This window comes from Cibotium barometz, chromosome 2, assembly GCF_041138505.1.
Source record: "Cibotium barometz isolate CiBa-2024 chromosome 2, ASM4113850v1, whole genome shotgun sequence".
In the NCBI taxonomy this organism is placed as follows: Eukaryota; Viridiplantae; Streptophyta; class Polypodiopsida; order Cyatheales; family Cibotiaceae; genus Cibotium; species Cibotium barometz.
In genome coordinates this window covers 344,241-416,329 of record NC_141047.1, presented here as the reverse complement: position 1 = coordinate 416,329, position 72,089 = coordinate 344,241, and the positions used below count along the sequence as shown (strand labels likewise).

The following is a 72,089-nucleotide window of genomic DNA, read 5'->3' as shown; positions in this document are numbered from 1 at the left end:
ATTGACCTTGTGCCAAACGGGGGTGATAAATTTATCAAAAAAAAGTGATAGATTCAATTAACCGATATAGGTGTTGACTTCCAATGAGCTCAAATTTTATGGACAGTCATAAACCTTAGGTGCTTGTTATTCTAGATAAAGCCCTAAACTTATCAATTCGATGCTAAACGAAATTGGTAAGAGTATTTAGTGTGTAGTTGAGTATGAGTGAAATTATTTTCATGCTCTGCTCAGGCATGGTAAATGGCCATGAGGTGGTACCACAAAATTTTGAGCAACTTCTTTAGGGACTTTGCTGTTTATATTCACACTGAAAGTTGAAGTCTAAGGCTACTATCACGGCCTAGTAGGACTCATAGTTAGATGCTAACTGTAGAGTTTAGAGATTGACATAGTTATTGAGTGAATGTCTTTGAATCAACAATAACAATTGGGTGCTAGAATGTCCCTTACTTTGTGCCATAGTGCTAAAGGTTTTGAGTCAATCTAGACGAGCACTTCTCAGTAAATGTCGAGCGTCTTGTTAAAGACGGCTTTGTAAATATCCCAACTTGGGAAGAGTATATTCATGGGTATAGAGTTATTGTTAGAGGAGTACATAGTTACTTAACCAAATTGAGGAAAGATTTGGTGTTTTGATAGACAAGGGAAAGTGGATGTTTCTTCTCTTTACTTTTCTAGGAAAAAGAATAATCATACACATTTGTGTTTTGTAATATGTTCATGAAGTAATATAAGGACCCGTTAATTTTTGGTATTGTCATTGGTTTTACATTTGGGTAGTATATTGCCACCTATTCGGGTAGGTAGTGCATTCCCATTGTCATAGGGAAGGCAACAAAGATTTGTTATACACTAGACTTCATATTCGTATTGAACACAAATAAAATGTTGTGTTCTTCATGTCAAAGTAGTCTCAAAGTACAGAGATTGATTTTGTTTGTCTATCAATGTAAGGTGTGTTGGAGGTATACCTAATTCACATATCGTAGCATATGTATATACAGACTAGGGAAGCGATAAAGAATTTCTCATTTATTGCTTTATAGTAAATCATTTCCCATAATTTAAATGGTTGATGATATTGTTTCACATAGTAGAGGTGTCCACTGAGATCATACTTGTAGAGGTGTGTTTGGATGGTGCTATCAGCTTTTGGATGTGACCATAGATAGCCCATAAACATGTCCGTAGAGACATGGTTGGCCATAGATACATATATATGTATTGCCAAGTAACCAAAGTGGTTGGAGGAGTAGACATATGGATAGGCATGTATCTACTCATGGGCTCGGAGTGGAACTCTCATTGGCGATTTTCTAGTAGTGCGTAGACACTATACATCACATAGATGCTGTCTATGTGGAAATCATCTTAGTTGCAAGATGTGTAAAGTGTTCTTGGAAGAACGCAAGAACTTTTCGAGAGAGGAAAGTGTAGCTTTCCCTAAACTAGGTGGTCAATTGAACTTTACCACATCATAGAACATTTTGCTAAAAGAACAGTTGCGCAAATTTGTTGGATTAAAGTCCATGTGGTTTCCAACCACAAGAGAAAAACATCTTTGATGGCGTAGGACATGCAAAGGAATTCCTTGAATGTCGGAGCACATTCATTATGAGGTTCTTGAGGATTTGAGAATGTCTGCCGTATACTTACTAAAGGCATGATGTTAGTAGCAATTTGTGTTTTATTAGCATCGTTCATAGTTGCAAGGTGTTCCAAATGAAATACGAGTGTTGCATGTTTCCTTGGTCGTAGTACTTAAGGAGAATATGCATTCTGTGTCTTGCTTTCCTTATCATAGTACTTAGGAAAGTTACAGGCATAGATGACCATATGGTCTACACACAAACACTTGTTTACAACTTTCTGAATCGTTTTCGCAAACGAAAACTTTTCTTGAAGGGAAGAGTAAATAGGTTGACAAAGTTTCTTTCAACTAAAAGATGTGAAAACATCACTAGGCTCTTTAATATCAAACATCTCTACAAACTATATGGCATGCCCCCGTAGATATAGTAGGATAGAGATAGAAAGTTTGATAGTCATCTTTGAAGGAAAATCTTCAAAGGTTAAATATCACTCTAAGTAAGAGTGAGGTCAACCATCCATAGATTGATGGTGGTTAAATTGAAAACCCAATGAGGTTCTAGAGCATATGCTTATGCATAGATGAATAATCTAGTGGGGAGAGGAGTACCTCTCACCTTTGGAATCTGTCTTTTGTTGTTCATGACTAGATTTTCTCCATTTACGTTGTTTTATGGACTCTAGTCTAGATCTCCTATGGCCATAGGGCTATGCAAGGAGAAGATTAAACAAGTTGGTAGTGTGGAGTGTGTTAGCGTAGTCTACAAATATTTAGCAGCGTAGTCTAGAAATGGTTGGTAGCGTAGTCTACAAACTTGAGTTCTCAGCAAGATCTCAAGTACATCTAACTTTTGTGCCAGTGGCATGCAAAAAACAATGTATCACCAAGACAACGTAGTTTTGTCTTAAAGTTGTAATTAAGTCCTTGGAGTTACCATACTTCCATATGAACCAAGGATAATTCTTAGGTTTAAACACCGGAACACGAGGTGTACTGTGTACCGATGAGAAATTGTTAAGTGGAAGGATAGGTCAGTAAAGGTCTCAAGTGAGAACGACTATATATGCTTACACAACTTTTCCCAATTTGTTTTCATGGACGAAAACTCTTTAAAAGGGCGCGTAATGTCACGTAACCTATAAGGCATGTGTGAGGGGAGTTGCCCGTTTAGCGGCAACGTAGCTTGACGGGACATGGAGTCCACACGTTAGAAAGCGAGTGTCTGGGGTGGTTCAAGGGTGAGGCACCCGGGTCGGAGGAGGACTATGGGTTGCCAGGCTAGTGTGGGCAGGCAAGCCACTATATAGGCCGGCAATGTGGATACTTATTGACATTTCTCTATGGTTGGGTGGTGACCATAGCTCCTAGCCCTCTTTGGCTATGGCAACGACTACGGCGATGTAATAAAGGCCAAAGAGATGGCTACTTTTGAAGAGGCTGAGGTAGCAATAGCCATGAGAACTCCATAGATATGGGGTCAAAGGAACACTCACAGAAGCTGAGGTGGAAGACAATCCTCAAATCGTGGAGGCTATAATTGCATAAGAGAATATTTGAGAAATGTTCTTTATGTTCTAGGAATTACAAACAACTTGGTGGCAGTTGGACAGATTATGAAGCAAAAATATGCAAGTGATCATGAATCCAAATGGGTCTATAGTGCAAGACTATAACTCACTTAAAGTTCTTGCAAAAGATGAAAATTTTGGAAGGATGTTTATCTTGGATGTGCATATACAATAAGCTCATCTATGTAAGAGGTTGAGCTTTGGCACAAAAGACTTGGTCACGCAGGTATCTCTTGACTGAAGGAGATAGTATACAAATTATTGCCAACTCTCAAAGGATAAGCATGGTCTAGATTATGTGAACCTTATGAAAAAGTAAAGTCATCAAAAAGGCCTTTCAACAAATAAGCATACATCCATCAAAATCCTTTAGAACTTATACACATGGATATATAGGGACCAACACAAACTCAAAGCATTTGAGGAGCAAGATATTACATAACCAATCATTGAAGGAGCAAGAGATTACATAACCTTCATTGATGTGGAAGGTTTGGATATACTTTTTGAAGGCTAAAAGTGAAGCTTTTGATAAGTTCCAACAGTTCAAAGAAGAGGTGGAAAAGAAAAGTGGTCTCAAGATCAAGATCTCGAGAAGTGATAATGGAATTTGAAAAATACTTGAAGCAATAGGAAATCAAAAGATAATTGCCTCTGAGATACAATCCTTAAAGGAATGGAGTGGCAGAAAGGAATAATCTGCACATTACAGAGATGGTAAGAGCCATGCTATATGAGAAAAACATGCCAGACTACTATTAGACAGAGGCATGCAATTATGCAATCTTTGTAATTAATCAATTTCCTACATCGATTGATCAAAACACAACTCTAAAAGAGAACTTCATTGAACAAAAGCCTAATGTGGGCAAACTTGAAGATCTTTTGGATGCTTATGTTATCCACATGTGCAAAATGAGATACGAACAAAGCTTCAGCCCAAAAACTTTGAGATGTGTATTCACTAAAATTGATTTGTAATAGAGTGTCTACAAGTGTTATGAGCCAACAAACAAAAAGATGTAGGTGCGTTGAGATGTTGAATTTGATCAAATGCATGGATGGTATGACAAGCATGAAGTCAAATATGAGCCAAGTGCATCGCAACCACACATAAAGTGGAAAAAGAGAGAATGAGGAGAAGTTGTCTCCATGGAAAGGAGGACCTTGCACTATCACTAGTGAACCAAGCACAAGTGGTACTTAAGAAGTGATCCCTCAAATTAATCAATTGAGGAAGTGATCCCTCAAATCAATCAATCAAGGAAGTGAGGAAATTGAACCTCCTGAGGTCCATAAGGGTAAAGCATCCATTCAAAGGTAAACTTATGACTCTTTTATGGTCAAACATTATGCTTACATGACAAAGTTGGAAGAACCAAAGAGATTTGAGGATGCTATGCAAATTCATGAGTGGAAAGTGCCTATGGATGAAGAGGTTTGAGGATGCTATGCAAAGCCATGAGTGGAAAGTGGCGATGAAGAGATTGATGCTTTTCAAGAGAATCAAACATGGCATCTTATGAGAATCAAAGGTTACCCTATGAATCTTTTATGGTCAAACATTATGCTTACATGTGACAAAGGTGACAAAGTTGGAAGAAACAAAGAGGTTTGAGGATGCTATGCAAAGCCATGAATGGAAAGTGGCTATGGATGAAGAGATTGATTCTCTTCGAGAGAATCAAACATGGGATCTTATTCCACACAATACCTTAGCCTTTTTCAAAAACAACAAGTGTCGTTTAGTATTTGCCTTAGAGGCAAAATTTTAACTTCTCAATGTGGGTGCACTAGCTCGTTAGTCATGTCCTCGCTCCGGAATGCACTAGCTCATTCGTTCACATCCTCACTTTGTCATCACACTAGAATTCTTTGTTAAGGGGGTGAATGAAGAGCTCTCACACTTCCTTTGTTAAGGGGGTGAATGAAGAGCTCTCTTTCCCTAGATGGATTCAAGAAGAGAAGAGCCTTTTCATGGTGGTTCTCTTTCACAAAGGTGGGTGGTGGTTGGCGAAGAAACTAATAGGAGGGTGAAGCCTGCACTCAAACCTATTCAAGCAAGCAAACAATCAAGTATGCAAGAATCTAACAAAACACAAGCAAGAAAGATCATAGAGGAGATGAAGAGCTCACAAGTATCCTAGCAAGTGAATGAATATCTTGTATACAAGTGTTCACACTTAGCTGGCCATAGCTTAAAAATAGTCCCCGACCATTAATTCTAGCATTAAGTAAGTATATACACAATTTTTGAGACTTTCCTATTTGGTATTAAGCTTAAGGTAAGACCACTTTATAAAGTCCTTCATCATCTTACAAAAGGTGTGCTTCTGTTACATATGATGCGGGTAAGTTTGCAAAGCGCTTTGTGGTAAGTCGAGTGGATGAAACTATGTTAATCTATAAAGTGGTTAAAAAGGATAAATGATGTGGGATGTGGGTAAGATGGCAAAGCACCTATGGTAGGTTGGGTGGGTGAAAGCATGTTACCCTTACAAAGTGGTAAAAAAGGATAGATAATATGGGATGTGGGAAATATGAGGGGTGGGCTGATATGAGACATTATAAAGTTGTCGTGCATAGGCTTCCCAAAGGGAGAGCATCGGTAGGAATGGGCATTGGGGTTTTGCTTTCCTCCCATCATTTGTCTAGACTATGCTCGCTCAAAAAGGGCTAGTGCAACTGATGTTTGCATTTAGCTATGAATGTGTGCTTCTTCATGCATGTTAAACAACGTAAGATTCTCTACATTTTACATGACAAGATCAGAGCACACTCTCTTTGAGACTAGAAAGTGTTACATAGGTTCTAGGTGTTATAATTGAAGATCACACACACAGAGAAAAGAAAGAAAGAAAGATATATTAAGTGTTTACTAAAAACCCAATGGGCCTATGAGACCACAATGATACAATAATGTCCATGGCATATCTCATCATGGAATGGAAAATAAAAAAGAAAAGAAAACATAAACATAGCTATCTCACTGGGGTGATACAAAATTGTACATGGAAACTCATCATGGAATACTAAGAACATAGAAACATGAGAGCAGCATCAACTTCGAGTAGATGGTATACCACTCTCCAAAATATCAAGCATGGGGCTAATGAGTATGGCCGAGCTCCCTCAGCTATGTCACGTGGAAAGGTAGCTCGATGGCGGTGCAGCATGTCATGGATTTGGAGCTGATGAGGTGATGCCGATGGCCAGGTGGGCAAAGGCGTCGGGCATGCTGGAGTGCGGAGGCTCGGTCCGAGGTAACTCCTCTCAGGCAAGGTAGGTCCTGAGCAGCTCGTGGAGAGAGAGAGAGAGAGAGAGAGAGAGAGAGAGAGAGAGAGAGAGAGAGAGAGAGAGAGAGAGAGAGAGTTATACTAACATCTATGAAAGACCCCAAGGGCCTATGAGACCAAAAGTAATACAATGGTACCATGGATATACTGAGCCATAGAAAACTGAAAGAAAAAGTAAAATGAAAATGTCTGACAGTACATGTGATCAAAACAACAGAAGATCCTATGTAGTTACCTGGCTCGGCTAGAACCAATATGATGGTGGAGTGAATGTGAGGCCTCTGTGAGTGAGCGTGTCATGTCGACGGAGAACCTCACGAATCTATCTCTACGTGGTGGAGGGTCTTGATGCTCTAGCTCGGGGACGTCTAGCTCTCAAAATGGATTGAGCTCTCTCTCAAGAACTCCTCTGGGGCGTGGAGCTGGAGTGTGGGTACGGGTGGTGGGCTCTAATGTCGTAGTAGAGGAATTGTTGTGGGCATTGGATTTCGATGTGGATGTGTGTACCACAAAGAAATCCGTGATGGCTCTCTGTTATTAACGTATATGAAAGACCCAAAGGGTCTATGAGACCAAAGAGCTTTTACATGTGATGATCAATGAGTAAATTGGATGTCAAGAAAACACAATAGTGGAAGCACGACCAACATAGTATAATGTAGGATCAACATCAAAGAGCTATTACATGTGATGGATCCATGAGTAAACTAGATGTCACGAAAACACAATAGTGGAAGAAGGATCAACATAGAACAAAGCACTAAATTGTAGACAAAAGTGAAGAGTAAACAATATTACTGCTTATAAAATTATTACAAACTCATGGATGTCCATCCACCTGTGTACTCCAGGTAAGGAGCTTTGATAGCAATCTAGATAGACTCTGGATGGAGGATTTCTTGCTTAAAAGAGTGCTTGAACACAATGAACTCAATGATGAACTAAGGCTACCAAACTAGTCTATATATAATACCCAAGGTTGGCATGGACATAGATCGGCCATATCAACTAACCCTTGACTTGGTTCATAATGACCAATCAACCACATCATCTGACTTAGACTATATTAGACTACTAAGTGCACCTTCTACTATGGTCATTTGAGACCATCTTGACCTCAAGGATAGTGTGTCCTTGATTTCCTATCTAGCCCTTATAACATTACCCAAGGCAACATGCTTAGTAAATGTTTGGCATTAAGCACTATCTGCTCTATGTTTGCCCTCTACACATAGGTTGTTTAGTAATGAGAACCAATCTTGGTATTACATCCAATAATTGGATGTACCTTTTGAATGTAAATGTCTACTAGTTGCTCAAGGTAGATATTTCCTTTGAAGGTCAATATGGTTACTCGATGCACGTACTCTATCGGCACTTTGTGGCATAACTCTATAAAGTAGTAGAGAGTGAGAGGCTGGCACAAGGCATTTCCTTGATAGATAAACATGAGTAATATTTCCTAGAGGGCCAGATGGAGATATTGGGCTAGATTGTGATGCTACAGCACCAAGGTAGGCAAGTTTTTAGCCACATCCATAATAAGTTGTTCCTTTTTCGCATTAGCTCCTGTCAACTCCGCAAAGTCAAATCTTGTTGGCTCTTGAGCTCTCTCTTTCTCAAGTTCTTGTTGTAGCTCTTTAATTATGGCATTTTTTCTTTTTAGTTCTATTGCATGTGCAAGATTTTTAGGTCTATTGCATGGAAGGCAATGGTATTCCAGCTCATGATTATACTCAATCCACCTCACTTTGGTGGTCCACCAATGCATTGGTTTGCAAGGAGTTGGGAGAAAATTTTAGCCACATGTTGCAAGTTCACTTTCGACTCGGCTCTTATGTCTTAGATTGTTGTAGATAAGGCATCCCTTGAGCCCATAAGCTCATACTTTTATGAGCCTCTAGCTTCTTGATTTGTTCTTGTAGAATTGGCACTTGTTTTTGGCACTCTGTAGGCTCTTTTGAGCCCGTATTACTAGCATTTGTGAGAGGTATGTAGCATAGTGCTGGATCAACTCAATACACCCAAGATCAGATGTCCAGTTGTCCTTGGGCACTCAAAATTAGCCTTGCTTCACAATGAGCCTTGTGCTAGGCGCTACAATTCACAAAATCTCCGTGAGGTTTCCGGCCTATTACGCATGTTTTCATAGCGTTTTGGAGCTTTTGGTTCACATTAAAACTTGGCTAAGCTTGGGAATGTTGTTTAAGCAAGCATAAGCTTCATTCCAAGCTTAGTAATGGTGGTTTTCTTGGTGAATTTTTTGCCCGTAAGGATGGACATATTGCATAAATTTGTGAAGTTCCCTTGAGGTGCATAAGATCATATAATTAATTGCCACATGGTATGGGACTCCAAAAATAGCATGTAAGCTTTCCATGGATTGCCTTAATGATGCATATGGGGCTGATTTTTTAGGGTTTTGGAAAATTCTCATAAATTAGGGATTTCCTTCATAAATTAAGAAAATTATCCATATAATGCTCTTATTCATGGTTTTCTCTTTCCTAATATGCCTTCAATGTTTGAATAGTGCATAATTATTGGTTTCTCATGGAAATTAGGGTTTCTATCACAAATTTGGAAAAATTCCTTCAATAATCTTCTTCTCCATGCTTGGCTATCCTCATACATATGATTGATTATTGCTAAAGCATGAGATTTTGTGGAATTTTTTCCTTTTTATTGTAGAGCAGACACACAAGAACACATCTCCAAACAGGACATGTATCCACAATAACCTACTATCGACTCTATGGACTAGGTAATTCATGAGAAATTAGGGTTTTCTTTCATCTTTTTCGCTACTTGCCCCATAACGTTCGCTCTCATGGGCAAGCAGCTAGCCTGGCGGTGCCCATTCTTACTGAAACTATTTACTTGGGTGGAGAACTGATGCAAGGCACCGCGCCCCCTTCGAATCAATGCAGAGTACCTGCCAATCTGACAAAGGTGGGCTTGGAACCTCTTCCATGTGAGGAGTAGAAAAAAAACCCCAAGCTACAATTCAACTTCCCATGGTTCGCTCTTTTGACACCCCGATAGCCCTGCATTGAACAGAGGATGATCAAGTGATTCCACGAATTTATCTAAAGATATGATCAGGTCCCAGACCCAGCCGTGATTGCAACGATCAGATTCTTCTACTGGAGGCATTCCCTGATTGGGACCACTACCATGAAGGCACGTAGGGATTGGCATTCGAAATCAACAAAGGGCCAACACTTTAAGTGAATTTTTGGCTACTACGAGCGTATCATGTGGATGCCAGCTTGGCACCTCTAGACTTTCAAAGACATGATGGAGACTACCTTCTGGACCAGCTATCGAGTCTTTCATTGAGCCCCCCCAACTCCTACCTCATGCCAAGATTTTGTCAGAACCTATTCAATCTACTACCGCTAGATCCTACCAGCTCCGAGGATGGACCTGAGTTAGGGAAGGGAGTATGTTAACCACTCTGGTTAGCATTACTTTTAAAGCATGGCTATGCTCATTGTAACTTATCTTTTTGTAATTGTGCAAAGCGCGTAATGATAAAAGAGACATGGGATGATCGAGCTTACGGCTTGTGTAATGCCGGTCATAGGAAAGAGTTGTACTTAGAGCTAGGAAGACTAGTTTTGGGCCCCCAATCGTAAATGGGTGGTCGGCCATTGTATATAAGACATTTTATGAAATATGAAAAGGGGACAATCCCATTAGTCTCATTTGAGTTTTGCCTCTCTCTCTCTCTCTCACTCACTCACTCTCTTGAGCTTGTGGTTACATGCTTGTGTTGTTAATGCTTGCATGTTTGATTGTAGTTGTGTACGCTTATAGGGATGGTGATGATCTAGCTTCTCCTCTTCTCTCCCCTCACTCACTCACTCTCTTGAGCTTGTGGTTACATGCTTGTGTTGTTGATGCTTGTGGTTACATGCTTGTGTTGTTGATGCTTGAATGTTTGATTGTAGTTGTGTATGCTTATAGGGATGGTGATGATCTAGCTTCTCCTCTTCTCTCCCCTCTCTTGTCTCTCTACCAAGGTCCCTCTTACATACATGTGGCATCTTGTTTGGTCCTCAACGGATGAGTCCATGGCTCTTTTATATGGATCTATTGGTTGATCTTGCTGTATCGTGTTGTATTGACTTTATAATGAAGGAAACTCTACACACATTAAACACCTATTTTATAAGTATTGGTACCAATCAATACAACGTGAGACGAGAGCCCATAAGTGTGTTGTCCTTGTGTTGTAGTGATCATACTATAGGTAGAGCAGTGTTAGAGTGCTGTGTTTTTTTATTAGGAATCTCTTGGGAGTTCACATAGAAAAGGAAGAAGAAGACATGGCACAAGTTAATAAACATTGGATTGATAAATGAACACTTCTTGTCGATAGAATGTTTTCCACAAAGGGATGAGATGGTGGCATAGACGATGGAGATCAGATCATGCTTATGAAAATCGATGAAAATAAGTTGTTGTTTATGTCGACAAAAATCAATGAAAATAAGATGCTATTTACAAAAAGCTCGTTGCTTAATTTGACATGACCGTGCATGATGGCGTCAGAAGTAATGGCGTTAGGTGCACGTTGCATGGAATGATGATGATAGAATGCATGAGTGAGACATGTCTATCGCTTGTGTGAAAGAACATGGGTGACCGCCAATGTAATCTTGCCATGTATAAAGACCGTGGGATAAAGAACATAGGTGACCGCCAATGTAATCCTGCCATGTATAAAGACAGTGGGATAATGCATGCACTCCCACATACATTATTTATAGCATGATTTTTAGAAACTCTTGGCTTTTTTTTTGTGTAACTATTTTCATACTCTTTCTTGCTCCCTTGCGACGGTGAGACCGCTATGTTGGAAATTTTCCTAGGTGATATAATCTTCCCGACAGCATTGATCCTGATAGTCTCCAATCCAAAAGAATTTTAAGGTGAGTTCTCAAGTCTTATCAATCTTAAAATGTTTGTTTTCATAATTGAAAAATGATTGTGATCATCATTCCTTTACCATGTATAATTGAAAAGTGATTTTGAGCGTCTCTGTAGTACAACGCGGCGTAGGGCTTTACTCAAGAATATTCACCCTAAATTGTGCTGTACTAACTTGCATTACAAGGTCAGTATAACATAAATTCAAAACCCTATGGGCACGATCATCGGTCCATACTCATATTTTTTTTTTTTAAAGGCTAGATTCACGAGCTTTAGAAGCCACGTTTTAGTGTTTTCTACATATTTATGCAATATAGACCTAGTATATTCAGTACAACGCGATAAAAGGCTTCACTCGCCAACATCCACCCTATATCGTGTTGTACTGATTTGCAATATATGTGGTTAGTATAGCGCGAATATGAAACCCTATCTATGATCGACTATATTACATATTTGTGCAATGTGAAACCATACGGTTGAGCCCTACGTTTCCATGAAAAACTGTAGTATTGCGAGCTTTATAGGCTTGTTTGTTGCATATTAGTGAAATATAGACCTTGTATAGTGCAAGTCAGTACAACGCAATATAATGCTTTTCCTCGCTAATGTCCAACCTAAATCACGTTGTATTGACTTACAATGTACAAGGTCTTTTTAGCTCGAATATGGAACTCTATTCCATATCTGTGTCCCATAGTCGTGTTTACTGAAATTTTAACAGCGCAAACTTAGTATAGCTTGAATATGGAACCTTACGGGGGATTGCTGCTGGCCCAATAGTTGTATTGTAATGATAAGTTGCAGTATTGCTAGCTTTAATGCATATTTGTGAAACGTAGACCGTGTATATTTCAATTCAGTGTACAACTCGATATCAAGCTTCACTCCTTGCCAACATCCAATCTAAATCACGTTATACTGACTTGCAATATACAAGGTCTTTTTAGCTCGAATATGGAACCCTATTCCATATCTTTGTCTCATAGTCGTGTTTGCTAAAATTTTAACATCGCAAACATCGTATAGCTTGAATATAGAACCTTACGGGAGATTGGTAGCTAGCCCATAGTTTTGTTGTAATAAAAAGTTATAGTATCGCTAGCCCATAGTTTTGTTGTAATGCAAAGTTATAGTATCGCTAGCTTATGATGCATATTTCTGCAATGTAGATGTTATATACACATTATGTGTGCATATACTAGGAGGCTAACCCACATTAGGCTTGTGAGCATGGGAGCATGGGAACAAGCTCTAGTGAAGCATGGGTCAGGACTAACCTTAAGGGTTAAGGTTAGGGTCAGGCATCCAAGGGTCACACATGGGAAATGGAGATTCAAGAGTCACTTGAGGGCCTTCCTATATAATAGGGGCATGGGGCACACTTAAGGGAGGCTTGGGGGCTTGGAGACTTACGCTATGGTCTCTTCTGTAGAGGTCCATATCTACTCACCTACCATTTCACACTATAGCTACATGCTATTGGATTGGAGTTATACCTCTTGATGGTATGGGACATCAAGGTAGAGGTATGATGTATTTCATTTATAATTCATGTGTGTATCCCTTGGGCTCGGGGATGGTTGGGTGGATGAGTTTATGCCTGATTTATGCATGTTTATGCATAACAATTATCTAGAGAGATCTAAGGGTTTTAACAGTGGTATCAGAGGAATCTCTAGTTAATTGTTGTTGATTTTTTAATTATAATTTTTGGTATTTTTTTAATTAAATTTTAATATTTACTAATAAAAATATTATTTTATTGATTTGTGTTGATGATTTGCATGTGTATCATCGATATGGCGATTGGAATGTGTGCTACTACTATTCAATGGACGAATCGATGTTGCGGGAGAATTCCATGAGTTTAATGCTTTTTTTTTTTATTTTTTGTGGTTTAAAATAAGAATTAATGAAATTTTTTACAAAAATACCACATATTTTATTGTGAATATTTTTGGTAGAATGGATTCCCTAAATTTCTAGAATTTTTAAGAAATTTTTCCTAATTTTTTAGGAATTTTTTTATCATACATTTTTTCTGGGTTTTTCCGCGGGTATGCGATCAAATTTCTGTCGATTTTCTACTAAAATGCAGTAGGGGAGTATGTTGATGCATGAAATGCTCTCCGGTGTGCGTGGGACCCTCTTTGCCTCTCAAATCTAATTTTTCTCGTCTTTTTTCCTCTCCGGCTGTGTAAACTCCTTTTAAAAGGGATTTTTAATTAAACATTATTCATAATTAATGTTAATTATAATTAATTAAAGATTTAATTAAAAAACTTTAATCAAAAGATTAATTAAATTAAGCTCTCTATTAACAGAGAGAGAAGGAGGAGGAATTGATTTTTTGATGGATTTTATTGGATGTTTTTCAAGTTTTATATGGACTCATCAGGTTTTGCTTAGATCACTTGTGTCTAGGGGTTTTTTTTAAAGGGTATATACACGTGTTTTCACTTGCTTACTTTGGAGTTTTGCTTGAACGACACCACGTTCATATACTCCTGATTGATGAGTTGGCCACCAATTTTAATGCTTCTTTTGGCATGATTAATGACCATTAGATGGTATGCATTGATTTTTATGATCAACTATGGTTTTCATGGATTCAAGGAGCTTCTATGCTTTTATGGTTTTATAAGGATCTTTTGATCTTTTGGATAATATCATGTGCTTTGAAGGTAGCATTTGCCTTCGTTTTTTACACGTAATTTTACAGTATATTTCTTGTACTCTTGTATATATTCCAACTCGGATACCTAGTTGTTTATGTATCTAGGTGAGTTATTTTTCTACCCTAACTTTATTGAGTGTATTGGGTAGTTATCATTAGAAAAACGCTAATAATTTAATTTCTTTTCTAATGATACACTCGGAAAGAGTTATTCCTTGGATGTAGTCTTAGGTATATAGAGACAGGTTTTAGCATGTGAAAGTCTGGATAATGCCATCTTATTCCTTTTATATAGGATTTTATTCATATTTTCTAGACGGCATACTAGAGAGTTTTCAAATTGTTAAGGTATGTATGGGTGGTATCATGGTGGTATGGGATGCTAGTGATCCCTCACATATATTATCTTATGGAATAATTTGGGCTCATGATTGTTGCTTTGCTTACATCACTTAGCATGTTGACCTCAACATTCAAAGACAATCTCATTTTTTAAATTCACTAGAAGTTATAGTATGGGCATTCTCTAGATAAACTTCTTTTATCTATAGCCTGCATGTATTGATGAGTGTAATCTTATCGGCATTTTCACTTGTTGAAATCTTTTTCTTTAGAGTTCAACGAGTTTATCTTGTTTGTTCGGATTAAGAAAATTTAGATTTTTCCTTTATTGGCATTTCTTTCTCTAGTTCCGTACTTTAGGTGATTTATACAATCAACCTGATGGTTTACGAATGGACATATGTGACTCATCGAGATGCTGATGGACATATGACTCATCAAGACGCTGATGGCTCTCTATGTTGATATGGGTAACTCGTGACATCGATTATTCCATGTGCAGATGTGGGTACGTCGTCGGGGCGCCGATGAATCCCTGGTTCTTGCTGTTATAATGCCATGTTTTCCTACTTTATTCCGAATGATTTACAACGAGGAAATTACTTTTGAGTGTGAATTCCTCTGATCATCCGCAGTAGTCTGATGGGCAAACAGAGCGTATGAATGAGATTGTAGAGATATGCTTCATGCATATGTCTCTGGAAAAGCATCAAATTGGAAAAATTATCTTCCAATGATGGAATTTGCCTACAGTTTTAAACATATGGCCATTGGTTTTAGTCTATTCATGCTTATGTATGGGTATCAACCCAGGGCACCTATTGATGTCAGTGTTAAGAACATCGAGCTTGATGCATCGAGGGATTTCTTGCATGATATGCAAGAAATGCTGACCGAAGCTCAGGATTCTATCAGGAGTGCTCAGGATAGAGTATGATTTTATACTGAGACGACGCTCATCTCGGGCTTTTAAACCAAGAGCGTTGGTTTATTTAAAAGTTCCTAAAGATTCTCAGACTTTGTCAAAAGAAAAATGCTCGAATTTATCGCCTAGATATTGTGGTCCATGTTATACATCGGATTGGCATGGTTGCGTATGAATTAAAACTACCTCCAATTGTTAGAGTTTATGCAGTCTTTCATATCAATAAATTGAAAGGGAAACTGGGAGGTGAGGATAACATAGTTACTCCTCAAGAACTCGTTGAAGTTGAAGAATTATCCTATGTTCCACATGAACCTGATAAGGTACTTGAATTCAGGGAAAGGAAACTTTGTAGTTGACTAATCCTTGAGATTAAAATTAGATGGACAGATAGGAAAATCGAGGTTTCGACTTGGGAGTCAGTTGATATTGTTCAGTGCAGTTCTCCTTCTTTTCATTGCAAGAGTGCAATGTTTTGAGAGAGGGGACATATGTTATATGCACATTATGTGTGCATATACTAGGAGGCTAACCCACATTAGGCTTGAGAGCATGGGAGCATGGGAACAAGCTCTAGTGGAGCATGGGTTGGGTCTAACCTTAAGGGTTAAGGTTAGGGTCAGGCATCCACCAAGGGTCACACATGGGACACATGGGAAATGGAGAGTCAAGAGCCACTTGAGGGCCCTCCTATATAATAGGGACATGGGGCACACTCAAGGGAGGCTTGGGGGCTTGGAGACTTAGGCTATGGTCTCTTGTGTAGAGGTCTATATCTACTCACCTACCATTTCACACTATAGCTACATGCTATAGTGTGAAATGGTACATGCTATAGTCTATATCTACTCACCTACCAATCCAATAGCTACATGCTATTGGATTGGAGTTATAGATCTTGATGGTATGGGACATCAAGGTAGAGGTATGATGTATTTCAATTATAATTCATATATGCATCCCTTGGGCTCGGGGGTGGTGGATGAGTTTATGCCTGATTTATGCATGTTTATGTATAACAATTATCTAGAGAGATCTTAGGGTTTTAACAGTAGTCTGTATATATTTTGATTTAACACAACACGATATCAAGCTTCACTCGCCAACATGCATTGTGAATCGCGTTGTACTGTGACGGTAAATCTTTATTATTCTTTCATTGTAGATGCATCCTTTTGAGATTGAGGTTGAACCCAATACTAGGTTTGAAGAAATGCCTAATGAGAAATTGTTCAATTTCCTTCACAAAGTCAGCCAGCACCATCGCTAACCTTAGATATTGCATATGTTTTCTTGCAACGTCTCCATCGAGAGTATGATCTTGTCTAGATGCTCATATCTCCAAGAGAAAGAGCATTCATACCAATGGACAACTTCAAATGATGTCATCATCTTGGAAAATGTTCAATATGTGCATGTGGATGATCTTGTTTCTTCCATATCCTTAAGAGATAAGTTAAACATGGATATTTCAAAGGTGCCAGGGGATAGGAAGAAGACACACAGTAAGTGCCCAGTACACAAGCGTAAATGTTATCTTGTTGACTACAAGTTTATTTGCTATTTGCATTTGCTGCTTGAGGATGGGTGAAGGAGGAGGATGGGCTGTCCATATCATACGATGGCCAGACAGAAGTCAAGGAAGTGGATATTGGCAGGACCAGGGGAAAAAGCTCGACCCGTATACATTGCTAAAGACTTGAATTCGGCTAAAGAAGATGAGCTCATCGCTCTCCTTAAGGAATTTAAGGATTATTTTGCCTGGAATTACAAAGAGATGAAGGGGGTACCACCTGAGGTAGTACAACATACGACTCCAATCATGGAATTTAAGGATTATTTTGCCTGGAATTACAAAGAGATGAAGGGGGTACCATCTGAGGCAGTACAACATACGACTCCAATCATGGAAGGGTCGAGACCAACCAAACAAAAAACCATACCAGATGAATCCTAAGAATGCAGCAATTATAAAGGAGGAAATAGACAAGCTCATTGCTGCGGATTTCATCTATGAAATCGAACATACGGATTGTTTATCACCAATCGTAGTGCCAAAAAATAATGGAAAACTTAGGGTATGTGTTGATCTTAAAAAGTTCAACACAGCCAGTAGGAAAGACCATTATCCAATGCCTTATACTACAGAACATGTTTTGGAAAGAGTGGAAGAAGCTTACAGCTTCTTGGATGGATTCTTAGGTTACAATCACGTGTCCATAGCACTAGAGGACCAGCACAAGATAGCTTTCAATACAATGTGGGGGACATTTGCATACAAGGGTTATGCCGTTTGGTCTCACCAACGCCCCAGCAACCTTTCAATGGTTGATGTGCACAAACTTTAAGGATTACTTACAAAAGTGGTTGGAGGTATTCATTGACAATCTGTGTGCACACTCTCGATGGGCAGACCATCTGGCCTACTTAAGGAAAGTGTTCGAGCGATGTCGATTATATCGTATATCATTGAACCCTTTGAAGTGCCAGTTTTGGGTCAAGCATGGTGTGATATTGGGACACATTGTCTCAAAGAATGGTATATCCATGGATAATAGCAAGGTCAAGCTGATATTGGATCTGCTACCACCTACCAACTACAAGGATGTGCAAAGATTTATGGGCCGCCGTTTCATAATTTTCTACGCTGAAATAGCCAAAACCTTGTACAAGCTCCTCATTGTCTTTGAATGGAATGAGGAATGCCAGGAAGCATATGATCAACTGAAGCAAGCATTGGCGGCTAGCGCGCCAATTCTATGACCCCCCAATTGGGATCTCATATTTCATGTGCATATTGATGCATCAAGTTTTGCTATTGGTTGCATACTAGCCCAGCCTGGTGAGTTCAAATTGGACTATCCAGTCTGCTTCGCTAGTCGTCAGCTAAATGATGTGGAGGTGAACTGCACCACCACAGAGAGGGAAGGATTGGCCATGATTTACGCCGTCAAGAAATATCGACATTACCTCTTGGCCAACAAATTTATATTTTTCATGGACCATCAAGCCTTATTATAACTAGTGAAGAAACCTTGCACCACAAGGAGAATCACGCGATGGTTGCTATTATTATTGGAATTCAACTTTACAGTCACGGTAAGAGAGGAACACAACATGTGTTAGCCAATCACATGTCAAGAATTCCAAATGGGGAACCAACAACTGGTGTTGATGATCTCCCTAATGCTTGTTTGTTCAAGTTGGACATGGTACTTGAATGGAGTGAGGAAATCTCATATTAACTTGCTTATGGTTTCCTGCAAGGAAATACCTTTGAACAAAGATAAAATGTGGTGGCTTATCAAGCTTGCTGCACCTTATCAACTGATTGCGGGAGAACTATATAAACTAGGAAAAGATAATGTGCACCTTATCAACTGATTGCGAGAGAACTATATAAACTAGGAAAAGATAATGTGCTCAGAAGATGCATTAGAGAAGATGAGTTCATCATCATATTAGAAGAGGCTCATTGAGGGATAGCAGGGAGGCATTTTGCTAGAGAAATCACAGATCGAAAAGTGCTTCAAGTAGGACTATGGTGGCCTACGTTATTTGGAGATGCCATAGAATTTGTCAAAAGATGCGAAGAATATTAACGTTTTGCTATTCCACAACAAAAGGACAAGATGTCGTTCACCCCTATTATTGTAAGACAACTGTTTGAGAAATGGGGATTTGTGGGACCTATTAGTCCAGCGGCACATCCATCCCAAGCTCGATACGTGATCATGGCCACGGACGATTTCACAAAATGGGCAGATGCCAGAGCCTCAAAGAGAGCTGATGCACGAACAACATCAAAATTTTTATACGAGAAAGTCATCTTGAGGTTCAGCTGCCCGTTAGAATTAGTTAGTGATTGCGGCTCACATTTTATTAATGAGGTGATTGACCATTTACTTACACGATTCTTAGTGGTCTATCGAAAATCATCACCTTATTATCCCCACAGGGGCCAATGGTCAATCAAAGAGTAAAAACAAAATTTTGTGTACTATCTTGACAAAAACCTTAGAAGCAAGTCGAACAGACTAGGAACATAAGCTGACAGCAGCCCTATGGGCAAACATCATATAAGGTAGCGATGGGGTACACTCCGTTCCGTCTAGCTTATGGTATTGAAGTAGTTCTGCCCATGGAATACTCCCTTCTGTTTAGCTTATGGTGTTGAAGCAGTTATGCCCATGGAATACTTAGTCCCAAGCTTAAGGATTGCCGTACAAGAACATCTGATGGAGAATGCATTAGCTAAAAGACTAATCCACTTTCTGTCTCAAGGTGAGTGAAAAGAATCTTCCCAATGGCCAATTCAACTTGCATAGGTTTCCCTGATTTTTGTTCTAAGACTAGCTTACACAAGCATCCTGGGGAAATGAAAGAATGAGTACTGCTGAATCAATCAAAGCTTAAAAGGCTTACCCTAATACTCAGCTGGAGTATGGATGAGTGAGAATTGGTGATTTGGCCCTTGGTTTTCAATTGCAGCATAAATCTGTCCTCTTTCCTCTTCCACTACCTCAGCTATTATGACTGCTCTAGCTGCTGCTGTCTGCAGCTATTATGACTGCTCTAGCTGCTGCTGTCTGCTGCTGTCTGCAGCCTGAGGCGGAACTCTTTCTCTTTGGTTGCCCCAGTTCTGGGAAGGAGTTCTAAGGCTACTCTAGACAGAGGCAGATGGCTGAGCTAGAGTTCTCCTGGGATTTCCCTGATTTGGGCAAGACGGTTGACTGATACAAAGGGATTGGTCTGTGCACTCTGGGTCCTTGACTTCATTGTCCCCTTCACATGGCAGGAGTCAGGTAGTCTTTCAGCTGGTGACGGTGACCAAAACCCTGGCATCCACCAAAACACCGATTCTCACTTCTGAGCTCGTCCCTCTGAATCCTTGAAAGAGGTGGGGCTCCTGAGAAAGTGTTCAGGGGGAAGGGTCTTCCTTCACTTCTGAATCTTCCCGCATCCTGATTCTAAATTGGGTCTTGCTGCCTCTTTGGGGGTGGAAAGTTTGAAGCACTTCCCGAGGTTTGGAATCTTTTAAAATTAGAGGGTGCAGGCTTCGGCGAGACCTTAACTACAAAGGCTTTGGCAAAGTCCTTTTCCATTCTTATTGCTTCGGCCATCGAGACAGGTTTGGCATTCTTTACTAAGGTGTCCAATGGCTCGTTCATTCCTCGAATGAACCTGGCCATTCATCCAATTGTGGAGAATATTTGAGGAGAAGGGCAAAAGCTTGATGATACTCTTCAATTGTGGAGAATATTTGAGGAGAAAGACAAAAGCTTGATGGTACTCTTCAATTGTCCGGCTATCCTGCTTTAGTTCCAATAACTCATTCATTTTAGTTTCAAGGAAGCCCAAAGGATAAAACCTTTTACTGAGGTAAGCTTTAAGATCGATCCAGGTTTGGATATTCTGGTCGAGACGGTTAGTCTCGCAGTGATTCCTCCAAGCGACTCTAGGCGTTTCCACAATCTTTAACCTGGCGAGAGCTATCTTGCTTCTCTCATTGTAGCTAGTTACATCAAAGTATTCTTCCATAGCCTCAATCCACTTTTCCACTACTTCACCTAACTGCTCCCCTTCACCTTTGAAGGAACCAAGTTGGGATCTGTGCAGTGCTTTTTGAACATCTGGATCTAACTCTTCGTCATCGGTTAGAGGATCCGGTTGCCTTGCACGGGCCGCATGCCGCCTCATGACTAGATGACAAAACGAGATTTTTGTCAGCTTAACTTTGATAATAGATTTATGATTATTTAATTTTTGAGATTTATCTTTAAACAGATAATTATTTCATCATACTTTTGAACAAGATTAACCATATTCACAATCATGAAAGCAATTTGGATTTTATTTATTTTTTTTGCAAAACCTCATTTATTATAAAAAGTTTTTGATATATACATAGAGCATCACGGCTCCAAAGTCACTGCCTCAATTGTGTATGCATAAAGAAGCGAAACTGCAAAGGAGACATGCCATGGTACACACAATTCATTACAGAAAGAGGTGCTGTAATTCTACTTCTAGGGATAAAGCGGCTAAGAAGCCTAAAAACTCGGCATGAAATTCTGAAGTTCGTGGGTGAATGATTAAAGAGTTGTACATGCTGAACAAACCCTAGCCTTATCAGAATCATGGCTAAGGAAATATTTTGCCTGAGCCTCTGACGCTGATTAGTACTGATATTAATACATCGTCCTCCAAAGAACCACATATACCGACGTCGCTCTACAGGATCAGGAAAGTAAAGACTCTCAAAATGACGTGCGAGTCTCACTCTGCTTACTCGGGTCGTAGCAGAGTTGATGAGGTGCTCGAATGCAAAGGCTATCATATCTTGACTCTGGGAGAGTTCAGGAATGCCAGATAGATTCGGGGTATCCATCTATAAATTTCCAATTCAATTTATGAGTTTTCAATTTTTGAAGTTCATTCAACATAATATTAACAAGCGAAAACATTATTTCCCGGATTTACCTTAAAATTTTAAGCAATTTCTGTTGCTGTTACGTAAATTTACAACAGCACTCTGATACTAAATGTGGGATCCCACTACCCCCTCCGCACACCAGATTCCCGGTAGGTGGCAGCGGAAGCAGCTCCCTCATGCGCGGGCAAGGTTCCCACTCAGGGCCTCGCCCTCGAATGTCTGGGCACGAGACTAAGCTGGTGATCATTCCGAAAACCAAAACCGAGAAAATTTTCCATGCTCGAAAAATGGGGACGATTCCACCATTTTTATTTTCTTAACGAATTTTTCTAACGAAGTCAAGATACTGAACTAACCTTCATCTAAGTAAACCAGATAGAAGGGAAACTATTACAGACTTAACTTGAAGGAATCAACGCTTTTCTCCTAAATGAATCAGGCACAGCCGTTGATCTATTCATTAGGAAAGTCTTTAGGCTTTTATTTAACTACTCGAGTTCTAAATGTATTCCTATAAATCAATTTTATTATTAAAACTCTACTGATTCCAGCCTCCATACGGCCCATGGGTTAGCCGCCACCCAACCACTGGAATTGGTAGAACCAAATAAGTACTCACCCGCCCATAATTGAATGCCTTTCTTAACTTTTACTTTAGAATACAGATATGCACACACTCCTCTTTAAACTTGAACTTATAAAACAATCCATTGACAAACATTTATTGGTTATAGATGTCATAACTCAAAATTTCCATTCAATCCTTGTTTCTCACAAAAAAAATAGTATCACTCTGGACTCTCCGTTGAGACCAGCTGGTCAACAAACGAGATCCAGTAACAGATTACAATAAACATTAGTCCATCATATAATATATATCTTCCACGACATACGCATGGGTGTTATAAGCACCGCGAGCCCATGCATTGCCTGGTCAGAACCCTCCAAGATCCTCCTTAGGTGTCCTGGCACTTCACTCAGGGACCACTTCATTGGCCGTCCTTTGAACACTCCCCCAGCTGTTGCAACACCGAACTTTCCTTAGAAAAACACATATACCAAATGCTCCCTCCACCAGCATTCTAGCGTAAGACAGTCCTTCCAGAAAACAGGGTTTCTATGCAAGTTTTTATTTTTGATTTTCTTTTGAATATAATGAGTATATCTTAAATCCGTATCCTAATGCTTCTAGATCGTAGGTCTGAATTCCAACAAAATTTCATGAATTCTGTAACCTTGATCCTCAGATCTGAATCAAAGGGTCTTAACTTGATTTCAGATTCGGTGGGTGATTTGAGTGAATTTTCCTAAACTGGTCACATCATCTTTTCTTGGAATGACGAAAGAGTTATGTCTTGGTCATAGTCTGATTCAGGGTTTGAGTCTGGAAAGGTTCTCCTCCCTGAACTATCTTTCTCGAAGGGTAATATTTCAATTACTACTTTACTGAATTTCATTCATTGAGTATTTGCTTAACTGAATTCAAAACTAATCACGAATTCCTATGAGAAATAAATTAATCATTTATCTAAAATTCCGACTTCGATAGTTTTTCTAAGTTTTCTCATTACCATCCTAGAGAATATGAAACGGTAGAATTTTCTCTCACAGAGTATTTACTTATTCATTCACCAATATTCATGGGATTTAAAAATAAGATTAAGAGAAATCTTATTTTGATATAAAAATTATGTATGCATCTATTTATGAATAAAATCTAACTTCTATGAAAATAACACTTTTATATAAAAGAAAATCCTTCTATGCATCTATTTATGCATAAAAATAAATTTTGATGAAAGTAACACTTTTATAATAAATAAAAATTCTTTTATGCATCTATTTATGCATAAAAATCAATTTTGATGAAAGTAACACTTCTATAATAAAAGAATTCTTTTATGCATCTATTTATGCATAAAAATCAATTTTGATGAAAGTAACACTTTTATAATTAAAAAAATTTCTTTTATGCATCTATTTATGCATAAAAATCAATTTTGATGAAAGTAACACTTTTATAATTAAAAAATTCTTTTATGCATCTATTTATGCATAAAAATTAATTTTGATGAAAGTAACACTTTTATAATAAAAAAATCTTTTATGCATCTATTTATGAATAAAAATTAATTTTGATGAAACTAACACTTTTATAATTTAAAAAAACTTTTATGCATCTATTTATACATAAAAATCAATTTTGATGAAAGTAACACTTTTATAATAAATAAAAAAATTCTTTTATGCATCTATTTATGCATAAAAATCAATTTTGATGAAAGTAACACTTTTATAATTAAAAAAAAAATTTATGCATCTATTTATGCATAAAAATTAATTTTGATGAAAGTAACACTTTTAGAATAAAAAAAATTCTCCAATATGCATCTTTGTATGCATAGAAATTAATTCTAATGAAAATAACACTTTTATAATAAAAATATTTCTAATATATATTTTTCTATACATAGAATGAAAATAACACTTTTAGAATACACAAATAGTGGAGATTACTCTTTTTTAATAATAAAAGATAAAACTTATTTCACAAAATTTAAGAAAATTTTGCTATAACCTCCTTTGTATGGCTGACCATTTTTTATTTTTTTTTTCATTCTCAAGTTACTTAGAAATTATCCCAAAAGTTTAAAGCATTCTAAACTAATCAAATTTCACTTTTTAAAGAGAAATAATATGAAAAGTTTAATTCTAAGAATTTGATTACATATTTAGGATAAAGAAAGGCTGAATTCAAGAATGAAGAGAGGGGGAAGCCTTTCCATCAAGGCATAACATCATTTTTCATTTTAAAGAAAATAAAAATTAGAAAACCATTAAATGGAATAAAGAAAAAGTAGGATTTCTAGCTTACATGAATTTTTGTGAGCTTTCCTTTGGCTTGATGGTTTGAGGGATCTACTCTTGTTTGCAACAAGAGTAGCCACCAATTCTTTTGAAGAGGAAATGGTCAAAAACTAATGGCTTTGGGGAGGAGTAGAGTAACAGTGCATAAAACACTATTTTTTGGCTTTGGAGAAGAGTAGAGTAATAGTGCATAAAACACTATTAAGCTTCTACAAAGGGGGATGCTTCTATTTATAGGAAAAAGTGAGCTTCTAACCAAGCAAACTGATTCTAGAATTTTCTAAATTAGTTTGGTCAATTTTTGACCATTTTTAGGTTAGTTTAGTTCACTTTTTGGATCCAGTTTTGAATTAGGAGAGAGGAGAGATGAAATATCTAATTTTATTGATTTAAAATTTAAAAGCAATGATGAAAAAAAGGCGCCTACTTTATGAGAGGGAATCCCCACTCTGAGGTGTCAAAATTTTATTTTTTTAGTATTTTCTTTGATCCTTAGTCCACTCTTCATCTTATTTGAGTATTTACTCATTTTTAGGGAGATTTTCTTTATTTCTTCAATTTACCTCTTTCCTAAATTTACCTCCTCCCTAAATTTGAATTAATCTTATTGGTCCATAGGAACCTTAATTTAAAATTTTTAAAAAAATTAGACCCTTAAGATAAGGCCTTTTGAACAGATTATAATTTATTTCTAATGCACCTTCTGAAATTCTTTTTGAACTTCTGTTTCAGAGAAATTTATTTTAATAAGATGAGATATTTTTCCATCCAAAAATATTTAAAAATTGAATCGTCTCTCTCTAAAAGATTTTCTCTCTCTAGACCAAAACAGGTAGAAACAAAATCTTTTATATTTTTGAAGAGAGATTTGATTACAGGGAAAGATACTAGACTTCTTGAGAGACTGGGAAAGAATCTTACCATAAAAAATGAGCATGCATCACAGTTTAGCATGTTATGGTTCATTAAAACATCATATAATATTTTGTTTCTGTAAGGTTGTTGGGAGACGGAGCAAAATTTTTTCTTTCTGTAAGGTTGTGTGTGTGTGTGTGTGTGTGTGTGTGTGTGTGTTCAGAATGAATATTGTAAGCATTTAATTAGAGAGAGAAAATCATGCCTACAGATTTGATTAAAAGCCTCAGTTTGTGTGTGTGTGTGTGTGTGTGTGTGTGTGTGTGTGTTCAAAATGAATATTGTAAGCGTTTAATTAGAGAGAGAGAGAGAGAGAGAGAGAAAATCATGCGTACAGATTTGATTAAAAGCCTCAGTTTGTTTGCCTACAAAGTTTTTGTTTCTGTAAGGTTGTTGGAGACGGAGCACAATTTTTTCTTTCTGTAAGGTTGTGTATGTGTATGTGTTCAAAATGAATATTGTGAGCATTTAATTAGAGAGAGAGAGAGAGAGAGAAAAAAGCATGCCTAGCGATTTGATAGAAGAAGAAGAAGGGGCGAGGTGGTGATGCAAAGGGACGACGCAAAGGGCGATTGCAGGGAACTCGATATATGCGAATGAATGAATCTCCTGAGGGAGATACGGGCCATTAAAGACCAATGTGGTCCTGTACCATGTGGGCTTGGCACCACTCTTGTGGTGTGTTATTGATGATCATAAGTGGCATTTATAAGGTCTGACACATGAATGACACGTCAATATGCTAGGTACTCTCACTCCTCTCCTCTCCTGCATGTGTTTGATTTATTTTAGGAAACGTTATTGCGGTGCCCTATTGCCTTTGCCTCACAACTGCATCTACCTCCTCATTGACCCCCCCAAACTCAAAAAATGCTATTGCCTCTACATCCATAGCATCTGCACAAGTATTTTGAGATTTTTGACCTAAACATAAGTATTTGTTTTTAGGTCAGGACCATGCGATAAGGGACTCGCAGGCACTCCACGAGCTTTCTTTCGCCTGGTAATGACCGTTTCTTAACTTATTATACGGTTTATAAGGGTAATGTTGCTAACAAGGTCTGCACCAAGCGATAGGAGACTCATTAGCATCCTAAACCCCCTTAGGGTCATGTTGCTCACAAGGTCAGTACCAAGCGGCACGAGTCTTGTTGGCATCCTTAATATTGACCCCCTTTTGAGATTAATTTTCTCAAGGGTCAGTACCAAGCGATACGAGGATCGTGGGCATTGTGTTGGCCCCATATTGCTTGGTACTGACTCCCCTTGGGATACGTTGTTCACAAGGTTAGTACCGAGTGACATGAGTCTCGTTGGCATCCTGCATGCCCCATATCGCTTGGTATTGACCGCTTTTTGAGGTCATTTTTCTCACGGGGTCAATACCAAGTGACGAGAATCTCATTTACAGGCACCATTTTGCTTAGTACTATCTCCCTAGTGGTCACTTTGCTCACGGGGTTAGTACCAAGACATAGGTGGCTCGTGGGCATCGCGCTGGCCCCATATCGCTTGGGACATGTTTCTCTCACGGGGTTAGTAGCAAACGACAAGAGTCTCGTTGGCATCTTGCAGGCCCCATAGGGCTCATTCCTTCAGAGGACAGTGATCTCGACTCTTGGAGCATGGAAGTGATCATATTCGTGTTCTTACATGTAGTAGTGTCAGTCCCTTGATGCCACCATACTGATATCTTTATTGCCACATAAGATGAAACATTCTCCATCTCGGCTCCCCTATACGAGAAACATAGGCTAGCTAAAACCCAAAATGATGTGTTGAAGACCATGACCTTGGTTTTCCCGAGACTCAGGTCTTTCTCATCACAAAACCTCTACAGTGCATCCAAATGTCTCTGCAATCCCTCTATGAGGAAGATTGGCTAGATGAAATCTGTTATGATGTGTCGAAGACCATGACATTGGTTTTGTCAAGATTGATTATGAAGTCTCTCTCGTCACAAAACCTCTACAGCACATCCAAATGTCTCTGCAATCCCTCTGTGCAACAGATGCTGAGATCAGAACAATCCTCTGCATATAGTACAATGTATACCAGTGGTTCAAAAGAGCTAGTACAACTTCTCTTTGCATTTGGCTAGGAATGCAAGCTTCTTCATGCGGGTCGGAAGATTCTCTACATTTCACATGCCGAGATCAGTCTACGTTCTCTTGCCTGCAAGAGCTGAAGTCGTGTGTTCGTGCATTCATCATCATACCACCCATTTTGTGGTTGTGATCTTGTGGGAGGGTTAGCACTAGAGCACGTGGTGTAAGGGAAGATAGCATGACCAGAGTCATGGATGATTGAGGAGAGCTGCGATGTAAGTGTGAATATGGACAATGTAAGATCAAGATAATTGAGGAGAATTGTGTTGTGTGGGTGTGGGCGAGATCATGTGTTGAAGTGCGGCCAGATAGATGATTTTCGTAGATTATCATCATAGATAGAGTCAATGGGCAATCTAAGATCATGTGCTGAAATGCGGTGGGATAGATGGGAATCAAGATCATGATGGAAATGAATGTGGGTGAAGTGGAGAATAGGGGGTCCCGAGTGGGTTGGGGGGAGGCAGGAGATGGTGAAAAGGATGGCCGGCTCCTATGCATGGGGGTGGGATAGTGAAATATTGGATATGTGACATAATAACAAGAGACCCCATCAAATAATCGACCATACTAGAGCCACCCCTAAAGCATCTAAGGCTATCGAATGTAGGCCTACGAGAAACTTTGTTAAATATGATCAGCTCATGTATGGCTTCCATGTCCAAAAATGTCTCTCATACATAGTAACATGTCCTACATCCTTGGATGACCGCTATAGCTATAGTCCCATCTCTCCAAGATCCATCTTGGTGAGGATAACAAAGTCTGCATGGAAATCTTACATTTGACCTGCATCCCAGTTGTCCGTGCATTAAAGTCGCCCAACAAGAGGATATCCCCTTGTTGGGGGAATTCCACAATGTCTACAGTAGTAACACACTGCAATGTATATTGCCCAAGCTCCTGGCAAGGCTAAGTGAATCCACATGAATTGGGCCCCCTCGTCTCGTCTAACCACTGTGATCACCTTGTGTAAGTGGGGTTTGAACAATACCCTGACTCCTCCGAATCCTCTCACTCCCCCAGAAGTGTGAGTCTCGCAGACTCCTACATGTATCTTAAGACCTTTGGCAGCCCTCTCTTAGGGCTTTGGTGTGTCTCCGTGTAGAAAACCATATCCCTGTCAATGGAAGTCTCCAATAAACCTCTTGGATTAGAACAAAAGGTCCCACTGCAATTCCATGTAGCCATGTGTCATGTATCTACTGTCTCATAGATCCCGCACTGTCATTAGGGCAGTGCTCCAACTGTAGGGGTGTAAGGTCATCTCGCACATAAATCTGGGTTGCTTTGAGGGTCCCCCTCTTCTTCAAAATCCCATGCAACCTTCCCTTCTTCCCACTCACCATGCATCGGTGAAGTATTTATGTTTTCAAAAAACCCAAAGGGCCTGTGTGTAATGAGTTTTCTGTCTTCAAAATGTTGGATAGAAGCTACCTTGAGTGGTAACAAGAGGATAAAAACTTCAACATACGTATGACTTCCCTTAAAATATGACTTGTCCCCAAAAAAGAAAAACATTGTAGTATGTTGGTCGATGCTTGGCAGGCAAATCACAACCTTCTATACCAGCATTCAAGACAAAAGGCAATCCATAGGTCAGATGTAGCTTCTTCATGAAAGCATTTCTGTAGTCAATCAACAGACCAAGGGGCAAGATAAATTCTTATTTATGCGAAAGCATGAAATACATGGATATGTAAGTGCTTCTTCAATACATGGATATGCTGTCAAACTTAGCATAGACCTAACAATTTTTAAAGGCATATACAGAAACAATCACGTAGGCATATTTACTGCTGACCAGACAGCAAAAAAGCTCGAACCTTTACTTCCCAGAAAAGAAGCGTCTCCAAGACTGCCAAGGCAGAAAACCACCTGTCCATGCAAAATCTCCATGTCTTTAGTCCAAACTCTGTATATGGGGAAAGTATATATGACTGTATCAAATTCATAACTGCAAATGTGGAGCAAAAAAAGAACACACCACAACTATAGCAACGAAAATAGTACTCATCTCTCTTGACCAGTCCCGATCCTCCACAGATTTTACACTTTTTCTGAGCCATCTACAAAACTCACACTTCCTCATAAAATTGTGAACAAGAAAGGCATTCAACAAGAGAGTGAAAGTCGCAACTTACAATTCTTTTACTAAACTCAACGCCAGCCACCACAAAAGGAGTTATTCCAGCTGCACGTCACCAACAGCAACTCCACTTTTGAGTAAGCAAAACACAACCTTGACGTTAGGGTCCAGAAAGAAGCCCATTAATGAATTAAATACCGTAAAAAAAGGTAAGCATCACATCGTACTAGCCCCAGGTCCACAAAGAGGACTGCTGGTGATGTTACTTCATTCATAAGTGGTGTAAGAATGAAGAAGGGAAGTCCTACATCCTTGAAACTGCTCCTACTATTAAGCCCCTCAATCATGTCACCGTCTAGAGTTACGATTTCACACGTCAATTGAGGAGCCGCATATTCCTACTTCATCCCCCATTTCAGGTTGAAAAGGCACTTTTTGCAAAGCCTTAGGCAATTGAGCAAGATGTGGATGCGCCCAATTAAGATGGGCTAGTTGAAGCCATGACATGACCTTTGTTCATGACCTCAAGAAAACGTTGACCCTTGCCCACAAAGGCATGTGTATAGATGGGCAAAGATACGGGGGCTCACCTAGGAGGGTCTTTTAAAAGGTCAAAAGAGGGCCATCGGACCTACAATTAGTTTGTGCTTTAAAATAACTTGCATGTATAAAATGTCTCCTAACCCTCATATTATCACTCGGTCTATTCAGTCATTAAAGCAGCAAGAGCAGGTGGGACAGCCAGCATCCTGTGTCGTTGCTAGTGGGAGGAAACCTGTACTAGAGGTTAAGAATGACAAGTAGCTGCTGTAACACCCTGTACGGGATGTTTGAATTTACGAGTAGCTGCTTAAATATTGTGCAGTTTATAGCAAAATGGCCAACTGCAGCAGGTACATGCGTCATTGGATGAGCGTTGAGCACATTGCAAGCCCTTGTCTGGGGACAAATTGCTATTGTCTTCGGCTCTATTTGTATGTGCCAAGGAAAAGCATGGACAAAAGTGTGTCTTCCTTGCTTTTCCGCCCCCCTCTCGCCCTTCAGAGGCCGCTTGTGGAAGCATCTACCTGCGTCGACCCACATTGCCACTGAACCCACTAGGATTTATCAATTGTACAAGGATCTAGACAGCTTATTCAGCCAAGAGCCCGGCATCTAACACAATGTGAGCAAGTCTAGGTCCAAACATGACGCTTACATTTAGTTGACTGGGTAAGTCTCAAGCAAGACAGGCATGGCAGGCACATCCCAAGCTCATTGGGTTGGGCAGCGTGGGGCAGCGGTTGAAGTGGCCGGACAGGTCGCACATGGACCAGGCATCAAAAGAGCAAATGGACAACCAGATTGGGCAGCCCGTGTGAAAGCAAGGGTGCCCACATGGGGGCATGGTGGGCTGGCCGACCAGGCCTTCATGGAAAAACTGCAGCATAAAAAGCATTTTATTATTTATTTTTGTAAGTCTTGATCTGGACCCTATAAAAGGGTGCTTGGGCTCATTCTTCTTTACCTCAGATTGAAGCGCTAGAGCGCAGGAGCACCAAGCTACGAAGATCTTGAAGCTCACAGGAGCAACGCATCCGAGTCTTCCAAGCTCTACAGGCAGCCCGCCCTAACACAGCTACAGTCGAGGTGAGCAATAATTTACCAACAGCCAGCCCAGAAGTTAACCAACACTCAACTTCTACATTGTCACCAGCTTGACCCCTTCTTCTAAATTATTTGGTGTGCAAGCTCAAAACATGGGAGATATCCAAACAACAGTTGCATATGCTTAAAGCATGATTTCTTGGGAATGATTTGAACGCGTGAAATTGTTTTCCGGCGTGAGCATTACCTCAATTTTTATGTGTGTGATGATTGTCCACGAGTCCGGGGACGCTGTGGGTGTGCACGTTTGGACCTGACATGGCCACTTGGCAGCTTGGAATGGAAGGGTGATGGAGAGACTTTCAGCCCACACGAAGACTCTTCTGCCATCATTTTAGGCAAGCTAACCACAATCATCTATTGCACGGCTGTTTTACCGTTGTCCAGCTACCAACTGCTCATAATCCAAACGACCGAAGTTGTTCCCAATGCTGCACAAGGTGTACCAACTGCAGCCTGTGACCAGAGCATCGCTATTAGTGCTGTCTAAGGGCTCAATGGTGGACATAGATGCTGCATGTTGATGCTACAACTACACAAGAATACCCACATCCTCTTGTTGGTGCTCTAGTTACTTATTCCCTAGCTTCAAAGCATAGCATCCCTCCCTTTTCTTCCCTCCATTGTTTCTTGCATACAGAAAACCCACGAGGCTTACTGCCCTTCACTTCCCATTTCTTTTGCATGCATGCCTGACAGTTGCTCTTCTCTTTTTGCACTCCTGCTTGTGCTTGTTTCCACGTCTCAAGGTCCCCCCGACTCACTTGAATGGTCTTTTAAAAAAATAGAGCATTTCGCTATCAACCTACAAAACAATGGTTGTATTGGGAGGTTTCATTTTGAAAGAGTGCTCAAATTAGTGCCCCCTTTTATGGACAATTAAGATTTTTATAACTTTTCTTATAGATAAGAGGTCTCAATAAAAATTATCCTCAGCGGGGTTGCCTTCAGGATTTGCCATATTCAGGATACGCCCCACCGGCACAAAGATTGGACAGTGCATGGGAGATTAGTGCTAGTATTACAGCTTGGCACATCTGGAAGGCTAGATGCACTGAGGCCATAGAGGACACTATTGTCTTGGACACACAATGCCTTTGTAGGATTTGGAGTGATATTATCCATACCCTTATGGCAACCTAGGCCAGTATATGAGAGAGTAGGATCATGGTCTATTCTTCATTTCCACTCATGTGGGACCTGTTAAAATATAGTATCTCATGTGGGAACGAGGCTTAGTAAAGGGTATAAATTATTATTTAGTTTATGCTACATGAGTCGGCCATTTCCATCATGAGGGTATAAATACCCATGCCCACCATTGTATTATTTCATCTATTCATTGCTAATACACGTCAAGCGTTGTTCGCCAACCTCTCTCTCTCTCCATCTGCGTCAACTTCTCTCTCGCTCACTGCCTGTGTAAAGCTTTCGCTGCACCAACTCTGACATGGTATCAGAGCTTGAAGGCTTCTGATCCTTGGACACACACAAGGCACGAGGGAGGAGACGCGCGGCAGACTGCAAACCTGCGTTTCTTCTTGAAGCAGCCAAAGCACCCAAGGCCAGCAAAAGCTACGGAAAGTTGCTGTGCAAGGGGCAGCGAGGAGTCGGAGAGGAGCTCAGAATCAAAGGCACCGGAGCAAGGCGAGCTGGTGGCGCTGGACAAGGGATTTTCATTCGAGCTGGACGAGCTGTTGCGGGCGTCCGCCTACGTTCTTGGCAAGGGCGGCCTGGGGATCGTGTACAAGGTAGTGCTGGGCAGTGGGCTGCCGGTGGCCGTTCGACGGCTGGGCGAAGGCGGTGCCCAGCGCTTCAAGGAGTTCGAGACGGAAGTTCAAGCCATCGCCCGCGTCCGGCACCCTAACGTCGTCAGGCGGCAGAGCAAGAGGAGGCCAGTGGCACCGCTCGTGCAGCAGGAGTGCAGCCGCAAGAGAACCGCCGGCTGGGAGAAGAGAAGGCGAAGGGAGGAGACGTGCGTTATCGAAGACCGGGTCGACTGAGAAGAGGTGGACGGAGTTTTCGAGATGGGACTCCCGTGTTCGAGCAAGGATGACAAACTGAATGGCGACAATTATGCGCATTGGAACTTGATCATGAGGCTATGGTTTAGCAGAAAAGGCTTATGGGACATTGTTGATGGCTCGGAGGAACGTCCCCGAAGGGATAGCAATCGTTTCACACGTCTTCAGGAGGAGGAGTTTCTCAAATCTCTTGTGGATTGGGAAGCTCACAATGCGAAGGCGATGTCGGCGATTGCAGAATCTCTCACCAAGGAAATTTCCCCTGCCATTCAGACTTTAAAGACTGCCAAGGAAATGTGGTCAATGCTTGCAGGAATGTTTGATCGAGACTCAACAATGCGAGCAGTAACCCTTCTCGGCCAGTTGTTTTCCATCAAGTTTGAAACCGGAACCTCTATGCAGTCACTTCTAATGAAGGCAAAGGTTATCCATGATCAGTTATCGGCTATGAATAGTGCATTCTCTCCACCTCTATCTGAGCAAAGTGTTTGGACTTTACATCGACACATATTTTCAGCCATTGCTACAAAGTGTCGAAAGCATGTAAACACATTTGCTTTCGCTTTCAAGGGGTAAGCCCAAGCAAACGCACCAAATTGTCCAATTACACACAGTGTGTATACATACGCGACAAATCACAGCTGTAATGCCCAATTACATGCTCTGAAAATCCCCAATTTTTATGCACTCCAATCGCTTCAATGTGCATCTAATTGGCCAATTTTCACAAACGCCCCAAATTTCTGCAAATGAAAGAGGTTCAATTTGCTGATTTTGACCTCAATTTTGAAAACCCCCAAATTGCAATTTTTCAATTTGGCCTCAAATTGAGAAATCCCCCAAATTGCAATTTTTCAATTTGGCCTCAAACAGAGAAATCCCCCAAATTGCACCTGCAACTTTCCTTTGAATCTGACCTGCACAGAAGTGTCTGCAAAATTTGAATATTTCAATGCATATTTTCACTCACATGGAAAGTGCTTGCAGGCGAGTGTAGTACGGATGGCAGGGACTTCTCTTGCAGGCGGCGTCAGTCCAAGTCCAGATGTGTTGCTTTGCTTGCAGGCGGCAGGCCAGGTGCAGGCAGAGGCGGGCTGCCAGCGTAGGTCGAGGTGTGGTGCCACCAGGGGTCTGAGCGGCAATGAGCCGCCGGAGCTGCACAGAGCGGAGAGGCGTGTGGAGGGTGCGAACAGCGGACGGAGGCGGTGCTGGGCGAAACAGCGGACGGAGGCGGTGCTGGGCGAAACAGCGGACGGAGGCGATAGGTGCAGACGAAGGCCGCAGGCAAGCCGGAATGGAGGCGGTAGGCGCAGGGCGGGAACCGGTAACTGGGCACGCGCTGGAGCGACGACGGAAGGCAGGCACTTCTGGGCGGCGGTGGATCTGGCTGCACCGCTGGCTGGAGAGAACGGTGCCGCCCGCGAGCTAAGCGGCGGCGGTGGGCTCCCCACTAGTGCCGCCGGCTGTTGGTGGCCGGAACTGGCGGACGGAACCAGTGTAGCGACGGAAACGCCGGCCGGAAACAGACAGTCCGGCGACGGAAAAGCCACAATCTGTCGACGAAAATTCGCAGGCTTGCTGCTGCTTCTCTACAGGCAGAATTCCAGGGACAGCTCCCAGCTCTGATACCAATTGTTGGGTGTTGGACTCACACACTCACACACACAAACCTGCACATTAGGGTTAGGTGTAGGATGGAGAAGCTCACACAGAAATGAGAGAGAGAGAAAGAGAGAGCCAAAAGTGTGGTATCCACAAAATGCTAGTCAACCCTTGCATGTATGCCACATCCATATAATATAGAAGTACAAAATATTATATGTTAGTGTCCTTTCACACTTGATGTCCAAGGGGAAAAACCACATGGAAAAAAGTACCCTTAGTTAAGCCCTGTTCGCACATAGCACTACCATAAGTGAGCATATGCCTACACAAATTACCCACGAAAGGGCCCCCTATTCCGTTACCGAGATAGTATTTGCTTTATTACTTTAGAGAGAATGATTGTGGACCGTAGATAAGCCAAACGCAAGATCTTGGAGGATCGGAAACCTGATTGAACTGTACACGGCTGTAGAAACACCTCAATGAACTGATCTCGAGCCTTTGCACTCTTCCCAAGGGCATGACGAAGGGCTGCACACCTGAGACTGAGAAAGGATGTAACTATGCTGTAAATGCTTATGAATGATATGTTATCTTCACCAGATGGCCAGCAGCTATTTAGTCCAATCCAGCCCTACATTTACAGTTCTACAGCAGTCCTACCTGCGTTTTTAGTCTAGCATCATTTCTACAACAATATTCAGCCTTCTGTGCATCTGATCTGTGCAGAAACGCAGATGTATATGCTGTTCTAGGGCCTGAAAAGGTGCTGACTGGTTGCGCTTATGACCTGTATAGCTGCGCTAGATCTGCAAGGGATTGTAGAGCTTCTGAACTGCTGTATGAGACTGCTGAATTGCTACATTAAACTACAGTGGCTACTAGAAGCAAAAATGCAAGCTCCCAAGGGTGGAGAAGCAAACGCAGAAGCTCCAATAGGGTTGGATTAGTCTAGGGCTGAAGGCGGAGATGCTCCTAAGGCTGAGGATGAAGGTTCAAGGCGCCGAGCTTCTAAAGACTGAATGAATGTCTAAGCCCTATGCAAGCCTATTTATACTAACTAGAGACTGGTCAAGTTGGCTGGTCATTTATTTAATAAAGTTTATATTTATAAATGACATTAAATGCTAAATAAATACCATAAAATATGAAAAAATTTACCAAATAAATCCTAGTAAATTCCCTAAGGCTTCTGGGATGTTCTAAATGATGCACAAGCATATGAATGCATATTATGCAAGATGCAGAGTGCTTTCTAATGCAAACCCTAAGGCTTCTACTGACTCTACATGCATTAATGATTCTCTCCAAGTGGGTTAAGGGACTTGACTGACTGACTGACCCGCTAAGGCTGAGGAATGACCTACGTAGCTCATGCTTGACTTATCCTGGACTGAGGATGTACAATGGGGTCACGGCGTACGACAAATATCATCCTACTGGGTTCTAATAATGTACAAATGTTGCACTGCTGATGATGAGCCAGTTTGTCACCATGCACTGAGTGCAGAGTGCATGTGGCATTCCCTCTTGTTTAGCTTGGCGGCAGGTTCATGGCTTCCAAGTAGTCCGCCAACAGCTGGGGGTACTCCTGGAGGAACTCCTCGTGTAGCCATACGGCTTCGTGGGTACCTCGATCTGAAACATCAAACACTTCTGGACCAACATATGGTTTTAGCCAAGAAACATGGAAAACATCATGCAAACTGGTAGGCAATTTTAACTTCATGGAGACATCACTTAACTTTTTGACTATTGGAAAAGGGCCAAAACTATGGAATGAAAGCTTCGGACAATGTTTGCCCACTTATTTCAATCTTTGTTTCATGATGCACTGAGAGACCCAATCCCCTTCCTTGAAGTGGATATCTCGTCTAAACTTACATGCCTGTCTGTGAACTGAATAATGGCCAGGCTCAAAATTGAGGGCCAAACTGGGTTGAGTATCAAACTTTACGGAATCGACATACTGATCTTCTAAGTCTTTTCCAGAGATGTTGAGAATGGTAGACTCCTGACTGATCTAGATGCTGGTCCTTCTACTAAGAACATCTGCTATTGGATTATGCTGACCAGGGATGTACTTAATCATTCCTCCGACCCCAGTTTCCAGAAACGCCGTTTCTGGCCCACCGAAACGTTTCGGAAACGTTTCTGTTTCCAGAAACGACGTTTCCAAGGCCCTGTTTTTCCAGGGTTTAGAAACCCGCGTGCTGTTTTTCGCCGCCATTCTGCGCGTTATTTCTGCTGCCTGTTTGGAGCTGCTCTACCCATCTACCTTGCCCTCTACCCCTCTACCTCCACATCAGCCCTCTACCACGCCCTCTACCTCTACTTGGGGCCTCCACCTTTGCCATCTAAGCTCTACCAAGCAAGGAGGAGTCGCACCTTGCTCGCAGCCTGCAGGACCAGAAAAACAGCCTCCACTTCTCGAATCTCTCCGAGTCTCCCGACCTCGAACCGCACAAGTAACATGGCTCGGACTCCGGATCCTTTTTGGCAGCATGTGGAGCAAGTGGGGGGTTATGCAGGATCTGGTGGCTCCAAGAAATGGAGATGTAGGTATTGTGGGTTGGTCAAAACGGGGAGTGTCACCCGTGTGAAGGACCATCTTGCTCATGTTCCAAACAAAGATGTAGGGCCATGCCCCTCTGTTCCTCTAGATGTTCGGGAAAGCCTTGAAATGTGGAGGCGAAAGCGTTTGGCCATTCCTGAAGAGGAAGTATCTACAGCAAGGGGTGGTCAAGAGCATGAAGCTGGTTCAAGTCAAGCAGCAGCACCAAAGAGGGCCAGAGGCAGAGACACAGGATCAGATTTCTCCTCTACCTCAGTGTCGGGTGGACGACTCCTTTGCCAGGTGATGTATCACATTCACAAGACACCCCTCCAATAAATATTGTACAAAGGGCTAGCATCCAAGCAGGATTTCAAAAGCAAGCAATTGCAGAGGCAACTAGGGAGCTCACCCGGATGTTCATACGGTGTGCCATTCCCTTTCATGTGGCCAAGACAAATCAATGGAGGAAGACCATGAGGGCCATCAGCTGCGTTGGATGCGAGTGGGATGGCCCTACATCTGAGGCTCTGCGGACACGAGAGCTAAAGCGGGAAAAATCATGCATAGAAGTGCAGCTACAGCCCTTGAAGGAAACATGGAAAAAGTATGGCTGCACTGTATTGTGTGATGGGTGGTCTGATGTACGCAGGAGAAATGTATACAATGTTTTGGTGTCATGCTGCAAAGGCACTATGTTTTTGAAAGCCATTGATGCCTCCCTCCCAGGTCTCACAGTTACAGGTGCATTTATTTGGACACATATAAGGGAGGCTATAGAGCAAGTTGGGCCTGAGAATGTTGTGCAGGTGGTGACAGATAATGGAAGTAATTGTAAGTCTATGGGCTCTATGCTAGAGGATGAATTTCCAGCCATTGTGTGGACCCCTTGTGCATCACAAAGCCTCGACTTATTGATTGAGGACATAGGTCAAATACAATGGGTTGAAGCCATCTTTCGCACCGGACGAAGCATGGTGAAGTTTGTGAAGAAGAGGCCAAAAGTCTTGAGCATGTATCGGGCCTACAGCACTCTTGAGCTATTGCAGCCTGCAGCCACCAGATTTGCATACATGTTCATTGTGCTTGACAGACTCCTACGAGTCCGCAGAGAGTTGGTACGCACTGTCTACTCAAATGAATGGCTAGAGTGGGATGAGAGAGAGAGCCCCAAGGCAAGAGCTTTTGTGCGTGATGTCATGAGAGAGGAGTGGTGGGTAGAGGTTGAGGGGTTGATCAAAACTCTCAACCCCATCTACAGAGTGTTACGCATTACAGACATGGAGGGCAGTACTCTAGGCCTTTTATACGAGTACATGGACAAGATTGGGGAGGCTCTCAACAAGCAAGACTACTTGAGAGCAGAGTCATGGCTACCCTTGCTTTACTTCTTATCTTTATTTTACTCTTGAGTCTTTACATTGGTCTCGACTCTTGACTCTTGTTTTTTGTCCTTTTTTATCTTATGGTTTGATCTCTAAAGGGTTGATGAAATCAAGGCTGTGTGGAACCGGCGATGGGATTGGTTTCACAGGCCGATTCATGCAGTAGCACATGTATTGCATCCTTTGTGGCGAGATGAGGAGCAATACGAGAACGAGGAGCTAGAAGAAGGGTTCATGACATACATCAGGAACTTGACATCTGGTAATGTGCACATGCTGAAATGTATAGAGGATGATCTCTTGGCCTTTCGCAACCAGACAGAGAGCTTTGGTCGAGAGACTGCAAAGCTTCAAGAGACTCAGCTACAGCCTGTCTCATGGTGGGAGAAGTATGGAAATTGTGCTCCCACGCTGGTAATTCGCTACCCTTAACTACAGTTTACATAGTACACTGTACAATGTGCATCTTTCTTGTATCCACTTAGTTCTAATTTCTAATTGTATGTGCATTTCAACAACAGAAACGCATCGCCATTCGAGTGCTCTCACAAGATTGCAGTTCGCGTCCATGTGAGAGGAATTGGAGCACTTGGGCCCTTTTCCATACAAAGAAGAGGAATAGGCTGAGTACCACTCAGCTAGAGCAGTTGGTGTTTTGTCATTGCAACCTCCAGCTCCTTGAGAGGAATGCCCGACATCCGGAGCCTTCGCAGGTGAATGTGGATAAGATCGACATAAGGAGGGAGAGGTTCATCCCAGAGATCCCACGGAATGAGCGTGATATGTACACCTTGCTTTATGAGGAGCTGGCAGTGCCGAGCCACAACACCCGCTGCACCACCCATTCTCAGAGGCAAAGGGGGGGATCCATCGCTTCCACTTCAGCAGAGGCAGAGGACCACGATCCTACCATTTCTTCATCTGAGCCTGACTCTCATGAGTCAGAGGATGACTCCTCCATGGATGATCTTGATGAGTGATTTTTGGAGCACTCAGCTCTAGGATTTTGTCATGCCAACAGCTGCTGCCAGCCACATGGATATTTTTTGATCATGTTTTGTATTTACTATAGTCTATACATATGGATTATGGATGATGGATGATGGATGATGGATCTTGTTTTGTATTGACTCTTTTGAGGCTTGAGCCTTGAGCCTACAGTTGTCATTTTTGAATTTTGATCTATCATTTGAGTCTTTGACATTGAACTTGAGCAAAGATGTATTTTTCAAGCTTTTGTAATGTTTTTATTAATTATATATGTATGTATTAAACCCTAAAACCGAAACATATGTATGTATTAAACCCTAAAACCGAAACTCCGTTTCCCCGTTTCTTCCCGAAGGCCGAAACTCCGAAACTCCGTTTCCCGCCGTGCTCCGCACCCCCGTTTCTGAAACTCGTGGAAACTATGCCTCTGACCTGTTGGAAGAGCTGACCCTATCTAGTGTGCTGAGCACTCCACTAGGCACTTGGCATCATCGGGAGCCACTTAAGTGCTTGGTGGTCTGTGGTGACTGTGAAAATGTGTCCATAAGGAACATGTTTCAAATGTTTGAGAACTGATTGTTGTTCTAGCTTGCCCTTAAAAGTCTTGGAAAGACGAGGGAAACTTGCTAGGAGGTTCTACTAACTGTGGGATACTAAGTAGGAGATCATCCTTAAAAATGTTTGAATGAGAAAGGAGATCTGCCAACTGAGGGACTGAAGATGATGATACAACGGTTATCGATGAGATAGAAGCTGTCTGAGCATAAATCAATGCTACTTCTGCTCCCTTGCACATAGCTTGTCGGGCCTGGAGATGAGAAATCATAGGAACGCCAAGAATGCTCCTATCTCTCCGAATCATGACAGGCTCGGAAAAACCTTTAGAGATAATAAAGGTGTCTTGCCCCCAATTGGGAATAGGTTCATACTGACGAAACCATTGGATTCCTAAGATCATGTCACATCCCAAAAGAGGAGAGACAATGAAATCTCGCTAGAATGAGGCCTTTTGAACTTGAAAAGAAAACTGTTGTGCATGTTGAGATATGTGGGTGCGGAGACCAGGTGTAAACCCCTCTACCTCCAAAAGATAGGGCACTAAGGTACAGCTCATGTTGGTCGCCAATTGGGGAGAGATGGCGTCCTCAGAACTGCCCATGTCAAAAAGGATTATGAACTATCGGCCCTTGGCAGAGCCATAAGCTCGGATCAAGCTTCTCTGTGTGGTTGTTGCCTCACCCTCCTGCTTAGCATCAAGTACCACGGATGGCATGGGATGCATAGAAGGTAAGATCTCAACCGCATAGGTGGTAGCAGGCGGGTCTGGAGGAGCGGGTGATACTGCGGCAACTGTGGCAGAAGACTCTTTGGAGGCTTGCTCCACTTGCCTTTTTGGACAATCCTTCTTACCATGCCCAATGGTACGACAGAAAAAACATCAGTTTTCTAACTAATACTGTCTTTGCTCCTCTGGAGGAAGATAGCCTCCAGTGATGCCTGCTTGAGCTTTTTCCTCACGGGTCTTCTTAGGCTTGGATTCCTTACCCCCTAAACTAGAGCTAGGAATAGTGTCTGTCCTAGTGTTTTTAGAAAACGAATTACCCTTCCCCTGTTGGGGTTTGGTACTGGACTGTGATGACTGCTTGGGCTTGCCTCCGTTCATCTTCATTTCTTCATTTTGAGCGAGAATCAAAGCCTGGTCATATGTACTAGGTTCAAAGTTACGAACTGTGAATTGAATGTTAGGATCCAATCCACGAATGAATTGCTCCATCTTGGCCTGCGCAGATAGCCCTAACTGCTATGCTAAAGTAATAACCTTTCCGGAAAACTGAAGCACTGGGGATTCGTTCTATCTGAGTCCATAGAACTCATCTTTCAGACCGGTCATGTACTTGGGCGGGAGAAATCTAGTCTTCAGGTCATGGACAAAGATGTCCAAGTCAAAGCCTGTGACACCTGTGGCCTAGTCTATATGAATACTAGACCAATGCTGCCACCAAGTGACTGCCTCACCAGTGAGATGGGGAGCCGCTAAGTGGACTTTATCTTGTGGGTCTGTGATCCTAGCTAATGGAAAATGAGCATTAGATTGATAAATAAATTGATTAACTGATGAATGATCACACTTACCATCATACTTACTGAAGTTTGGTTGACTGCGAATGATGGTGGTTGATGCTGCTGCGGACTACGAGCTGGTGACACCTATGACTGGGGAGACTGAGGAGAGCTGCTTTATCTTGTGGGTCTGTGATCCTAGCTAATGGAAAATGAGCATTAGACTGATAAATAAATTGATTAACTGATGAATGATCACACTTACCATCATACTTACTAAAGTTTGGTTGACTGCGAATGACGATGGTTGATGCTGTTGCGGACTGCGGGCTTGTGACACCTATGACTAGGGAGACTGAGGAGAGCTGCTGATACCTCAAGCGTATGGCCTCCTTTTCCCGTTGGTGCTCGAGTAACATACGTTCTCGATCAAGCTCACGTTGGTGTTCCCGAGTGGTGAGTTCAGCCTGACGCCGGTCTTCGTCGATCCTGCGTTGGCTTCCTCATAGTCCCGTCTTTCTGCTTTTTCTTCTTCCTTCGAGCCTCATCCTCTCTCCTTTGTTGTTCCATCTGAAAGAAGAGGGAGATGTAGTCGGGTGCTGCTGGAGGCAGAGGAGGACGTGATGCTGCCTCCAAGAGTTGGAGACACTCCATGAGCAACTAGTTCTGAGCTCTAAGAAGAGCTATGGTGTTTGCTGTAGGCGGAAGAATTGGGTATTCTTCGGGGGAGACGTCTTCTGGCTGATGAGTACTCTCTTCTGTAGACATGATGCTCAAGTCGGTGGTCGTGCCGGAACGCAATCTAACCATCCAAGGATGCTCCCACGCTAGGATACGGTGTGTGTGGACAATCTGAATTTGATACCAATGTAACATGCAGCGGAAGTCTTCATATTGGAGGATCCTGTCACACAAATGCTCACACCGTCTTCTGTATCGTGAGTTTTGTGAGTTTAGCAATCCACTTTAATACTTCAAACTCTAAAGAGATGAGAGAGAGAGAGAGATATGAGAACTGTACACCAGATTGGGTCCCAAATTACCCACGATATAGTATTTGCTTTATTACTTTAGAGAGAATGACTGTGGACTGTAGATAAGCCAAACGCAAGATCTCGGAGGATCGAAAGCCTGGCTGAATTGTACACGGCTGTAGAAACACCTCAATGAACTAATCTTGAGCCTATGCACTCTTCCCAAGGGCATGAGGAAGGGCTACACACCTAAGGCTGAGAAAGGACTGCGGTGGACTGTTCTAAGCTATGTAACTATGCTGTAAATGCTTATGAATGATATGTTACCTTTCACCAGATGACTGTTGCATGTATGGATGATGCACAGAAGGCAAAATACTGTTGTAGAACTGATGCTGGACTGAAAACGCAGGTAGGACTGCTGTAGAACTAGCGCGCATTGCATCAATCTTATCCTCTAGCCGACGGCCTCCCTTAGGACTATGCTTTGTACTTTTGTTTGTAACTTGTTTTTAATGGAATTTTGGCTTGTAACAAGCTCTGAGCTCTCTATCCTTTCAAATTGATAAGCTATAAATTTATAAGTGCTTTTTTTTAAAAAACCATACTTTACCGTATCGTATTCCAAAATTTCATTAGGTACGGTAAATTCCCCTATGATATCATACCGTATCATATCATACGACCGTATGCCAATAACTATGACATGGGTTGTGTAACGGTCCCACAGAGAGCACCCTCTATGCTAGGAAGACAAAAGAGGATCTGTTTGTTCGTCATCGTTTCATACGTTGATGACGTGCTACTCACAAGCCCCGAAGTTGAGAAAGTTTCAGCCTTGAAGACTGAATTATAGGCTTCTTTTGAGATGTCAACTTTGGGCCCATTGCATTACTATATGGGCATTCAATTCTCACGGCGTGATGATGGGATTGTCTTGATAAAGTCAAAGTATATACACTCCTCAAAAGGTTTACTCTTGATGATTGTAAGCCTGTGGCTACACGAGTTGAGACAAGTGCCAAGCTTAACATTCAAGATTCTAATGAGCCTTTTGATCAGACACTATACGATGCTTGATCCACTTATGCAACACGAGACCAGACATTCAATATAGGGTCTCACATTAGTGTAGATTCATGCGTAGCCCAAGAAACAAGCATTGGCAGGTTGTCAAGTGGTTATTGCGCTATTTGCAGGGTACTCAGCACGTTGGATTGTTCTATCTCGAGGGGATGAGTCACAGTTGCATGCCTTCAGTGATCCAGACTCGGCACGATGTTACAACACGCGAGTGTCCACTAGCGACTTCTGCTTTCGTCTTGGTGATTTATGTATATCATGGCTCAACAAGAAGCAGCCAACAATGGCCACTTCAAGCTGTGAAGCTGAGTATGGGACAACTTTTGTAGCAACAGTTGAGTATATATGGCTTAGATGCCTTTTGGCTGATTTAAGTGTTGGACAGCCATCCTCCACTTGCATCTTTACCGACAATCAGAGCGCATTGGCACTGCTCTGTCATCTCCGATCGAGGCCGCCGCCCCTTGCATCTTCTCCCAAGCAGACCTTCAACTCCTAGCTTCAACATCAGCCTCCCTCGAGATCTCTACAGTGGTTTGCAAGATTGTGGGTAGTAGCCGCCCGACGCGCAGCTAGCTTCATGACTTGCTCCGCGCCAGCCTCCTTGGTGAGCCGGGCAATTTCATAGGCATCCATACCCTCGGGCGTGGCTACTATACCAAGTGGAGTTTGACACCCCAATGGCTTCCGACCGTGTGCTTTAGCTGAGCCCCATAGTGTTACGCACTGCCCAAGTGTTCTTCACACGTTGCAAACACGATTTTGATCTCCGACCCTCTTGCTGGAGTATCAGGGTTCCTATCACGTTCTATTTTCCATGTCTCAGGAAGGAGTTACCTTCAGCTTCTCCCTGTCATTGGGAGAACGATGGGGCAAGTGTTGGAATCCCCAACGATAGCCGCCTTGATGCTAGCGCAGGTGACTGGGATTCCTTTACTCCGCATCAGCATTTCCTCTCCGAAGACAGTACCACATGTACTCTCTCTTCGATGACCCCAGGGGGATCCCATTCTTTAGTGGGTGGAGAACTCAGGCTTTCCAAGCCAATGCTTCATTCGTCGTCCGATGGGTCACCTCCCCAAAGCTTGCCCTCGTTCACAAGGCTAGACAAGCTCCACACGTCCGTCTAGCCCCTTCCCCCCCGCATAGTGGTGTGGTGACAGCAAACCAAGTGCCTCAACGCCCCCTCCAGCGAGACAAAGCCCTAGCACCCTACCCCCAAAACGATGAGAATCGGGGTAGGTGGCAGATGCCTGGGCCGAGCAACGTAGATGCCCTGCCAGTGCAGCACGCCACCACCACGCAAAATAGCCCAAAGGTGGCGAGGCTGAAACGACTGTGTCAGGGAACCCTTACAAGCATTTATCGCAGAAGCATCCGTCTGCAGCAAAGGGCCCCCCGTTCCCCCAAAGGGTCCCAGTGTCAGGCACCGCCTGGAGACAGGTCCCACGGAGTGAGTGGTTCAGTATCATTCTTCCCGCTTTTTTGGAGAAACCCACCCCCCCATGAGGATATGATTCCTCAGCACAACAAGTGTCCTTTCAGGGATAGGAGCAGGTACCGTCCTCTCCCTCCTCCTCCCCTCCCACCTTCTTCCTCAGTCCCCTCAGCCTCTACTCCATCCTCCCCTCCATCCCTCCCCCCAACCCCCTACGGCCTCTCTTGACACTCCTGCCGACCACCAACAACCCCTGACACTAGGCGGAACCGCCAGTCAGGCTCCGTGCGTCCACAAACTGATTCATCACTTCTCGAAGCCCATAGCCATGATTAGTCAGCCTCCCCGGTGAGAAACCTCCTCCCCGTGAGGATATGATTCCTCAGCAGCACAAATGTCCTTTCAGGGATAGGAGCAGGTACCGTCCTCTCCCTCCTCCTCCCCTCCCACCTTCTTCCTCAGTCCCCCCCACCCCCTCAGCCTCTACTCCATCCTCCCCTCCATCCCTCCCCCCGACCCCCTACGGCCTCTCTTGACACTCCTGCCAACCACCAACAACCCCTGACACTAGGCGGAACCGCCAGTCAGGCTCCGTCCACAAACTGATTCATCACTTCTCGAAGCCCATAGCCATGATAGTCAGCCTCCCCGGTGAGAAACCTCCTCCCAGAGTCCCCAAGTCCCCCCACCTCCCCCTCCCCATCCCCCTCTTGTAAAGCCCCAGGGCTAGTAGAACCTCGACCTTTCCCTCGAGGAAAATGGGGAGCTGACGCTAGCCAGTGACCTGCAAAGATGTTGACAGCCAGGCCAATGGAATTATCCCCCATCAGCAGGCTGGAAATCATTATGCACAGATGTTGACAGCTAAGTGTAGGAGATTTGGATTCCCTGAAATAAAGTGTCCTGATTTAGTGGCTGAGATTTCCTTCCCACGACCCATGACCATGATGGATGGGAGATGACAAAGGTGAAATCACACCCGTAACAATCAGCCTGCTCTTCTGCACGAGAAAATGAGCAAGATTCGTGCACGTCAGGGGCTGCAGAAATAATTCTGTTGGAGCTGAGTTGGGCTGTAAAACAGCAAGCTAACAACCAGATGTTTTCTGACAATGCTGATGTGCTTGAAGTTGTTTGGTCAGATTCTCTGGCTCCTCCCATCCTTTGATGGCCGAGAAAGGAAAAAGGGAATCCTTTCCCTGAAGGAGAGGAGGGCGATCAGCTCCAGGGAAAGGATGGGCTTGAAGTTGATTGGTCTGACAACACTGATGTGCTTGAAGTTGATTGGTCTGAATCTCTGCCTCCCCTCCGGCGATCGGCTCCAGGGAAAGGATTCCCTCTTTCCTTTCCCTAATCCATATGGCACGGTGAGATTGACCGGACTCTGGATCGCTGTCCTTCTTTTCTTTTCTTTTATTTAGTTAAATTATATAAATTTCCACTCTATGGTTTGAAGTGTGCACACTTATAAGCGTCACCCATGGGAAAAGTCAAGGACAGGATCAAACTCAGGTCTTTTTTTGTGGAAACCCTCCACTCTAACCAGTTTGACTATTTGCCTCAATAGCACTGCTTGATCCATCCAGCATCGTCGTCATTAACCCACCATCATGAAACAAGCACAGTTAACTCATTGAGCACAAGCTGGCACCATTAGTACATGTCAGTTCACAGCTGTTCACAGCTTCAGATAAGGGGGTGCATCCACCAAGATGACATTTCAGGACGAAAAGACTCATACTGTAAGACGAGTTTTAAAAACACCTGTGGTAACAAAAACTGGGTGTTTTTATCTTTGAACGTGGGCACCCAAGGGATCGTAACATAAGCAACTTGTACTAGTGTTGCAAACTTCTACTTCTATTTCTATTTATATATGGTAATGCTTACCGATAGTCCCGACGGCAACCTGCCATGTGACTGCAGGCGACTGTTCCGCAACGCTTTTTAAGTCCGAGAAAGCACGGACACGCTCTCTCCTGCGTGCTGATAGTGCGCGCGCAAGCGGCAGTGCGAGAGTGGAAGGCTCGCCTCTCGACCTGTGATGGTGGGAGAAGGTGCTCGGAGAACTCACCAATTCAAGGGGTGCCATTTCTGTTGTGCCTCGCTTCACAAGTGATGTCGAATCCCGGACCGTTGCTGACGTGGAGAAATGAGAGCACAATCAGTAATTCATTAAGGCGGCAAAATTCAATCATCCGATATCGGGCTGACGTGGAGTCCCTACCGTTGGCACGAAATTTCCCATCTCTCGCAAAAAAGAAAAAGAATAAGCTTATCCATACCGCTTGGCAAGCGGATGTTTTTATTAAATGCATAGTATTTTTTGGCCCTATTGTTCAAAGAGATCCTTATTATTGCAGGAGGGTTCAAGTCTCATTTTGCCCCTTATGAGGTTTTCCGCCTGCCGCCTGGTAGTCCCATACAATTTTTTTTGCCATGAGTTAGCAAAAATGATGGCCCTATACTTAGTTGTCCAGGGAATTGGTTGGACAAGGTCCTTTAGCAAGTCTCCTTATGCTAAGTGGAGTTGAGGTTATTTAGTGGGTTTAACTCTGAATTTAATTCTTTAATCTTCTAATGAAAGAGAATAGTCCAAAATGGATATTAATTAATATTAAAAGCAACTAAGCATCTCAAGTTGTGATTAAAAAAGTGTTCATATTGGAGAAGTTACGCTTTACAAAATTAGAGGAACACACGATCAAAACACTATAACATCTCTCTCTCTCTCTCTCTCTCTCTCTCTCTCTCTCTCTCTCTCTGCCATCTTTACAACTACCATGTAGAAGATATGTGTCATGTACAACAGAGTAGATTTGATGTCATAGACTTGGGAGAAGTCATATGTGTACCATTGTTGATATGAGATGGAGTCGGGTAAGATCAAGTATGCCAAAACTATATTTTTGTAATTGGGCTCCTTGGCTTATGGTTAAGGTTGCTGCAAGTTGGTGTGATTACCCTGCCAAGAGAGGGATGGGTGTTGTGGCCCCACTACTGGCCTACTAAAGTAGACATGGGAGAGGTGCACAACACTACAAGGCCAACAAGTGCCATTTATGATGTAGATAGGCATTGAATTTGGCAACATTGGGCAAAAGTTATGCTAGACTTATTGACGTCAAGGACAAGGGGAAAGAGATCAAGTAAATGATTTTTCCTTTGGATTTTTCTCTTTCCATTCAAACTAGTTTGATTGAAATTACAGCAGCAACCAGGAATTTAGGTAGAAAAATGAGCCATTAATTTTCTTTTAGAAAAAAATCTTCCAATTTGCTTCTCTTGATTTTGGTTGTAGATGTGTGTGTGTGTCTGTCTCACTTACGTACAACATAAAAAACCTTTCTCTTCCTCGCTTTATGGAAGCTCTTCCTTAGCCTCTCTTCATATGGCTATATAAATGTGTACATGTGTGCGTGCGTGCGTGTGATGTGCAAGGGGAATTTCTAGAGGGTGCCATTTTATGATGTGGATGGACATTAAATTTGGCAACATTGGGCAAAAGTTATTATACAGGGAAGTTGATGATGTTAAAAGGAGCCTAGTAAGAGATAAAGGAGTTTAAAACCATATGATTTTTAATCTTTACATTTAAATAATTTGTTTAAAATTAGAACCCAATAATTTAGGTGGAAAAAGTAGCTTTCCTTGAGTAGCCAAGAATTTAGGTGAAAAAAGGAATCATCGAGAGCCAATTAATTCTCTTTTAGCCAAAAAAAAAAACTTCCAATTTGCTTCTCTTGATTTTGATGGGCAGATGTGCCTCTCTCTCTCTCTCTCTCTCTCTCTCTCTCTCTCTCTCTCTCTCTCTCTCTCTCTCTCTCTCTCTCTCTCTCTCTTCCTGAGGTTACGAAAGCTCTTGCTTGGACTCTCTTGATTATGGCTATATACATGTGTGTGTGTGTGTGTGCATGCTTATTGGTTATCTGAGGATATGTTGTTTGGGGATATAAGATGTCAGGAAAGCGGAGAAGGTAGTAGCATTGGGTTTTTGAGCATGCAATTGGGTTGCAAGTATGGAGAGGGTGTAGGGTCTAAGGTCACCCGGCTGATTAATACCACTTATATTTTTTTAGTGAATAGGTACCACACTTGTACTTGGTTTCAATAAACAAAAACGTGGAAGGGTGGGTTGAAGGTTTACACATTTTTATGGTTCTTAAAAAAAAAAAAGCAACTTTGTAGAGTTTCAAGTCTTCTTTGTTGCATGCCATACATGCATACATTCCACGTTTTTATGGTTCTTAACCCCAAAAAAAAAAATTCAACTTCATAGAGTTTCAAGTCTTCTTTTTTATATGTCATACATGCATACATTCCATTGTTCCAACCCTCTTCCCACGTACATAGAGCATCTCTCTCTCTCTCTCTCTCTCTCTCTCTCTCTCTCTCACAAATAGCAAGGCATAGAGTATGAGGGTCTCTGCAAAGAGCAAGTAATCACTCCATAAGCCAAAGTGAGAGCAAAGAAACACTTGCATAAGCCCATGTATGAAATGTAGCTTGGGTAGTAAGGAAGTCACCATTAGTACATTACCAATCAGACATGTTTATAATTGGTGAACATATTTAGAAATTGTGAGAAAGTGAACGCATGTGTAGCTCCATGAAGATAATAAAAAATGTATGCAAATCTAGTTAGGCATGGCAATTTCCACACATGAGCTTTACGAGTAGGTAGTGGGCTTACATTGCATTAAAAATGCTTACAATGAAATCCACACCTTAAATTTTTTCCAAAGGTGATAATGATTTGATCTATGTAAAATAAAAAAAGAACCCCATTTCTATACCTAAAAAGGAATTCAATATGAGCATGTGTGAGATGTGTTGAAGTGGAGATCAATGTAGCAGCACACACGTAGATGCAGCAAGCAAGGAGAGATAGATGGAAGCATAACACTCAAAGTAGATTAATAGTATAAATGAAGTGACATGATAAGGTCACTTACACACACTCATAAGAGTGCGTAGATATGCTCGGGGAACAAAACCTCCTAAAGAGGGAAAAAATACCCTAGTTCATTATTAGCCTACATCCACACATCATTAAATGGCTACAAATCCCCCCTGTAGTGATGATATCATCATGTGGCTGATCAATCTCCAAATGACAATAAGCCCAAAGCTTTGCGAAAAGCTTTGAACTTCTCTCATTATCATATAAATGACAATAAGCCCAAAGCTTTGCGAAAAGCTTTGAACTTCTCTCATGTAAATGGCTACAAATCCCCCTGGTTATGATGTTATCGTGTGGCTGATCAATGCCCAAATGGCAATAAACCCAAAGCTTTTCGAAAATCTTTAAACTTCTCTTATGAGAGATCTTTCGTGAACATATATATCACATTGTTATGTGTAGAGACATAAGCCAAGCTAACCTCTCCTTCAAATGAACCTCCCCTTAACAGAATGATAATGCATCCGAATGTGCTTTATGTGAATGAAAAACTCTCACAAATGGCTAATACACTCTGGTTCTTAGTGGAGATGGAGATGGGAACTGCTATCCAACACCAAGATCTGCCAAAAGGTGTCTGAGCAATACACACTCCACAATCGTTTGTAAAAGCTACCCTGTACTTAGTTTTACAACTTAAAGTGGCTATTATCGGGATGCTTCTTGTTAAGCCATGTTATACATGAATCACCAAAGTGAACACAAAAACCACTAGTGAAACTTATGTATCATAACATCCAGCCCAATTAGAATCACTGAAAGAATGTAGCTGAATATCACCGGTGCCCTTCGCATAGAATAGGCCAAGGGACTAAGTGACCTCTAACATCCAGCCCAATTAGAATCACTGAAAGAATGCAGTTGAATATCACCGGTGCCCTTCGCATAGAATAGGCCAAGGGACTAAGTGCCCTCTAACATCCAGCCCAATCAGAATCACTGAAAGTATGTAGTTGAATATCACCCCCCTTAGCATAGAATAGGCCAAGGGATTAAGTGCCCTCTAAGTATCTGAGTACTCGCTTGGCAGTCTATCAATGCTTACTTCCGAGATTGTGCATAAATCTACTCATGTAGGAGATCCTAAACTGAATGTCTAGCCTTGTATTGCATAGATAGATGAGTGCCGATAAAGCAATGCATCAAATGGTTCACCTACATCCTAGAGACTAAGCCTAGCACTTGTCTTTGTCTCTACTAGTGTAACATGCTTATATTCTTGAGACCAAACCGTGTAAGAAGCCTCTGTATGTACTTTGACTGCAACATCACAATACCATCATCATGTTTTGTACACTGTATGCTCAAATAATAATGCAATGAGCCCAAATCCATCATCTCAAATGACATATGTAATTCAACCTTAAAAGCTGAAATCTTCTCCTCATTAGGGCCTGTGAGAACATATAAAACGATAACAAAAAACAATCTTTACTCCTCTTTACATAGAGGGTACTCTTAGTTAGATTGTTGTAAAAATCACTTACAACCAAGTATGGGTTTATCTTCTCACACCATGCTCTGGGAGCCTGCTTAAGGCCATATAAAGTTTTTCTTAACCTATATACTTTAGACTCATGTCCAATCTCAACAAAACCATAAGGCCAAGATACATATACCTCGTCATGCAAATGACCATTCAAAAATGAAGTCTTGATATTTGACATACATTACAACCATCATGCACTGCCAATGCAATAATACGCCTAATCATAGTCATACGAGACATGGGTGCAAAGATTTCATCATAATCTATGTTGCCATATATATAGGCAGTGATGTGTGTGAACACACTTAGGACCGCCGGGGCATTTTTCCCTCTTTAGGAGGTTTTTTTCCCCGGCTTGTATATACGCCCATCATTCGAGGGCTAACTAATCTTTTGTACATTGACACAATCTAATACACTTTGTGTTGTGTGCATTCTTGCTTCTTCTTCTCCAAGCTTTGTGTGCTTTCCTGCAACCCTAATTCCAACAATTGGTATCAGAGCAGGCATCGGCTCTTAAGGCTACGCTGCCAGCACCCTCCGACTCACGTTCTCCGATTAAGGTGAGCTTTCACGAGCGCTTGCAGGTCCCTATACTCTGTATTCTCAGAATTTGCATCTGAGGTCGTTTCGGGCTCCTTTTTTGCATTTCAAGTTCTGCACAGGTGTTTTTGTCATTTTCTGCAGAAATTTCGACAGTGCAGTTTTCTGCATAACAGGCATACGTACTCTATTGTGGACCATGCCACATAGCACGAGTTGTTTTCTGTTCAGTCTTTGCTTCATTACAGGTAGCTTTTGCATCAGTTTCAGTCAGTGGCCATTGCTGATAACAGCAATGATGTATTTCGCATGTTATCTGCTGATGATAAATTGCTGATAACAGCAATGATGTATTTCGCATGTTATCATTGCTGATAACAGCAATGATGTATTTCGCATGTTATCTGCTGATGACAAATTGGATGGAGACAGCAACTATCCACTTTGGGCATACATGATGCAGCATGTTTTGGTTGCAAAAGGAGTGTGGAACATTGTGCAAGGTATGGATGTACGTCCAGGTTCTGTGGATGTAGGATCTGTTGAGGATGTTGCAGGTTCTAGCAACTCTACTGTTGCTGCTGTTTTACCCACTGTTGAACAAGCTCGTTGGGATGGTAAAGATGCGCAGGCTCATGCCTTGATTGCACTTTCTGTCAAACATAACATCACCCCACATATTCGTTCAGCTAAAACAGCAAAACATGCTTGGGATATTCTAGCTGGTTTGTATGCAGGTCGTAACGAGGCAAAAATCGCTTACCTGCGTAAAGAGCTAGAATTGAAGATTATGCAAGAAGATGATGACATGAATGTTTTTCTTGCTGAGATTAAAGATCTCAGAGAACAGTTGATTTCTACAGGTGAGATTATTCCTGATCATTCTCTTGTGCAGACTGTTTTTTATGCTTTACCAGAGACATATCAAACTTTTGCTTCCACGTGGAGACTTCTTGCTGAGGACAGACCTGATGCTGTCAAGTATGATACTTTAGTCAACAAGCTCTTGCAAGAAGCGCAGTTCAGGCAAAACAGGGCCAGGCAGCGTGCAGTTGATCAAGCATTTATTGCTGCCCAGCAGCAGAGAAGAAGTGGTAAGGCAGCCCCTTCCACTGTTTCTTCTCCTATTAGTAGGTCTGCAACTTCTTCTCCTTCCATAGGTAGCAACAATAAGTCTGAGAAGGCTCTTGATAAAGGCAAGAAAAAGACCAGGTGCAACTATTGTAAGGCAAATGATCACGTCATTAAGAATTGCCCTAAGCTAAAGGCTAAAGAGACAAAGAAGAAAGAGTCAAATGCAGCCACAATAGCGGATGCTTCTACAAATGCAGATTCTGCAAATGTTGTGCAGGATACAGAATGGGCGTTTAGCGTGTATTGCCAGTATGACCCATTTATACATGATGCAGATTCTGCAAATGTTGTGCAGGATACAGAATGGGTGTTTAGCGTGTATTGCCAATATGACCCATCTATACATGATGCATGTTTGGCAGTTTCTGTTGACTCTCATGTATAGTATTTTGACAGTGGTGCTACAAAGCACATTACCTCGCATCGTGATATGTTCACTTCTCTTGAGGCTGTCCCTAATGGGAATACTGTCACATGTGCCAATAATGCTTCTTACCCAGTGAAGGGCATTGGTAAAATTATGCTTACTGCTGCAAATGGCAGCGCTTTCACACTTTCAGATGCTTTGTATGTGCCAGGGATAAAGAAGAATCTATTGTCTGTCTCTGCGCTTGCTAGACTTGGACTTGTAGTCAAATTTGTGGATGACAGATGTACTGTTCATGATTTGACTTCTGGTGATACGATTATTGTATCTGGCACCTTGTTTCGTGGGCTGTATAGGCTCAATTCTTATGACAAGTGTGGAAGATTCAGCAAATGCAGTTTCTGATGAAAAGGCAGTTTCAGATGCAAAACTATGGCATGCTCGTTTTGGTCAACTGAACTTTGCTAGTTTGCTGCGTTTAGAGAAATTTGATATGGTTGCTTCATTGCCCCCTCTTGAGGCACCATTGAAACATGTTTGTGAAGGCTGTATTTTGAGCAAAATGCAGCGTTCTGCGTTTCCAAAGGATGGTTCTGTGCGGGCCACTCGCAAATTGCAGCTTGTACATAGTGATGTATGTGGGCCTATGCAAACTCCGTCATTTGGTAAACACTTGTACTTCGTGACTTTCATTGATGATTACTCAAGGCATGCATGGGTATATCCACTGAAGGCAAAGTCTGAAGTGTTTTTGTGCTTCAAACAGTTTATGCTTATGGTTGAAAATGTATCCAATTGTATTGTGGGCACCCTCCGTTCTGATCGAGGGGGGGAGTACATGTCTAAAGAGTTTGATGCATTTCTGGCTAGTCATGGGATAAAACACCAATATACAGTGTCGTATACCCCTCAGCAAAATGGTGTTGCTGAGAGGAAGAACAGGTCACTTATGGAGATGGCACGATGTATGGTCAAGAGCCAAGCTTTGCCACATGTGTTTTGGCTTGAGGCTGTCATGTGTGCTGCATATATACTCAACAGGTGTCCCACTAAGGCCTTGCAGTCTATTACTCCATACGAAGCTTGGCATGGCAGGAAGCCTTCTATTGGTCACTTGCGTGTCTTTGGTTGCTTGGCCTATACTTTAGTGCCTGTGAACAACGCAGAAAATTGGATGATAAGGCTGTCAAATGCATTTTTGTTGGTTACAGTGCTGAAAGCAAGGGTTACAGATTGTATCATCCGCACTCAAAGCATATCTTGATTAGTCGAGATGTTGTTTTTGTGGAAGATGCTGTGCAGCCCTTGTTATCATGTACCAAAGAGACAGGTGTGAGCTCACGGGATGTATTTGATACGTTGTTGCCTCTCTTTACAAGTGGGAATTCAAATGTACGTCCTAATGAGGCAAATATTCAGCCTATGCAGATTTCAAACGACATCATAGATCAGCCTATTTCTGATGCAGATTTACAGGATGTAATTCATGAGGATAGGGCTGAAAATGAGCAGGCTAGAGGTAATGCCTAAATGGCTGGTGCAAACCTTGCGTGATAGTAAGATTGATGCACCTCTGGCTAGTCGTACTCGTTCAGGTTTTCAGCATGCCTTTTATACATTAGATTGTTATATTTTGGCTGTGTCTAGTATGTGTGAAGAGGAAGAACCTCTTTCATTTGATGAGGCACAAAATTCAGAAAATTGGTTAGCTGCAATACAAAGTGAATATGATGCTATAATGAAGAATGGTACATGGTCTTTGTGTGATTTGCCTATTGGTAAAAAGGCCATTGGATGTAAGTGGGTTTTTAAGTTGAAACGAAAGCTAGATGGCAGTGTTGATCGCTATAAGGCTAGACTTGTTGCAAAGGGTTATGCTCAAGAAAAGGGCATTGATTTTGATGAGACCTTTGCTCCCACTTGTCATATGACTACCATTCGTAGCATTTGTGCATTGGCAGCTCATCATGGTTGGAATGTACATCAATTGGACATAAAGACTGCATTCTTGAATGGAGATTTGCATGAGGAGGTGTATGTATCGCAGCCTCGTGGTTTTGTTCAAAGAGGGCAGGAAAACAAAGTGTGCAGGTTGAAAAAGGCTTTATATGGTTTAAAGCAAGCTCCACGAGCTTGGTATGAAAAGATACATGCATATTTGACTGCACATGGTTTTCAGAATAGTCCAACAGAAAGCACTTTGTATGTTAAACATGTGGATGATGTACATCTAATCATTGCTCTCTATGTCGATGACATGCTGCTCACAGGACCAAATGAGAGTCATATTGCTGATTTTAAGGCTGATTTGAATGCCTCTTTTGAGATGTCAGATTTGGGGCATTTGCATCATTATTTGGGAATACAGTTTAAGCAGTGTGATGGAGGTATTGCTTTGTGTCAAACAAAGTATATTGAGACATTGTTGCGGAGATTTGGCCTTGAAGACTGCAAGCCTATTGCTACTCCAGTGGGTTTGAAGTTGAGTCTTCATGATGCTGGAGATTACTTTGATGTCACGCTCTATCAGACAGCTGTTGGCTGCCTCATCTATGTATGCATTACAAGGCCGGACATTCAGTTTGCAGTCTCACAGGTGAGCAGGTTTATGCATAGCCCAGGGTCTTAGCAGGTGAGCAGTCTCACAGGTGAACAGGTTTATGCATAGCCCAGGGTCTCAGCATTGGAAGGCAGTTAAATGCATCTTTTGCTACTTGAGTGGCACCATACATCTTGGGTTGTTTTATCCCAAGGGGGGATCGTTGCCGCCAGATTTGCATGCTTTTTCGGACTCAGATTGGGCTGGTTGCTATGACACAAGAGTGTCCACAAGTGGTTTTTGTTTTATGCTCGGTAGCTCATGCATATCTTGGTTGAGCAAGAAGCAACCTACTATGGCCACTTTGAGTTGTGAAGCTGAGTATAGGGCAGCTTTCAAAGCTACAGTTGAGTGTGTGGCTCAGACGGCTTATGGCTGACTTGGGTGTTGGACAGGAGTCTGCCACCTCTATCTTCACTGACAGTCAGAGCGCATTGGCAGTTGCGAGAAACCCAGTTTTTCATGCTCGCACAAAGCACATTGAGGTGCATTATCACTATGTCAGGGAGAGACTCTCAGCAGGAGAGATCAGCTTGGCCTATGTGCCAACACAGGACAACCTCGCCGATCTTTTCACAAAGGCGCTTCCTCGTGAGAAGTTCGAAGCTTTCCGCAAAGCTTTGGGCTTGCTCCCCTTTGTGGATTGATCTACTTCGGGCATGGCACTCCCCTATACATGAGTGCCAGCTCTCGTTCACACCATCACTCCCAGGGGGGATTTGTTGCCATATATATAGGTAGTGATGTGTGTGAACACACTTAGGACCACCGGGGCACTTTTTCCCTCTTTAGGAGGTTTTTTCCCCCGGCTTGTATATACGCCCATCATTTTAGGGCTAACTAATCTTTTGTACATTGACACAATCTAATACACTTTGTGTTGTGTGCATTCTTGCTTCTTCTTCTCCAAGCTTTGTGTGCTTTCCTGCAATCCTAATTCCAACAATCTATGCCTTTCTCTTGAGCATAACCCTTTTTAACAAGCCTTGCCTTGTAGCGATCAATGTTACTTTCAACTTTACGCTTAAGCTTAAAACCCATTTTGTACCAATGGTCTTTTTACCATAAGCTAAATCTTCTAAGTACCAAGTGTTATTTTTGAGGATTGGGTCGTGCTCATCCTGCATGCATCCAATGATTGTTTTCCTATACTTCCTCAAAGGAAGTTGTTAATGGTTTAACATGCTACCTCACAAACACAAGAGAAAAGAAGAAGAGAGTGTTTGCAAGGGTCGAATCCGGTGATTTGCACTTGGCTAACCCTATGAGGGTTAACTCGGTAATGTGAGGCCGCTAGGGGCTCACTTTACATGCTCTTTATGTCACCCAGAGAGAGATCAAAGTAAGCTAGGTATAGGAGTAAGAGGGAAGGAGCTATGGAGAGCTCTACCTCTATCTCATGCCAATCGTATGCAGACAAGACAAGGTGGAGAGCAATGAGAAGGGAGAGAAGGAGAGAAGGGAGAGCAACACCGTTCCTATTCACATACACCAATAATCACAAGCGAACTACCATACACAACACCGTTCCTATTCACACACACCAATAATCACAAGCATGCAAGCATCATAAGCAAGGGAACTACCATACGCTCAAGAGAGAGTGAGAGGGAGAGAAGGCTCTCAATTGAGACAAATGGGGTTGTCCCTTTTTATATTCCATAAAATGTCTTATATACATGAGCTCACTTTTTACAACCGACTACCCAATTACAAATAGGGGCCTAAAACCAGTCTTCCTAGTTTAACTAGCTCTATGTACATCAATTCCTTATGACCGGCATTACGCAAGTCGTAAGCTCGGTCATCCCTTGTCTCATTTACAATTGGCGCAATGTTAGTGGTTTAACATGCTACCTCACAAACACAAGAAAGAAGAATAAGAGAGTGCTTACAAGGGTCGTATATCTGGTTATTTGCATGTGGCCAACCCTATGAGGGTTAACTCCTCAATGTGAGGCCGCTTGTTGGGGCTCACTCTACACTCTCTTTGCGTCACCCAAAGATAGATCCAAGTAAGCTAGGTAGGAGCAAGAGGGGAGGAGCTATGGAGAGCTCTACCTCTACCTCATGCCAATCATATGCAAACAAGACAAGGTGGAGAGCAATGGGAAGGGAGAGAAGGAGAGAAGGGAGAGCAACATCATTCCTATTCACATACACCAACAATCACAAGCATGCAAGCATCACAAGCAAGCAAACTACCATAAGCTCAAGAGCGTGAGAGGGAGAGAATGCAAGACTCAATTGAGACAAATGGGATTGTCCCTTTTCATATTCCATCACAAACTACCGTAAGCTCAAGAGAGAGTGAGAGGGAGAGAATGCAAGACTCAATTGAGACAAATGGGATTGTCCCTTTTCATATTCCATAAAATGTCTTATATACATGAGCTCACTTTTTACAATGGCCGGCCGCCCAATTACATGGGGGCCCAAAACTAGTCTTCCTAGTTTAACTAGCGCTATGTACATCAATTCCTTATGACTGGCATTATATAAGTCGTAAGCTCGGTCATCCCTTGTCTCATTTACAATTGGCGCTTAGCGCGCGGTTACAAAAAAGATGGATTACAAGGGTAATGTGGCCACGTGAAAGGTCATGTTAACCAGAGTGGTTAACATAAGTGGATTTCTCTTCATTATCTTTGACATATACTCCCCCCTTCGATCTATACAAAGGGTGCCAACTTTACATGCACACATGTTTCAGCCATACAAACAAAGTGTTTAATGCATGTAAAAACCCTTGACTTTGCCTTACAGATACACCCAGGTGTGCTTGGAGTAGTCATCAATAAAAATCACAAAGTAGAGATATCTCCCGATTGATGGTATCCTCATAGGACCATATACATCACTTTTTATAAGCTATAATTTTAGGGCAACCCTTACTACTCCATCTTTCAGGAATGATTCTCATTGCATTTTACCCAAAATGCATCCCACATGCATGTTTGGTAAGGGCCTCAAGCTTTGGCAACCCTGAAACCATCTCTTACCTTTTAAGTAGCAACAAACTACCAAAATTCAAGTGTCAAAGCGGGCATACATGTGATTGTGCCTCCTTTAGGAGCAGACTCAAGGGATGAAAATAAATCACATTGAGAAATAATGTGCTTGCTATCACCACTAGCAAACTACTACGTATGTTGATTTGTCACTAACATGTATACATCATGGACATAACTATAGTGTACCCAATCGTCCTGTGCATAGTTCATTGACATCTTCTTTTTAGCACTTGGTTAAACTATAACTTCTCGCACAAGTAAGCCACTTGTGTCTCATTATGCACTTGGTAACGTGTAGCAAGCGCATCCCAATCATGTTTTACAGTTTTACATGAATGAATATGAGGAATAATGCTCCTTTTTATTGAAAGTGCTACTAATGCATGTGCATGTGCACATCCCCGCCATCCCACATGGCTTGTTCTACTATGGGAGGTGCGGAGGCAGATACCACAATTATCTTTAAACTAGTGTCACCATCCAAAGTACCTAACTATCCTGGTGTGGGTGAGATAAGGCATGCCTCAATGTTAATGATGATATTCCAAAGCTCTTTGGCAACTAATACATGATGCATTGTATATGACCACAAAGGGTAGTTAGTCCTGTCAAGCTTATCCTCAGTAGCGGAAAGAATCCCAAATACATCATTCCCTACCATTTCACAGCTTGTAAATAATTAATCTTTAACACAGAATGCAAATATTCCAATTACCCATTGAATGCAACCAATATGGTTATGCTACTAAATCACTAATAATGAAGGAAACCTATAAAGTGTATGAAAAATTATAGTGTAGAGTGTGGAAATGATACTGAGACACAACATGCATGGGACGAATGGTTGCATTTGGCAGAGTTTGCCTACAATAGCACATACCATGTGAGTATTGGAATGTCACCTTTTGAGGCTATGTATGGTTACAAGGTGTAATTGTGGCATTCAAGAATGATGATGTGAATCCCAATGCAAAGGATGAGGTGGAAAGAATGCAAGTTCTTTTGCAAACATGCAAGGAGAACATCAAGAAGTCTCAAGAGAAGATGAAGCACTTTGAAGATGCACATCGAAGACCATTGGAGTTCAAAGAAGGGGATTATGTCTTCAATCATGATACTTTTTCACTTTGGCTTGGGCATGGGCATGGGCATGGACACATATTAATGTAGTGTGAACCCAATGTCTACTATATAAGCCAATATTGGCATTCACTAATCATTCCATAATCATGATACTTTTTCACTAATACAATTACAAGCTTCCATAGCTTTTCTTGGTGCAATCCACCCTTGCCGTGCTTCAGGTAAACAAGCAGACATCTATTCTCCCTCCTTGCCTCTTGCAACCAAAACCTATCCTATCTATCATCCACAACCAAATAAAGCCCCGCATGAAGCAACCTGGTGGAGGTTGCTTGCCAGCTCCTGCCATGACAAGGTTGACACGTGAAATGTTAAGATTCGCCATGGAAATAGGGAGGGGCTAGTCGTCGGCATCAATCCCCCTGCACCTGCTAGGAATGAATCAAACCAGCAAACATCTCTAAGTTGATCACAAAGTTTGATGGTATAGGTGACCCCATTAATCACCTGGAGATGTTTAATTAGATTTGTGATGCATTTGGCCACATAGATAATCGGACTAAGATAAGTGCTTTTGGCCTTACCTTGGATAGCAAAGCTGGCCAATGGTTCAGATCTTTGAAGTCGGAAGATAAAGATTACTTTGAAGCCTTAAAAGAAGCTTTCAAAGTGGGGTATTCTCATCAAGGTACCTGATGGAGCCTCGTCGAACAGCTGAATAATGTCAAACAAAATGAGGGTGAAACCATCAGGGATTACATTAATAGAGTCATATATCTCCACTCACGCTGCAGTGTTGGAGATAAGTTCTCTGATGAGAGATTAATTAGGAGATTTTTGGAGGGACTCGATGATATTCCCATGCATAACTCCTTGTTTGCCTTAGACCATACCTCCTTTGAACGATGCTACAAGAGTGCTTTGAAGTTTGAGGACAACTTCAAGGGAACACATTCCCGACAACTCCATGAAGGTGCATCAAAAGCCTCCTTCAAGACCACCAGCACAAGGCCTAATGAAAAGGGTAAAGAGTTTACGTCTGGACAAAGTGTAGAGAAATTGGCGGCTACCTTAATCCAACATATGACCCAACAATGGAGGATCAACCAAGGCTAGGATCAAGGGGGCCATCCACATCTTTATCCTAGAAGGGAACTCGTATGGTGCCCGACCTATCGAGAAAACCATACTGGCATCGAGTGTCCTCATCTGAGGCCCTCTCCAAGCCTCTATTGTAAACATTGTGTAAAGTGAGGAAATCACAAAATCTCCAACTGCTATCATTACAAGGTTGCTCTAGCTCGAGCTTTGCCTCAAGCACCGCCCACCAACCCTAGGCAACCACTGGCCTTTTACAAGGTTGCTCTAGCTCGAGCTTTGCCTCAAGCACCGCCCACCAACCCTAGGCAACCACTGGCCTTGCCAGCTTCAGCGCATCATAACGCACCTTAACCTAGCCAAGAAGTGGCCCCAAAGAGGAATCATTAGGGTACTAGAAATGCCCTTGCCACCCCTAATTCTTTCACCTCAGCTCCCATTACCCAGAGTCACACTAGTTTGTTAGATAACCCTAATGGAACTCTTTGAGGATGGGACCACTTATGAAACCCAAGAGCCAACAAGCCTGCCCTCACAAATCCTAAGTCACTATGTCATGGAGGGTGATCAAATGTACCCTTTGTACTTAGAAACCCTAATACCGTGGGCTAGGGACACGAATCGGACAATTAAAAGACCACCCATACAGTGGTACGATTGTGGACCTCACCGAGTTGCTGAGTGTCCTAGCAGGAAGGGTATGGTGAGTGCCTCTGTAGGTGCTCTTGCCCCAGCTCCATTGTGTGTAGGGTGCGGTATCGATCTCCTTTATAGAGACTGTCCGTTGAGACCAAGATCAACTGGAAAGGCTCATGAAGCTAATCCCAGCACCAACCTTAACTTGCTGAGTGTTAGCGATGGTTTCATTCGAGCAGTCTCTCTCAATGCGCTATGACTAGGCTACAAAACAAGCAAAGGGCCACCGCACATGGCAGCGGCATCAACCTCACAAAATCAGGGTCAAGCAAGAGCCCTTGAACAAGCATGAGTAACTTGGCGCTCATGAAAGAAACCTGGTAGGCCTTGGTGAAGACTCAAGGCCCATACTTATTGCAGAAGAGCTTTTAAAACAAGAAGAGACTGAGCATAATTCCAAGACTGCTTTTCTTGGAAGTACATGGATATGAAGGGTATATGTCCAGAAGTGGTCCAGCACACCATTCTAATGGTTGATGAAGCCAGGTCGGTCAAACAATGAGCTTATCCTATGAACCCTAAGTACTCCAAGATGTTCTATGAAGAGATTGAAAGAATTATCGATGTTGGATTCATCTATGAAATTTAACGTACGCAGTGGATATCATCGATTGTGATAGTGTCCAAAAAGAACGGTAAAGGCAGAGTGTGCGTTGACCTCAAAAAGGTCAATGCCGCCACCATTAGGGACCACTATCCCCTACCATTCACCGAACATGTGCTAGAAAGAGTAGCGAGAAAGGAAGCTTATAGCTTCCTTGAAGGATTTTCAGTATACAACCAGATGCTGAGATTGATCCCAAGGACCAGGACAAAACGGCCTTTGCCATTGAGTGGGGTTGACCAATGCCCCTGGGACCTCCAACGCCTCGTGTACGGCTTCCAAGGAATATCTTCGAAAATTCCTTGAGGTCTTCATGGATGGCCGTTGTGTCAATGCCTCTTGGAAGGAGCACCTAGCATGTTTGCACAAAGTGTTAGAAAGGTGCAGGCTATATCGCATCTCGTTGAACCCTCTCAAATGTCAATTTTGGGTTTGATGTGATCTTTGGACACATTGTCTCCAGGCAGGGAATTTCAACTGATGATGATAGAAAAGTGCAGCTCCTGCCCCTAACCACAAACTTCAAAGGTGTCCAGCGCTTCATGGGACATGTAGGCTATTATCGACAATTCATTTTCATGTATGCTGATATTGCTCGACCCCTCCACGGACTCCTTATTGTTTTTGAGTGGACTAAAGAATGTCAACAGGCTTACACCACACTCAAAAAAGCCTTGGCAAGCGCTCCAATCCTCACATCCCCCAACTAGGATCTCATCTTCCATGTCCACATTGATGCCTAAGCATTTGCTATAGGATGCATGTTGGCCCAACCAGGCGAACACAAGATGGACTTCCCCATCAGTTTTTCCAGCTTCCAACCCAACAAAGCTGAGAGGAATTACACCACAATTGAGAGAGAGGGATTAGCGATGGTTTACACGGTTAAGAAGTTTCACCATTATCTTTTGGCGACCAAGTTTGTTTTCTTCGTAGACCATCAAGCCCTTTTGTACCTGGTAAATAAGCCCTATATGAAGTTTCACCATTATCTTTCGGCGACCAAGTTTGTTTTCTTCGTAGACCATCAAGCCCTTTTGTACCTGGTAAATAAGCCCTACTTGTAGACCACATGTCAAGGAGCCCCAACGGTGAACAGCCAGTGGGAGTAGACGACGATTTACTAGATGTCGCCCTATTCTAACTTTGCTTGATTCCTGAATGGGGTGAAGAAGTGGCTCACTTTTTAGCCAATGGCTTACCGACTGATTCTCTTCTCAACAAGGACTGCACTCGTCGCTTAATCAAAAAAGTCGTCCCTTATTACCACCTTATCGTGGGCTAACTTTACAAGTAGGGCAAAGACAAAATCCTACGACGTGTTCAGGAAGATGAGTATGTCTTCCTCCTTGAACAGGCTCACTCTACCTGTGTTAGGGGTCACTTTGCAGATATCATTGCTCACAAGGTCCTTTTACAACAACTAGGTTATGGTAGCCCACTCTAATGGCTGACACTGCTAAGTATGTTAAACGATGTGATGAATGCCATTGTACAACAATTCCTCATTTCAAGGATCATATGCCCCTGAACCCCATCTTGCCTTTACAACCATTTGAGAAATGGGGCATAGATTTCGTTGGACCTATCAGTCCAGCAACCAAATACACTCAAGCCTGATATATAATTGATGCCATGGATTAGTGCACCAAGTTGGTAGAAGCTCAAGCAACCCCGCAAGACTGATGCTCAATCAACCTAAATTTCTCTATGAGTCAGTGTGATCACACGCTTTGGTTGCCCTTTCGAGCTTGTTCGACAATGGAACACACTTCATTAAAACGAGGTAATCAAATTCCTCTTCTTACAAGAGTTCCTTCCCACCCACAAAAAGTCCTCCCCATATTACCCACAAGCGAATGGCCAACAAGCCAAAAGCACAAACAAAACCCTGTGTGCCATTCTTACCAAAACCGAGGAGGCCATCCACAATGATTGGGAATAGAAGTTGCCAGCTGTGCTTTGGGCTTGTTGAACTTCATACAAGGTAGCAACCAACACTACCCCTTTCAGTTTAATCCACGGTACTGAAGCGGTCATACCCATGGAGTTCTTAGTCCCTAGTTTACGTGTCGCAGTACACAAAAAACTCGCCAAAAATGCTATGAGTTATCACCTATTCAAGCTTGAAAAACTCGACAAAACACACCTTTTTGCAATATACAACATGATTGTAGAGAAGATAAGGCACAAACAATGGTTTGACATCCAGGTCAAGGATAAAGAGATGAATAAGGTCCTCTTATTTAGTACCAAAACACACAAGAAAATGCTCAAGCTCAGAGGCTTAGGACCTTTTCTAGTCTTCGAGATAACACCACACGGCGCAGTGCACATTGAAACACTTGATGGTATTGAGATGGCTGGTTACTTCAATGGTAGCAAACTTAAACACTACTACGGACCTCTCACAGAGGCCTTCTTAAAAGCCATCCATGATAAAAAACAATGAAAGAAGGACCATGAGGATATGAAACAAATTTTCCAAGAAGAGGCCAAAGCAAGGCAAGCCACGCTTAGGCAAAGACATATCTCATGGTCATCAGCATAGCCCAAGTGGTTGACTTGAAGAAGATTTGGAGGTGAAGCCAGCTCGGTTATGGTTAGGAATGACCATCCCGACAAGATTTTTCCAAAAATTAGCTCTTGTTGATACAGGGGCTAATTACAATTTGATGTCATATGAAACAAGGCGTTCCCTTGGGGAACCCACACTAAAAGAAACCCCTGCCTATCACAACAATTACCTCACAGCATGTTCATTGCATAGGCACAATCACACTCTTATTCCACATTGGAAATAATCCCTTGGAAGGGAAGTTTTATGTGATGCCTGCAGAAACAATGTGTGAAGAGGACACAAAGCTCCGCAACGTTAGCCACCCATTCACCAACCTCAAGCCTATAGGGTACAAGACCAACGCAAACCCAAGTGCTCTCCAAGGAACTCCAAGGCTTGATGGAATCCTCAACCCGCAAAATCAACCCTGTGGTGGATCCCAAAACCTCTTCTCCGTGTCTAACATTTCTATAAAGGCAATCCTAACATCTGGATCCCCAAACCTCCCCAACCTAAACCTCCACCTTGTGTCACTCTGCAGTCTCCTACACTTCAATGGGTACCCAAAACAACATCTGTAGTAAAGACTGCTCAAGACAAAGGAAAATAGAAAGTCCATGGTAACACCATAACCTCCATGCTACCACTAACAAAGTTCCTTTATAGATATAGCTTCGATGTCAGCAACCCCCCCACCGCTTCAAAAGTACTACAAAGCTACCAGCCACTCCTTTAGCCTCAGGTACTTCCTTACCACCCCCGCTTCGGAATCCCTTAAGGAAGTCACCCCTACCACCTCACTGTCACCCAACTGGAATAGATTCCTCACCTTGGCAAACTGGGCATGCGGTAAGTGTACAAAACCCATAATGGGGTGATGGCAGCATAGCCTCTATGTACAAACCACCTGCTTCAGGGTGCACGCCAAAAAGAAAAGAAAAAAAGAAAAGAAAAGAAAAGAAGCCACGAGCATTCCACATTTGCCACACCCGTTCAAAGTTTGCCGGGGCGGCCGTTCCTTTCTCAGCTTCTGAAATGCCACACCAAGTTTGCCTAAGTGCCATGCCCGTTCGAAGTTTACCGTGGCCATTCCTTTCTTAGCTTTTGAAATTCCTTGACCATGCCAATTTTGCCCCACCCATTCCAAGTTTCCACGGACGTTCCTTCTTGATTCCAAGAGCAAATGCTCCTTCGCTTACCCAGTTCGAAGACATGCCCATTTTCTCATGTTCCTGCTCCTGTTTGCTCTGCCTTTCCGGATGCTGTACCATTCGTCTGACTTGCCACAGTCGTTTCTTGCCAGTGCCACGTCCATTCCCTGGACTTGCCACGACCGTGGCCTTCTCCTAGTGCTATAAATATGCCCCTCCTCTCTCTATTTTCTCACTTTTACCTCTCACCTTAGCCGAACTCTTGTAACTTTTTCTCTCGAGCTCTTACATTCACCAGCTAGCCCACAAAATGTTAGAAGCTTCTGACTCCCCTCCTAGGAAGTTCTCCGTCACACTTCTCTGGGGGTGGCCGCTTCAAAGAATATGCGAAGCACCCAACCCAGGTCTCCCACTTAGGTGAGGCCTTGATGAAGTAGGTCAATGGACATACCATCCATTCCTCCCTTATGAAAAACAATCATAAGGTGGAGAATAAGCTCCTTTACTACACAGGCCTGTGCTACAGAGCTATTGCTACAGACCCCGCGATGGTGCAAAAGCTGGAAAAACTAGGTCTGGGTAGGTTTCCAACCTTGGAGCCCTGGGGGCCAGACCTCCACAATGTCGTATACTTCACATAGACCTACAACGCCAATTAACACACTGGCAGAGAGTAATAGATATCGAGGACCAAATATACCAAGTGCAGCTTAGTGTGGAGCTCATTAGGGATGCCTTGTCATTACCACCTATGGATCATCCATACGTCTGCCTCAACAATGCATCAAAGCTTACCAGAGGTCTGTACAAGGGCAGCCCTAACAAGGATGGAGTTGAGTGGGGGAATATAGCACACGATGACTTGGTTATGCCCACACGGGCCTTACAGTTTCTACTTACCACCAAGTGGATAGACCGATTTAGCCACCTGCAGTTTGTCTACTTTAGCTTGGGTCCACCAAGGACAAATGGTTAACTGGGCAAATTACCTTTTCAAAGAACTGCATGCAGTTTATTCGAACTCCCAAGGAAAGCTAGCAGTCGCTACCTTGCTCACTAGAGTACTCTACTATGCAGTTGGATGGGAGGAGTTGCCCCGGGAAATCTAGCCAAGCAGGCAAGATGTTACAGTGACCTTATTACTCTCTCCATCCACTTCTCCTAATACACCAATAGCAAAGAGGCCACACCACGAGCCGAATTTACAGAACAGGCTCTACTGCCTCCCAACATAGGACCAACTTAAGAAGAGTTTACAGCAGCTGCAGAAGCCACCAAGAAGGCCATAGGGGAAGAGGAAGAGAAGCAAAAACATGATGTTTTCAACAGGAGTCTCTTCGAAACACTCCCTCCCAAATGCTTCAACTAAATGCCATCATATTCATAGAGGCTAGCCCTTCTTCCCTAGTGATACACAAAATAAAGTCAATACTCTCCATTGGGCATGCTTGGGTAGTTTAAGTTCTAGCTAGGCTTATGTCGAGAGTATACACGCGCGGCCCATGGCGATGTTCCAAATTTTGCCCTTGGCTTCTTACATATGGCATGCGATCTCATCACCCAGATGACCGATTGTATCTGCACATTGCAAGAGCAGCTCTCCGAGATGTTGAAGCCCGGGTAGCCGAGCCTCCATCCACTCCCTTAGCTCCCTCCTCTAGCACATTAGAGCAGAAGGTGGACGCCTTAATGGACATAGCAAATGAGCTTCCCATTTTGGCTTTTCCCGCGTCGCAAACCCCATACCAGCTAGTCGATCTTTAGTTCCGCAGTGTCAGGCTCAACCTTTTGCAACATAATCTCTACGTTGACGAGCAATACACCTATGCCCTCACCAAACTCCCTATTAAGACTCTTACCCTTATTCCACACTTTTTATTCCAAGGCCTCCTTTCATTTTCAGCACCCACATGATTTTTTGAGCTCCCCATGCACCCTCCCCAAGCCATCCTGATAGGTTGGAGCCTCCTCCTCCGCTATGGTTTTCCCTTCGACACCGCCCCCCAAACTGCCAACCTACTTGATTTAGCTATGCTAACAGTGTTTACCCTTACATCTGTACCCCTCTCATATCTCCCAAAGGGTGCTAGAGTACTTCCGCACCATTGGATGGCATGTGGTAAATGATGCTTACATTTCTCTTCAACATGATCCTTTACCACCATACTCCGCGGATGGATTTCTCATCCTGTAGTACGTAGATGTTTCATGTGTAGATTGAAGTTATGGCAGCCACTGGCATTTGCTAATTTGATGATACGCACGTAGCCTTTCCCTGGGAGTACACTGAAGCTGCTGAGGCTGTCGCTGTTGGTGTCCATTTTTTCCATGATCACGGCCTTGTCTCGCTGTTGGTGTCCATTTTTTCCATGATCACGGCCCTCAGGCTGTTGCTGAAGCTAACCCTACCCTGGACGACAATGACGACAACAATGATGGGCAGGACAGCTTGCCACCTCCACCCCCAGGAGCTTCCTCACCCCCATCTCCACCTCCACCACCCAATTCATCATCCACACCTCCCCATAACCCACCCCCACCCTCGCCACCCCCCTCAAGCACATCAACCCTCCCTCTTTTTCATGCACACTCTTCTTCACCCCCCCTTCATTTTCCCACTCCACCCCCATCACCCACACCCCCCTCACCCCCTTTATTATCCCTTCACTTAGGAATGTACATCGCATTCCATGATATACCCTCCACCATCGCCAAACCACCACCACTGCTCGATGCCGGCCTTGCCACATGACCCTCATCATTAGCAACCCCTCCACCCAACCACTTGAAGAAGGGGAGATCCCGCCTCCACCCCCATCTAAGTGCAAGGAAGTCGACCCTCCACTCAATCCCCTGAACTGGCATGATCCCTTGGACCACACAGAGTTCGAGCAGGCAATAGCCATCTTGTTCGGTTGACAACTCTAGGAGGAGCCACTTAATCGTGTCACCGATTGCCTTGATGTCCACTTCCTTCACCCATACCTCGACGCAAAGCACAAGTGATGGTGGTGTGACCACCCACCCTGAACCCACGTCGGCTACTACTGGCCACCTGCTGCCATTGCTCGCCCCATCAAGTTTGATCTCATGGGCGAGTGGCTGGCTTGGTGACGGCCATTCCTAGCCAAACCCTTCATATGGGAGACATACTGTCACATGCCACATGCAATGAGGAGCACAACACCAGACTATCTCCCCATTTTACTGCTGGTGGGCTTGGAGTACCTTTCACATGGAGAGCACATGAAGAACCCAAAAATCCAGTTCAACTTCCCATGGTTTGCGCCCCCATCTGCATAGCATCCTTGCACCAAAGAGCATATGGTCAGGTGCTGTAACAAATTTATCTGTGTTGTGCTACGACCAGGTTCCCAACCCAGCTATGAGGTTGCCACCATCCAGTTCTTCAACCTTATATCACATTGCTGGAGTTGTTCTCCAATTGGGACCACTACTACAAAGGTGCCCAAGGCCTCGCATTTGACATCAACAAAGGGCCCACACTCAAGCAGCTATTCGAATATAATGAGTGCATCACGTGGATGTCTGCTCGGTGCCTCAAAATTTTGAAGACATGATGAAAATCGCTTTTTAGACTAGTTATCGAGTCTTCCACCATTGAGATAGATCTGACCAGTTTCGAGGACAGACCTGCTTTAGGGAGGGGGGTATGTTAACCACTCCGGTTAACATGACCTTTCGTGCACGGCTACTATGCCACTTTTGTAACATATTCTTTTGTAACTGCGCAATAATGCGCTAATTGTAAATGAGACATGGAATGGCCGATCTTATGGCATGTGTAATGCCGATCATGAGGATTTGATGTACATAGAGCTAGTAAAACTAGGAAGACTAGTTTTGGGCCCCCACTAGTTATTGGGTGACCGGACATTGTAAATATGAGCTCATGTATATAAGACATTTAATGAAATATGAAAAGGGACAATCCCCATTTATCTCACTTGAGTTTGTCTTCTCTCTTTCTTTTTTCTCATTTGAGTTTATGGTAGCTTACTTGTGTTGTTGCTTGCTTGCTTTGATTGTTGGTGTATGTCAGTAGGAATGGTAGTGCTCTCCCTTCTCTTTTCTTCTACCTTCTCATTGCTATCTACCATGTCCCATTTGCATACGATTGGCATGAGGGAGAGGTTGAGCTCTTCATAGCTCTTTACCTCTTCATAGCTCTTTACCTCTTTCTCACTACCTAGCATCATTGGATCTCTTCTTGGGTGACACAAGGAGAGTATAGAGTGAGCCCCTAGCGGCTGCACATCAGGAGTTAACCCTCATAGGGTTGGCCACATGCTATTCATCGGATTCAGCCCTTGCATGCATCTTTCTCTTCTCTTTTCTTTTGTGTATGCAAGGTATTATGTTATTCCTTAACAAGGTATTATGTTATTCCTTAACAAGGTCACTTACACATACTCATAAGAGTGCGTACATATGCTGGGAGAGAAAAAACCCTTTTAAAGAGAGAAAAAGTATCCCTATCCATTATTAGCTTACGTCCACACATCACTATCCTATAAATGGCTACAAATCCCCCCTGTGGTGATGTGAACATGTACATGAATCATGTGGCTGATCAATCCCCAAATGGTAGTAAGTCCAAAGCTTTATGAAAAGCTTCTCTTGTGAGAGAGCCTTCGTGAACATATATACCACATTGTCATATGTAGAGATATATGCTAGGCTAATCTCTCCTTCAATGAGCCTCTCCCTCACATAATGATAATGCACCTCATTGTGCTTTATGTAAGCATGAACACTGAGTTTCTTGCAAACAATTAATGTAGTCTAGTTGTTAGTGAAGATGGAGGTGGGGGACTATTGTCTAACACCAAGATCTGCCAAAAGACATATGAGCCATACATGCTCCATAGTCACTATATAAGGTACCCTATACTCATCTTCATAGCTTAAAGTGGCCATTGTCTTCTTGTTGTGAGCCATGATACCAAGGTGAATGTAAAACCCACTAGTGTGGACACTCGCGTGTCATAACATGTAGCCTATTTGGAATCACTAAAAGCATGCAGCTAAACATTACCCCCCTTAGCATAGAATAAGCTAAGGTACTAAGTCCCTTGTAAGTATTTGAATACTCGCTTGGCAGCCTCCCAATTTTTACTTTCGGGACTGTGCATAAACTTTCTCAACTTGGAGATCCCAAATTGAATGTCTAGCTTCGTATTACATAGATAGATGAGGTACCCAATAGCGTGCTGATAAATTGTTGCATATCAAATGGTTCAC

The 72,089-nt window shown here is 42.5% G+C and overlaps 1 protein-coding gene across 2 annotated transcripts; it reads right to left on the bottom strand.

The window, feature by feature from the left end:
* Window positions 1–29,316: 29,316 nt before the first annotated feature.
* LOC147640531 (uncharacterized) lies at window positions 29,317–47,707 on the bottom strand. 2 transcript variants are annotated; one of them, XM_086812621.1, is made up of 4 exons: window positions 47,414–47,707; window positions 29,818–29,867; window positions 29,661–29,733; window positions 29,317–29,551 (listed from the first exon to the last, which is right to left on the bottom strand). In XM_086812621.1, exons 1-4 carry the CDS (start codon window positions 47,613–47,615, stop codon window positions 29,502–29,504), a joined length of 375 nt encoding a protein of 124 aa, XP_086668747.1. In that variant the 5' UTR covers window positions 47,616–47,707; the 3' UTR covers window positions 29,317–29,501. The 2 variants fall into 2 exon arrangements, with proteins under 2 accessions (XP_086668747.1, XP_086668739.1); XM_086812613.1 differs by having other exon boundaries at window positions 29,661–29,742; window positions 47,414–47,694.
* Window positions 47,708–72,089: the final 24,382 nt, after the last annotated feature.

Bases quoted from the DNA above. Each gene is read 5' to 3' on its own strand.
- LOC147640531 (XM_086812613.1), bottom strand. From the start codon at position 47,615: ATGGCACCCCTTGAATTGGTGAGTTCTCCGAGCACCTTCTCCCACCAT. The intron at 29,868-47,413 runs GTAAGCATTACC...GGTGACGTGCAG, and splicing joins GGTTGCCGTCGGGACTATCG to CTGGAATAACTCCTTTTGTG. The intron at 29,552-29,660 runs GTGTGTTCTTTT...TTGCATGGACAG, and splicing joins TTTTCGTTGCTATAGTTGTG to GTGGTTTTCTGCCTTGGCAG.